At 39.3% G+C, this 72,089-nt stretch overlaps 1 protein-coding gene across 1 annotated transcript; it reads left to right on the forward strand.

The window, feature by feature from the left end:
• Positions 1-25,820: 25,820 nt before the first annotated feature.
• On the forward strand, positions 25,821-31,636 carry LOC149178304 (uncharacterized). Its single transcript, XM_089420321.1, has one exon. The coding sequence runs from the start codon at positions 26,144-26,146 to the stop codon at positions 30,050-30,052; it is 3,909 nt and encodes a 1,302-aa protein (XP_089276447.1). The 5' UTR covers positions 25,821-26,143; the 3' UTR covers positions 30,053-31,636.
• The last annotated feature ends 40,453 nt before the right edge of the window (positions 31,637-72,089 follow it).

Consider the following 72,089-nt stretch of genomic DNA (forward strand, 5'->3'; position numbering starts at 1 on the left):
TCCATTGACTTGTGATTGACTGATTAATCTTGGCCCACAGAATCTTTTTTATTTCAGCCAGGGCTTTGTCCAAAGACAGCTCTTTCTCCGAGGCCTTTATCTTGTCCTTCAGGGCTTTAATTTCCCTTGTCTGCTTAGCCACTGTCATTTTGGACTTATCATATTTTCCTTCAAGATTGGCCAACTTTTCTTTGGCCTCTTTTATCTCTATTGCTTGAAGCTCTAGCCCCTTGACAACTTTTGTCAATTCATCCACGCTCATGCTAGAGTCAAGAGCTGTTGTTGTTGCCGTTGTAGCTTCTGTAGCTGTTGTAGTAGCTGGAATAATTGGAGGGGTCGCTGCTGCTTGCATAGGAGGAACAGTGACAACAGTTGGAACTATTTGAGGTGGCTAGGAGGTCGACTCTCCCTGCTTGCCTTGTAGAGCTCTCTCCAACTCTCCTTCCATCTTAATTATTTTTTGGTTCATTTGCATTAGCAGGTCTAATGAATCCTCAACTTCTTTCTCTTTCACCAGTTCTTCTGTTTGAGGGTGCTCAGTGGGAAGCAACCTCAAACGCTTCTTTAGTGCAGCAATATCATCATCCTTCTTTTTCATAAGCGCCCTCACACCTTTAGGATCCTTAGGATCGTGTCCCAAGTCAATAATGATCTCCTCCAATGTTTTAATTCTGTTGTCTTTAGCTGTGGAGGACATTCTTTCTAAATCTAGCTGAGTGTTTGTATTCTTCAGAGACTCTTTCAACTCATGGGCCAATGTGGCCTTTTCTACCAGGGTGGCATAAACCATCTCCCCTGTTTGCTTATGTAACTCTATTTGATCCATGGGGTGAATGTCCTTGGCTAGGACCTCTAATCTTGTCCTGACATAATCTACAACTGACTGTGGCTGTTGCACCTTGGGCTTGAAGTGGGTGAGAATCATCCTTTCTTCTTTAATGTCATATGCAGCCATCAACCTTTCCTGCCTGGCAGGTGTTGCTTTTAGGAATTGGTCATACAATTGCACTCTTAGTAGCTCATTTTGAGCCTTGATTTCTTTAAAGCTGGCTTTGATGCTAGTTGGTCTCTTGCCTTGTTGTGTGGAGGAAGACACCTCCATGGCATGCTGTTTGTCCTGCTCTTGCTGAAAAGAGCTTGTAGGCGTATGCTGGCTTGCTTCCCTTCTCGGGCTTTCTATGACTTCTTCACTGACTTCCTCCTCAAATGGAGAGTCAACCTTTTGCCTCTTGGCTTCGGGTTGCTGTGTAGACCCACTAGTAGGTGTGGAGTCTTCTCGGTCTCGCTTTCTACCTCTTTCCTCGTGGGCAGGAGTCTATAAAACTGGCATTTGGGGTGCCTCTATTTGCTGCGGAGGGGCCTGCCCTCGAGTTTGTTCCATTGAAGTGACAGGTTGTTCTGTGACCCTTACTTGTTCTGTCTCCATTGGCTCTTTTCCTTTAACTGTACATGTTGCTGATGTAGATGCTCCTTGGGCAGCTTGTGAAGTTGTAGCTGTAGATGTGCCCTCTTCAACTCGGTATGGCAGCTTGAAGGTTACCTAGTCAGCAGAATCCACGTCAAGAGTCTTTTCAAGATATTTAGCAGTTTGCTCCAAAATTTCCTCTTGAGTGAATTCTTCAACTAAAGTGCCTTGTGCCCATGCATCTTGATTAGCATATTTTTCAATGTATGGGGTTTTGCAGTGATCATAGGGTGTCAATCTATATTTGACTCTTCTGGCATTAATAAAGCCAAGTGGGTCATAAGGGACCCACCAGAAACTTCTTTTCATCTTAAGTTGATCCTTAAGTATCAGGTCAACGTCTTGCCAACCTTCCTTCTTGTTCATAATAAAGGGGTCTAGGTGGTCTTTAAATTTCAGTCGAGCCTTCTTCTTTATGCTATGAAAATGAGTCAGATCTGAATTGATAAGCTGCCTGTAGTATTCTAAGGCAAACAGCCTCATTGGTACATATCTTGGGAGCCTGTAAGGACAAAGCTCACAGCCATAGATTCTTATTATAGTGTGATCCTGATATAGGTACCAATCACCTACTTTGTAGCTCTTAGACAGCTGCAGTAACTTCTGCATCTCATAAGTTATTCTGGGGGGAGGAGCCTTCATTAAGAGGCAGGAGACTGGATAAACAAACTGGTCAATGAACTCACAGTAAGAGTAAGGAGAATGCTGGACTTGATGAAGTACTGATGACCAGAAGATAACAGATCTTCTTTCTCCCTTTGAATCCAATTTCTTGATGGGGCATTGGAAGCATTCAGACTGGTAATACATGAAGAAATGATAGATGTAGGAGGAATATTTAAAAACTCCCTGCCTGTCTAGCTTTATGAGTTGGTCATGAATCTTGTTCACTATGAACTTGGCATAATTATATTTGATAGCAGGAGGCTGTCCTTGGCTGAATGATGAAAAAATAACCAGCACTGTCTCATCCACATGTTCACTTGTTTTGAAGCCTAACACATAGGATATCATGTCTACAAGTAGCTTGCCCACCTCATTGAAATGGTCATAAAGGAATGGAGGTGGCTCCTTGGGTTGGCAATCTGCCCTCATAAATGTCTTAGCAATTCTTTCAATTTTGGGCCCAGGGAGCCAGGAGGCCTCATCCAGCAAGTGCTTCACGGAGAAGGGCAATAGCAGCTGAGTCTGTTTGAAATTTAACATCTGGTTGATGGAGTCAGGAGTGATGTAGAAAAGTATGCTCCCAGATGGAGACTTACTAGGCCTCTGATTTGGCTCATAGTTTGCAGCACATAGGTGAATAATCTCAGGAAAGATATTGACAGAGGGGAGGAAATAATGTGGCAAATTGGACTCCCATATGCCATACATGTCAGTGTTGTTTATAAAGCTATTTCTTAGCTGGCAGTAGGTATGCAAATGATTCCTGTTCCCAACTAGGTCTTGAATAAGATAATATGTGTCAGCCAAGGCCATTGACTCAAGCTCTTTGCTTGGTGGATTCACAGGAGTGATGCTCAGATCTGATGGAGTGGCCATTATGGAATTTTTCACTGTTTGAGCTTGGAAGGAAGATCCATGCAATAGCTGGCCAACAAACTTGTCTGTAAGGAATATCAGAAGAACCCAGGACTGAAATTAAATGGCACAATAGCTTGACTGCTTGGCACTTATGCTATGAGAGAGACAAACTTTGCAAAGTTTATGCGTCAACTTCCCTTCTCTTAGTGAACTTTCTGGAGTTAAAGACTGTGAGGAGCAATGCAGAAGGGGAAAGAGTTACTATGACTCCAACTGGATTGATTTATACAATGGAATGAGGTGAAATTAGGCAATACTGAGCTCTTACAAGGTTTTGAATGAGGCCAAGCTTTAAATGGAGTTTTTGACAGTGAAACTGTAAACAGGTGCGGGTTGACAAGATTTCTTTTGAAATAAGGGCTTACCAGTGGGTTTTACTGAAGTCTTAGGTGTAGCAGAATTGCCAATTGAGGAATTTAGCAGGTTTGCAGCATGTACAGTGGAAAAACATGGAAGAACCAGAGCGAAGAGGGGAGAAATTGGCAAATACCTGGTTAAAACGGCGCCGAGGGTGGACGAGCTGGCGCAATGGCAAGCTATGGCGTCGAATAACAGGCTGCAGCAGCTTGGTTGGTCGATTTCAAGCTTTGGGAATGAGAAAATGGTAAAACAGCGAACCAGCGCTTTGCGAATGAACCAACAGAAGTGAAATGCAACGGTCGTTTGCGCGCTTTTTATGCAAAAAATAACATTTTGGCGCTTTTTCGGGATGACGTCAGCGTGACGTCATCGGCGGGTCCTGGGTACGGATAGGTGACGTGGCAGCTGATGGGGCGGTGACGTGGCAATGACACGGTGGCAGGGCGCGGGCACGAAAGGGATGAGGTGGCGGCAATCGTGGCACAACAACAGAGGCGCGGAGGTGACATCATGGGGGAGATGTGGCGCCGACGTCACACAGGGGAGGGCGATAACTGGTTTCAAGCGCACCGCTTTTGTGCGTCGGCGGTTTCGAAGGGAGGGGCTCCGCCACAGCCGAGAGGGTGACGCGTGGTGGGAGTACGACGGGAAAACCGCCCATCTCCCGGACGCTAACCCTCGGCATGTCGGGGCATGAAAAGACCTGCCTACCGTAGATCTCGGGCGCACCAGATCTGACGGCCGACGAGACAGATAACACGGCGGATGGTTAAGGACGGGGCCCGCGGCATGATTTTTGTTTATTCATACGACGGGGGGTTTAAACGTTAGATATGTGGGTTTATGGGTTATGCGCCCGCGGGGTTAAATGTTTTATATACATATCTTTAGGATAAGAGCGAAAAATGGGTTTTATAGGGTTAGGCTTAAAGGGGAATAGTTGTTAGTCTAACCAGCTGTCAAACTAACTCCGGGATAGGACATGGAAGGGTTAATAGGAGTCCCAAATGGACTACTATTTCCCGGACTTAGGAAATATGACTATAGTGCCAACGGGAGGGGCTATTTAATATTTTTGGGGATTTTATATAGTTTTAGTAGTAAGTGGGGATGGGGAAGTAATTAGGGAGCTAGATAGTAGAGTTAGGAGTTAACATGAGTTTATGAGGTGAAAGTAGAGCAGAAGGCTAAGTTTCAAAAGTGAAACTTAGACATAGGGGTGAATGAGAGTGGGGGACTGATTTTACACGAGAAATGTGGCCTCTTTTCTTTGAGGAGAGCCAACATTTACCTTGATGTTTCACAAAAATGAAGTAAAACTTAGGACTTGTTGGGCAGATCCCAAGGTCCTTTAGGGGAATGTTAATAAGAGACTTTTTAGGGGGAGTGAAGGGAAGTTAGACATGCTTCCAGAATTCTGCCATAAACACTACTTTGCTTCCTCTGCCACTGATGAAATGAACATTCTTTGTCAGGGCCAAAACTGAAGATAATCTGGCTTTTGCAACCCCAGGCTACCTACCCAGCTTAATACTCCTAGCATTTTTTTTTGTTACTTCAGGAGGGTGCAATTAGACTTGCAAACCTTGATTGCTTTTTTCTTTTAATTGCCCTCCTATTTAAAAACTACCCTTATTGCTTCCAAGAGCCCAGTTTAGACAGTTGGGCACCTTCCTTCTCTACCTAGCTATTAATCTGCCAAGCTTAAGCTGTTTGGATAGATATTTATTCTCTATCTCTCAAACAAGAAATTTAAACCTAAGGAAGCCAAGATTAAGCTGTTTGGTCTCCCTTTAACTGAGAAATTTTTTCAAAAATGGAACTTTTGCAGTATGGAAAAGATGAACATTTTTGGCACTTCCACTGTCAATCATGAAATATAAAACCTGTTGCAACAGGAGGCTAACAGATATATTGGACATAATGATGATGTTGTCTCACCCAAACTTACAAAAAAAAAACTCAATCCAGCAAATATGGATAGTAAAATGAAAATTGAGCTTTATTAATAAATCATAAATTCAATATAATATATTATAATATCATATATAAATAATTTAACTCTACTTTTTTTTTTTTTTTTTTTCTAATGAATAGTTATATTAGTAGCACTTTATTTGTTATATATATAACATTAGTTAACTTAGATGAAATGGTTTTTTCTTGCGATATAACCTCAAGGAAGATTGTGATTTTTTGTTGTTTAAAATACATTTTTGAATACATAAATATATTCAACGGATCGGGCACTCAAATTCTATAGATTAAACAACTTAAAGTCAAGTTCTTAAAAATCTCTATTCGATTTTGATTAAAATTAACCAAAATAAATAAATAAATAAAAATCTAACTAATTTGTTTATAAGTTAGACTATATATATATATATTTATTTTATTTTCTCTATCCGAAGAGAAATCAATAATTAGAATTCGCCAATTAAAGGAACAATTCGCTATGTATGCAACTATACATCTAGGAGAGAGTTGGGTCGATATCGAGCTTTAGTCCCAAAGTTGTGTAGAGATTTGGGCAGGGTCCTTCGAGGTAAGCATCTGATGGTGTTTCCTCATGGATCATTATCCTTGCTACAAGGGCCCATAGTATTCAGTAGCAGGAGGATTAGTGTCAATTGATGTAGTTAGATTCCAGAGTGATAGTTGCAGTCAAATGTTGAGAAGCAAAGAGCAGTATTGATAGCAGTGCAGGAGGTACAGTGTAGAATCAAAAACAATGCAAATTTCCTAGTAGATAATGCAAAGGCTAGTAGCAACCAGAGACTCAGGAGAGAGTTGCAGCATAGAGACATAGTTGATTCAATACTCAGTATTTTGGATGCTTGTCTGTTGCAATAGTTTCAGTAGCAACAACAACAATTGAGAAGGAATGTTAGATGTGTTGCAATGTAGATGCAGAGTTGACAATAGTACAGGTTGTACAGTGCAGTGTCAACAACAACACAGATGCAACATGGTTCAACTACAATCAATGGCAGATGAATCAATTTTTACCATATTGGTTGGTGGACAGTGGCAGGTAGCTACAATTGTCAGACATCAGCAATGTGGTTGGAGGATGTTACAGAGACAAAGTTGGATAATGCCTTCCTCGCTAAGAGGGAGTGTCGATTTTTATAGCATCGGATGATGTTCTAGTCTCGAGACTTTGTGGAGAGGCTAAAACACAAGAGTTCTCCCAAACCAAGAAAGCATTTTTGGAAATTCCACCTAGAGATAGCTCAATTAAATTAATTGACCATCATTTAAATTTTTCCTAAGTCTAACTTAGGAAAACTAGTTAATTAATAGTAATTAATTGAGAAAGATGAGAATTCTCTATGAATTCACACGAATTGACTTGGAGATGATCTTAGCCATCACTTAAGTTTTAATCTTGTTCGTTGGAGTTCGAACTGGAGATTATAAGAAGAGGTCAATGGATAGATAGAGAAACACACAAAAAAGAGCTAGTAGTGTAAGTTCCTTGGGTAGTTCGAGCTAGCCAGCAACAGAGCCAGAGATGGGACGCAAGGCTAGAGAGGGGTAGAGATAGTGATCCAGAGGAATACTTTCTAGTTCCAGAGAGGCAAGAGAGGAGTTCGAATTAATTTTCTCTAGGAGGCAGTGCAATGCCTACGTAGAGCCTCAAAGAGGCAGTTTAATTTAGATAGAGAGGAGGTCGTTTCAGTTTCTAGAAGTCAGGAGGATTTTGGTGGCCTGGATGCAGGCGATATGGACAACGTTTCAAATCTGGCTATCAATTCTTCAATTTCAGGCTGAATCACCCTTTCTGCTTCTGATTGTGTATCAGTCATCTAATGGTAAAACTAACAACCACATGGGTTTTTCCCCAATCCCCCTACCTTGGTTATGGTTCACAATCGACAAACTGGCCTTTGTTCCTACCGAAACTGTAAATCCATAGGATTTACACAAAAACACTATCGGCGCTTTAATAAATGGGGAAAACTGTGTTTTCAACACAAGATACACTATCGGCGGGGATTTTGTTCCAAAGGAACAAAATACACTATCAACGCTTTTAATCATAGTCGTGGTTTATAAACAGGCTTTGGGTAAATTCCGAAGAATTACACTATCGACACGGTAATATTCAAAGTATTGCATCATATGCAATATACACTATCAGCCCCTTTCAACACTCCTTCTCCGGTGCGATAACACATGGTGTTATCGGAGATCACAATCAACGACTCCACTATTCCAAAGGCCTAACTCTTCCCTCTCCCACCTTGCGATGCGATAACATTCACAAACCTGATAACTTATTAAAGTCTCCCTATAGCGTTTCGGCTCCGATAGTGTCGCACTATCGGAGTTTGGCGCTTTCAATGGTCTTCCACTCCACTTGAGGTCCTGCGATGTGATATTGGCTCGGACCCGATATGGGTATGAACCAAATCTAATAGAATTTCAGGTCCAAAACTATATTCCAGCTAAGTGAATTTTTTGATTTCTCTGTGTAAAACAGAGTCTTATCTACGGAAGTTAACAATGCAATTAAGAAGCCTGCGCTCGTCGATATGAAGGGAAAACTCCCCAATAGGTCTAATATTATGAGTTAATTAAAAAACAACAATTGAATCTCCATTAATACACATGGAACCACACAGAACCAAGATTGATACGTGCATTAAAAAACCAATGAACAAGAGTCAATAATCAGATGCATAGAGAGGTTTTTTTCTTCAGATGAGAATGCTTCCGGCTCTCCCTTCTGAGAGTCCCATTGTTTCTTATTTATAAATAATAGATAAGCCTTCTCGGCCATTATCCTTTACAAAAGCATGGCTTTTACATAAGTTATTTAAAACAATAAAGCTACTACAGCTTATCATAAAGCAACTTATTACAACTTGATCTTTATTCTTAATTTTATCATTATCCTAAGCTAGAAAAACATGAAAACTTGTTGGCTAAAGGACCCCACTCCCTTGCCTGTAGACTTTTTTTTTGTATTTTTGGAGTATGTTTGAAGATTTTTCCCTTTAAGTCACATGCTCTTGCATCATAATCCTGAGGACAAAATTCTTCATGGGCTCCTGTCCCTGAGTTCATCTACAAAACTGCCCAGTTTCTATAGCATGTCTTCTACAACCCAAGTAGCTTTAGCAGTTGGCAAATCTTTCCATTTTACCAAATACTGAAAGTACTCTTGCCCCCTTGTCTTCTTAAACACCTTCTTGTCCAGAATTCTTTCTGGCTACAACTCCTTTGCTATGGGAAACTATTTTACCCAATCAATCTCTTGGTTCTCTTGATCTTGTGCTGTATCATTTGCAGTTTCACCTTTATATTTGTACAGGTCCGCAACATTAAAAACTGTTGATATCCCAACATCAGGGGGTAACTCAATTTCATAGGCATTTGCAGAGAATTTCCTCAATAGTTTGCATGGTCCAATTTTCTTGAACTTCAATTTATTATACTCCCTCTTTGGAAACCTCTCCTTTCTGAGATGTGCTAAAACCAAATCCCCAACTTCAAAGTTCACCCCTCTTCTCCTCATATCTGCTTTGGTTTTATACTTGATGTTGCTATCTTGCAGCTGTTGTTTCACTTGTTCATGTATTGCTTGCATTTCTGAAGCAAAATTTTCACCCTCTGCACTTCTCATTTCTTCTTTTCCCAAGTTTCTTAATTCAATATTCCTCTTGGATGCATTCCATAACAATATGGAACGGATTCTGCCCTGTACGCCTGTTAGGTGAGTCATTATATGCATACTCAGCTTGTGCTAACACTTGATCCCATTGCTTTGGATGTTCTGCAGTAAAGCTCCTTAAAATATTTCCTAAACTCTTGTTCACCACTTCAATCTGTCCATCAGTTTGTGGATGATAGGCAGAACTGAAACTTAATTTAGTTCCCAACTTCTTCCATAGTGTCCTCCAGAAATGTCCAACAAATTTGGAATCCCTGTCTGAGACAATACTTTTGGGCAACCCATGCAATCTTACAATCTCCTTAAAAAACAAATTAGCAATGTGAGAAGCATCACTAGTCTTATAACATGGAATAAAGTGTGCCATTTTTGAAAATCTGTCCACTATAACAAAAATTGAATCATTACCTCTTTGAGTCTTTGGTAAGCCCAAAACAAAATCCATACTTACCATATCGCAAGGCCTATCTGGAATTGGTAATGGGATATACAAACCTGTGTTGGCTTCTTCCCTTTGCATATTGACAGATTTTGCAAGTCCTCACATACTTCTCCACTTCAGATTTCATTTTCGGCCAAAAATAAAATCTGTTTAATTGTTCAAAAGTCTTCTATATGCCAAAATGTCCTGCAAGTCCTCCACTATGTTTTTCTTTGATTAAATTCTCCCTCATTGAACAGTTTGGTATGCACAGCTGATTTTTCTTAAATAACAGTCCATCTTGTAAGAAGTAATCCAACCATCTACTTCTATCCATCAAAATAGGATTTTTACAAGCCTCAAATGCCTCTTTAAAATCTGAATTGGTCTCATATAATTCCCTAAGAAAATCAAAGCCCAACACTTGGATTTGACTCTCTTGAAGCAATACATTTCTCCTACTTAAGTCATCTGCAACTTTATTTGATTGGCCATTTACATGTTTCAAAACAAAATGGAAATCTTGCAAATATTCTACCCATTTAGCATGTTTCTGGCTGAGCTTTGGCTGCTGCATTATAAACTGTAGTGCATGGTTATCTGAATAAAGGATAAATTCCTTTGACATTAGATAATGCCTCCATTTCTTCAATGACTGCACAACTGCATAGAACTCCTTATCATAAGAAGAATACTTCTTTTTGGAATCATTTAAATTTTCACTAAAGTAAGCTATTGGTCGGAACTTAAAACACTCCAATTGCTTCTCCGCTAGCATCACACTTCACTTGAAAAGGTTTGTTAAAATTAGGCATAACCAAATAGGCTTTTCAATGATTTTTTTCCTTTAACAGCTTAAAATTCTTTTCTGCTTCAGCAGTGCATCTAAATGGTTGTTTGTCCTTCTTTATGGTCTCAATAATAGGTGCATTAATCTCACTAAAATTCTTGATAAATTTTCTATAAAAGCTAGCAAGACCGTGAAAACTCCTTACCTCAAAAACACTCTTGGGTGAAGGCCACTCCATGATTGCCTTGATCTTCTCTGGATCCTTCTTCAGTGCTTCAACAGAAATAACAAAACCCAAGTACACTAGCTCTTCTTTCATGAATGAACACTTCCTCAAATTCAACAATAATTTCTCTTGTTGAAGCCTTTGTAAGACATAATTCAGATGTCTCACGTGCTCCTCCTTAAACCTACTATAAACTAATATATCGTCTAGATATACTATTACAAACTTACCAATGAACTCTTTAAAAACTTCATTCATGAGTCTCATAAATGTACTTGGTGCATTTGACAACCAAAAGGCATTACTCTTCACTCATACAGTCCCTCATTTGTCTTAAAAGCGGTTTTCCACTCATCCCCTTCTCTTGTTCTTATTTGATGATACCCACTTTTAAGATCTAGTTTTGAAAAATACTTTGCTCCACTCAAGCAATCCATTAAATCTTCAATTCTAGGTAAAGGAAATATGTACCTGATTGTGATTTTATTGATGGCTCTTGAATCTGTACACATTCTCCAGCCTCCATCTTTCTTTGGACTCAGCACTGTTGGTACTGCACAAGGACTCAAGCTTTCTCTGATCAGCCCTTTGTCAAGCAATTATTGCACCTGTTTCCTAACCTCTTCATTTTATGTAGGAGTCATTCTGTAAGCTGCTTTGTTAGGTAGACTTGCTTCAGGTATCAAATCTATATGATGGCTGATTCTTCTAATGGGTGGTAATTCATTAGGCAAATCATCAACAATAATATCACAATATTTCTCCAACATTTCTTGAATTTCAATGGGTAAATCAGAAACTTTAGTAGAAGTCATTATTACCTTGGGCTTGCAAATTACAACAAAATTTACCTCATTTTCTTCAATCTGCTTCAAGTATTCCTTTCCTCCAAGTAACAGAGTTTCTAGATCAGTCTTCTTTCCTAGTACATCTTCTTCTTGCAGAGGCAACAATGTATGATTGACACCATCCTTTCCAAACTTGTAAGTGTTTCTTTTTCCATCATGCATGGCTCCTTTGTCATAGTGCCAAGGTCTTCCAAGCAATATGTGGCACACATCCATTGGCATCACATCACAAACAATTTTATCTTTGTACTTGCCCACCTGAAATTCCACTTCACACTATTCATTCACCAACAGTTGATGTCCCTTTTGCAACCATGGCACCTTGTAAGGTGTTGTATGTTTCATTGTCTTCAGCTTCAATTTCCCCACCACTTCTATAGAGACCAAATTATCAGTGCTGCCACTATCAATGATCATATGGCAACATTTCCCTTGGACTTTACACGCTGTCCTAAATAAAGTCTTTCTTTGTGATGGTTCAACTACCTCTTTTGTTGGCTTGAGCAAAACTTTATTAACTACCAAAGATTCTCCTCTCTCTGGTATATTTTCTTCTTCTGCCACTGGTGCTTCTCCTTCAACTTGAGCAACAATGGCATTCCTCTGATTTGTTTCTGCATTCTCTGGGCACTCAAAAGCTCTGTGTCCCAGCTTGTTACATCTGTAACATCTTACTTCTTTGCCTTTTCCTCTGCCTCCTCTTCCTCTAGAAAAGCTCCCTCTGCCTCTTGCATCACCTCCTATGGGTGCATGCTGGGTTGAGCTACTACTAGCTCCATCTTTAGGTGTTGTAGATCTTCCTCTACCACCTTGACTTCCCCTTCCTCGGAAAGTACCTCTCCCTCTGGCAGACTGTTTCCTCATGAGTTTTTCTTCAGCTTTCAGTGCTATCTGATAAGCTTCCTCTACTGTTTTAGGAGACAATAGACTTATCTCGTCTTGAATGTCCATCATGAGGCCATTCATATATCTAGCCACCTTCTCATCTGTATTCTGGGCTTCTCTCGCTCTTATGCTTACCTTGTAGAATTCCTCTGTATATTTTTCACTGTCATAGACCTCTGTCTAAGATTCTGCATCTGTCTGAACAAGGTTTGGTGATAATTACTTGGCAAAACTTACCTCTTAGCTTTGCTACCATCCTGCTCCAATTCTTGATTGGTTGCTTGCCAAGTCTCTTCCTTTTTGCCTGCACACCATCCCACCAAAGCGTTGCATGGACTTTTAGCTTGGTGACAACAAACTTCACTTTCTTCTCGTCTTCTGTTTCTTCATAGTCGAAGAATTTCTCCATGCCATTAATCCAGTCTATCAATTCTTCTGGATTCAGTGCTACTTCATATATTGATACCTCTATCTTTGGCCTGGCTGTGGATCTCAACACTGACTGAAAGAACCTCATCTCAGGAGTAACTGCTACAGCTTCCTCCTCTGCAGCTTCAACTTCAGGTTCACTAACATCTCCATCATCTATGTTCCTGCCTGTTGTTAATGTATCCAATCTAGCTTGCATCTATTGCACAGCTTCCATTACTTCAGCGTTTGCAACAGGTCGCCCTCTTCCACCACGTCCTCGTCCTCTTCCAAATCTGAAAGCCATAGTAACTTTCCTTCTCCTGCTTCTAAGATTCAATCCAATGTCAGCTGGCTGCTCTGATACCACTAATGGTGGCCTGGATGCAGGCGATATGGACAACCTTTCAAATCTGGCTATCAATTCTTCAATTTCAAGCTGAATCTCCCTTTCTGCTTCTGATTGCGTATCAGTCATCTAACGGTAAAACTGACAGCCACATGGGTTTTTCCCCAATCCCCCTACCTTGGTTATGGTTCACAATTGACAAATCGACTTCTGTTCTTATCGGAACTGTAAATCCATAGGATTTACACAAAAACACTATCGACGCTTTAATAAATGGGGAAACTGCTTTTTCAACGCAAGATACACTATCGATGCTTTTAATCATAGTCGTGGTTTATAAACAGGCTTTGTGTAAATTCCAAAGAATTACACTATCGGCACGGTAATATTCAAAGTATTGTGGCATATGCAATATACACTATCGGCCCCTTTCAACACTCCTTCTCCGATGCGATAACACGTGGTGTTATCGGAGATCGCAATCGAAAATTCCATTGTTCCAAAGGCCTGACTCTTCATGCTCCTACCTTGCAATGCAATAATAATCGTGGACCCGCTAACTTATTAAAGTCTCCCTATAGCGTTTCGGCTCTGGTAGTGTCGTGCTATCGGAGTTCGACGCTTTCAATGGTCTTCCGCTCCACTTGAGGTCCTGCGATGCGATATTGGTTCGGACCCGATATGGGTATGAACCAAATCTAATAGAATTTCAGGTCCAAAACTATACTCCAGCTAAGTGAATTTTTCAATTTCTCTGTGTAAAACAGAGTCTTATCTGCGGAACTTAACAATGCAATTAAGAAGCTTGCACATGCCAATATGAAGGGAAAACTCCCCAACAATTCTAATATTAAGAGTTAATTGAAAAACAACAATTGGATCTCCATTAATACACAAGGAACCACACAGAACCAGGACTGGTACGTGCATAAAAAAACCAATTAATAGAGAGTCAATAATCAGATGTAGAGAGAGGTTTTTTTCTTCAGATGAGAATGCTTTCGGCTCTCCCTTCTGAGAGTCCTGTTGTTTCTGATTTATAAATAATAGATAAGCCTTCTCAGCCATTATCCTTTACAAAAGCATGGCTTTTACATAAGTGATTTAAAACATTAAAGCTACTACAACTTATCATAAAGCGACTTATTACAACTTGATCTTTATTCTTAATTTTATCATTATCCTAAGCTAGAAAAGCATGAAAACTTGCTGGCTAAAGGACCCCACTCCCTTGCCTATAGATTTTTTTTTGTATTTTTGGAATATGTTTGAAGATTTTTCCCTCTAAGTCACATACTCCTGCATCAGATTTTCCTGTAGGCAGAAGAGACACTTAACCAGTCATCAGCAAGCAGGACGACTTGATTAACATCAATTTTGGGTTGAGTGTGTGACAGGCTGCACAAAGGTGATGCAGAACCTATGCATAGGGTTTGGATGGTTTGCTTTTGAGTTGTCAATTTGAACCGAGATTGCTTGGAGACGAGGGTAAATTCCCTCAAGTGATTTTGTCAATATTTCTCTCAAATTGGGTAGCCAGTTGGGCATCCAAATTTTTAGTACATAGAATTCATTGTTGCATAATAATAAAACCCTCAACTGCTGCATCGGTTTTTCCGCATTGGGTTTTTTCTGGGGACATTTGTCCAAAAATAAGCGTGTCAATTTTTGTGTGTGTGTGTGCTAGTATTTCTTAGTTCCTATTTTTTCTTTTGTAGTATTTTATTTGGTGAAGAAATTGCAGTGTGAATATTTCGTTATTTTGTCATTAACAAAGTAAACTGCATAATTAATTTATCAGTTAGAAGAAATATTTCCAGTTGCTGCATTTCAAGAAATTTTCACATATGTGTTTTCTCTTCGATGAGTATTGCACCACCATAGTTTTAGAGAAATTTAGCTTCCCGAAAAGAATTTTACCCTGGAATGAAAGAGCCTACATGCTAATTTCCAATGACAACAACTTTATCATTAGCCTCAAGAGTCTATGCATCGTTGACCTTGATTACAGATACCAAGATGTAGTGAATCTTCAAACCAGTTGATAATGAAGGCAACAATAACATATTGGGAGAGGGGAAAGCAATAAGAGGCCATAGAGAAAAAAAATACACTATCAATGATCAAGATGCTTCTGTGGTCATAGACAAATCCCACGTAAGAAAACCCTAGGTGTGAGATACTACCTGAGAGAAGAATGTCGAGGGATACATGGAGACAACTCTAACACTTGGCGATGTATCTACATGTAGGAGAGAGAATGTAACACCCAACTATTGGGGAGGAGAGAATCACAAGTTAAAAATAGCCCATTCTAATACCAATGATAGGTAGAGAGAATAACTACATGGTTGAATGATTTTCGTTAATTCATATCATGCGTATATACAAGAGAAAATGACCTTTAATTTCATCTTCCAAAAAGTAACTCTTTCTCTACAATTATAACTCTTCGTATTTATCTTAAATATATATAATATATCTTAATCCTAAAATTAAATATTTAAAAATTTGGAAACAAAACTAAACATCTATGAATTTTCCAACTTAAAACATTAAATATAATTATAAATCTTAATACTATTTTATTCTCTTAATCGACTATTAAAAAAACTCCTTATCAGATCTCTTAACTTTATTTATTACATTATTAAACAATAAAAAAAATTACACCATACCAACAAACAACAAAGTACAAGAAGAAGATGGGAGAGCCACAAGTACATGATCGCCTTCACGTCAGACCGTACCAATGCCAGACTAGCACCCTCGACCGTCATATGACATGTGGTCATCAAATGTGTCCACCTGTTGCTCGTACATGCTCACTAATTCAGCAAATTAACAATGTGTTTAGGGTTTGTTACGACATAGTCTTTGCAGGTTGTTCTGTGCATTGTGCATTATGTTCATGTCTCGTTGTTTCCCGTTTGCGCTGCCAGGTAGTTGCGCATTGATTTTCCAATGACGGTCACTGCCATAATAGCCCTCGGTGATGCGGGTAATGGTTTATGAAGCATAAGAGATGGTCGTGATGGAGGTTGTTCGGTTGTGTTCGTCCGTTTTGTCTTGTTTTTTCGACTGGTTTTTCTTCACCGTTTGGTGGTATGGGATTGATATTCGTCTGCGTTCCTCCCTGTGGCGGATTTAGCTCAGCTCGGTGTTGGACATGTCTATTTTGCGCTCTTAAGGGATTTTTCAGGTTTGTAAGTAAATTTATGAGCTTTTGGGTTGAATTTCACATGTTTTCTGCAGGTTTGGGGATATCTAACAATGTTTGATGTTGTCTTGCAGGTTGTTGCAGTCTGAGCTACTGGTTTTGGAGCATTTGGGGCTCCTGTGGCTTGCTGGCATGGAGAAAGATGATGAAATGATGACTGGACGACTAGAAGGTAGGACATTGTCCTACCAGCTTGAATACCTGTGTTTTTTAACACATTTATCTGAATTGGATTATTGTGCCTTTGTTCTGCATGTGTATGTCTTTTTAAACACCTTCACCTATGGGTTTTGGCTAATTTTATGAAATTTGGGTTTTGTGTGGGTTTTTGTGTAGACCACATTATACAACCCCTTTATTAATCGGTGGAATCACTAGTATACAAACACAACACTAATCATAATCTCTAAATCATTGGCTTGCTGGAGATTGCTTTGAATGCTCTCTACAGAGTGTAGGCAATCACAACAACCATCCTTTGGACTTGTTCTTCCATATGCCTCAACTCCCAACACCACTACAACCATCCCTGTGTTCTGTACAAGTCAAAAACAACATCAATATGCCATGTACCTACAACCATTGCTTATCAACATGTGAATTATATGTTAATTGTTTCTTGGTTGCAGTGATCATAATAAGAATGAGAAGTGCTTCATATCCTTTAACTTTTGAATAGTAGAGTGTGTTCTACAATTTTACGTTTTGTTAATTCATTATAGCCACCTAAGAAAACATATATATATTATATGGGTCATTCAACTAGGAAAACAATGACAGAGAAGAAAACATGATACTCATGTTAATTGCTCAAATGAGTCATGTACCACTGGTGTACTGTTCACAAGAGTGTTGGAACATATGCATGTATTCAAATATTCAAAAGGTAGAGGAATGGTTAATTTGAGTGTTGGGTTTGGCATTAGATGAACAATTTGTCTAATTGGGATATAGTGTTATAGTGCATTGGTATCCATAGCTGGCATTGGTCTTGACTTTCCACAACAATCAATATATAACCTCTCTTATACATTTGTTAGATTTATAGTTAGATACATGAGTCCATTTATAAAGATTGCATCTACCCAGTCCAAACTTCATTTAGTTCTATTTCCTTTGCAATGTTGTTTCAAATTGGATTCAATTGATCTTTACTTTCTATTATTTTCTCTTGAATTTACTTTAGTGAGAACAAAGGGATTCTTTTGTTTACTCCCTCTACGAGTAGATAGAGGGTTGGTTTCCATTCCACTTCTCAACCACATGCTCCTGGGCAGATCCTTCCTTTGAAAATGAAAATGGTCCATAATGTCGAGGGTCCTAGCTTCTACCTATTATTCAATAGTGAATATGTTTGTAATGATCCTAATTACAGTGTGATAAATTTTTTTATCTTTATATGTGCAATATTTAACCTCTCTTGAAATAGGAATTGTCAATATATACCCTCTCTTGAAATAGGAACAAATCTCTTCCACTGGATATATATTACAGATCTCTTTGTCTCTTATTGAATCCCCTGATGCTCTAGTTTCTCACTGGTTATTAGTATCTTCTATTGGTAACTACTTGTGATTCATGTTCACTTATTTTCCTTCTTTATTATGTTGCCTTTCATCAAGTAATTACCAAAGTAAATGATTATCCTTGTCATACTTGTTGTAATTTCATCTTCACATTGAAATAAAAATAATTTTCAGATCATAATTCCAATTCAAATTCAATATAGTCAAGAATCTTGAATTCAACTTATTTAACTTTGATTAAATTATTCAAACAAAGTTCAATTATCCACACATCATAACAAACATTCTCAAATCAAGTAAAACTGGATGTAACTGTGTAGAAGAGAATGGTATTTTTATCATTTGCAATCCTCAATCTGATGAACTGGATAATCCTTAATTGTGTAGAAGTTTAGCTTCTACTATGAAACCAATCAACATATTGCATCCTTACAAAATTCACATTGCAATGTGGTTACAAAAATTAATTCATGCCACCCCTATGCTTGATGGCCTCCATTTCTTGCATTGCCCAAAATTGTTTAGTCTCCTGCCTAACCCAAGTATGGTGGACTACCCAAGATTGGTTGATTAGGATGTGCTTGAATGTTACCATATGCTTGACTCCAATTTGTTCCTTGTAGCCATGGAGGGACTGAGTAGCCCAAGTGTCCACTTGTGTTACTACCCCCAACACTGAGTGTAGGTGTCATATAACCACAATTAGGATTTAAACCTGCACTTATAGGGGTATATGAGGTGGGCACAACCCCCTGCCTGATAGCAGGGGACTTGGATGTTAAACAACTCTTGGAATGATGGTGTGTGCTCTACAATGTGGTCCAATGTGTTGGACATCATCCTATTTGCCTCAAATTGGCTTAGACCATAGACTTCCCTGCTTGTCACCCCTCCTCCTCTTTCCAACACTTCTTGAACCTTTCTTGCCTCCCTCTCTTTCCTTGCCAATTGTTTTTGATGTTCCTTATCTTTCCTTGCTTTTTGTCTTTCCAACCTTTCCTTTGATCGGGCTTCTGCCACTGCAATCCTTGCAACTCTTTTGTCCTTGGCTAACTCTTGCTTTCCCTTTTTAGTTTCTTGAATTTAATTTTTTTACGTTTAGACTCAAACAATAATTTCATATAATCTTCATATGTGAGCAACTATGAACTCCTCCCCAAACGAAGACAATCTGCAGTTGAGTGCCTTGATGAGGCCTTCACTCTCTCTATTGGTAGCTTTAGGAATGCACCAAGTATTCTCTGATTTGTTGTCCCATGCTCCCCAGGATCTGACACTTGGCTTTCAACCTCCAGTACAACTAATTGGCCCCCATTGTTGGCTTCTTCAGGTACTTCATGTTGAACAAGCTCCTCTTCCAGTGAACCATTGTCCACAAAATAATGAACAAGTTCGGTGTTCAACTCTGATGGTTGTGAAGGCATGTCCATGCTTTCCTCATTGGTGGTAGACACATTATGTGTGTTGATATTCATCATGGCCTCTGCCAACAATTATGGTGGGCTTACTTGAGTTGGCATGCTCAATTGCTCATTGTTTAATCCTGTTGCATTATCATTTGAAATCAAGTTTGCATTTTCATGCAAACTTTACTTGCAAACTCAGTTAGCTCAAACCTCTTTACTTGCACCCCTGGATTCTTTGCTATCCACGAAGCTCACTCAACCTTGAAATAATTATTGAAAGGCCCAAACATTCTAACATCAAGGGGTTGCAATCTGTGAGTGGTATGAGCCGACAATGTTAATAGGTCAATGCCAAAATTGTTGGCCTCCTCAATTGTCTACACAACCATGTGGCTTCCATGGCCATCTAAAACCAGTAGGTGTATGTTTTCAGGTGAGACACCACCTGGTACAAATGCAACAAAGTGACAAAGCCAATTCAGGAATAGTTCCTTTGTCATCCATGCATGCACCTGGTTCACAGTTATGTATATAGTTTTTTAGTTGTGTTTTACCTTTGAATAGATAAAATCCTAGGATTGAAGAACCAATTGCATTGGCACAAGAAAGAATAATGATCCACTCCCTGCTCTTAGGAAAAATCTTAGGCACATTTCTGCTCCCTCTCTTGGCAATTACCCACATACCACAATTCCTTCCTGCTTGTAAGCCTATTTCATCACAGTTCCATATATGGTCTGGGGCATATGAGTGTTTCTCATATGCAACAGAAAGAGTGTTATAGAACTTGGACACAATTGTAGGGCGTAGATTTAAAGCCTTGTCTCTGTCAAGGCCCTCAGTTGTACGTAGCACAAGGTCTGGATGCCTTTTTTAAATCCACTCCACCATGATTTACCAAGAAACCCATATTTGAATGGGTTTGGCCTCCCCTGACAAATTTGAGCTACTATGGATTTAAGTTGTATAAGCTCTAACCCATGTCCCAATTGGGCCATCTCCTTACACCACTCAACCACCTCATCCTCCTCCTCTTTAGTCATAACTGTAACAGGCCCTCTACGCTTTGTATTAGTCAACCCATTTATCCAATAATGTATGTTAGAGGCAGCAATACCATGTTTTTTTGTAGAGGCACAGATTGAATGTCCCTTAAACTCGATGTCATCAATTGCAGCTAGCATGTCTTGCTTTGTCCAACCTCTGATGGAACTGATTTTCTTTGTTGAACTTGCACCTTGCATTGTGGTTGAAGGCGACTCTGTGGTTGATGGTGGGATAGCATGATCTGCCACCACAATGTCATTTTCAATGACATTACTGGGTGCATTGGGAGCATTCACATCACCCCCCTATCCTCATATGATGAACTGGATCGCAGTTGGGCCCCCCTCGCCCCTTGCCTCCTCTTGTTCCTTGTATGATCTACAATAGAAACTCTTGGCATGGCTACAACAACCTGTAGAGTTACCACGAAATTCTGATTTTAAAAAACTGTATTAGAAAACAAGGCAATTCATTGGCCTTTGCAATCAATGAGCAACAACAATTAGTGCTTTATCTATATATTGTAATTGAATACATCTCGGATCTAAAACTCATCATTGGGAGGGTTTTAACTTCTTTATTGATTCTTAGATGATTTTTATGAGTTATCAGGAAGAGCTATTCCTTTTAAATTTTGTAATAGGTTTGAAATAACACAGTTTCTTCAACCCAACTATTTTTCCGTGTCCTCAAATGATTGTTCTTGGCATTCATTTTGTTCCTAGTTGGTAAAAATATGGGTTATCAGGAAGAGCTATTCCTTTTTCTTTTTTGTAACATCTTTGACATAACACAATTTCTTCAACCTAACTAGCTTTTTGTGTCCTCAAATCATTGTTCTTGGCATTCATTTTATTCCTATTTGGTAAAAATATGAGCTATGAGGAAGAGCTATTCCTTTTTCTTTTTGTAACAGCTTTGACATAACACAATTTCTTCAACCCAACTAACTTTTGTGTCCTCAAATCATTGTTCTTGGCATTCATTTTGTTCTTGCCATTCATTTTATTCCTAGTAAGGGTTATCATGTTTTTATGTAAGGGTTCTTAGTTGTAGTCCCTTCATGTAGTTATTCCCTTTCAAATTCTAAAATTCTAAGGTGGAGGCGTTTGTGTATAGGTGTCTCTCCCCTATGTAGTTATTCCCTTTCAAATTCTTAGTTCCAATTCTTTTTGTTCTTGCAAGTCAAAGCCTAAGTCAAATACAGGTAAGAGGATTCTTTCCTTCTTGTTCTTGTTCCTACTCTATCCTAATTATTATAACTAAACTATCACAACTATTACAGTTTGGGTTTTCCACACCTAATGGTGCACTATATGCCTTCAATGTTGCCCCCACTGTGGTGTAATTCAACCTCAAATAATATTTGGTTTGGTTCTATTATGCCTTATCTCTGGTTCTTAGAATCTATTGGCTCAATAGTTGTTAGATGTGTTGCGATGTTTGGTTTGCTTGATACTTATTTTGATTTCAGATTCACCTAAGGCACATATATTTTCAATTTTTTCCTTCTTCACTCATTGTTATACTATTGGAGGCATCTGATCTCAACGATCATTAATATAGGTAAGAATTTATCCTTGTTGTTGACTGCTTAGGGGCAAAATCTCACATTGAGTTTTCTGTGTGCCAATCAACTTTGATTCTTTACAGACTTATTGGTTTGTTGGCAACATACAACACCTAGGGGACCCCCTTGAGACTGGAAAATTACCAGTCCAAACAGAGAGGTGTAGTCGTGGTAAGGCTAGATGGCCTATAATTATTAGGCAGGTCCATTGATGCAAATTTGCATGATAGCACTCTGAAACCTTCACTTTAAGTTTATGCGAGACCTTGATAGACCTTAATGGAGATAATATAGCATGTTCTCACAACTATTACAGTTCGGGTTTTCCACAACTAATGGTGCTCTATGTGCCTTCAATGTTTCCGCTACTGTGGTGTAATTCAACCTCAAATAATATTTGGTTTGGTTATATTATGCCTTATCTCTGGTTCTTAGAATCTATTGGCTCAATAGTTGTTAGATGTGTTGCAATGTTTGGTTTGCTTGATACTTATTTTGATTTCAGATTCACCTCAGGCACATATCTTTTCAGTTTTGTCATTCTTCACTCATTGTTATACTGTTGGAGGCATCTGATCTCAACAATCATTAATATATGTAAGAATTTATCCTTGTTGTTGATTGCTTAGGTGCAACAACTCACACTTAGTTTTCTGAGTGCCAATCAACTTTGATTTTTTTACAGATTTATTGGTTTGTTGGCAGCATACAACACCTAGGGGACCCCCTTGAGATTGGAAAATTACTAGTCCAAATAGAGAGGCGTAGTCGTGGTAAGGCTAGATGGCCTATAATTATTAGGCAGGTCCACTGATGTAGATTTGCATGATAGCACTCTGAAACCTTCACTTTAAGTTTATGCAGGACCTTGACAGAAATTAATGAAGATAATATAGCATGTTCTCACAACTATTACAGTTTGGGTTTTCCACACCTAATGGTGCACTATATGTCTTCAATGTTGCCCCCACTATGGTGTAATTCAACCTCAAATAATATTTGGTTTGGTTCTATTATGACTTATCTCTTGTTCTTAGAATCTGTTGGCTCAATAATTGTTAGATGTGTTGCGATGTTTGGTTTGCTTGATATTTATTTTGATTTCAGATTCACCTCAGGCACATATCTTTTCGGTTTTGTCATTCTTCACACATTGTTATACTGTTGGAGACATCTGATCTCAACGATCATTAATATAGGTAAGAATTTATCCTTACTGTTGACTGCTTAGGGGCAACAACTCACACTGAGTTTTCTGTGTGCCAATCAACTTTGATTCTTTACAAACTTATTGGTTTGTTGGCAACATACAACACCTAAGGGACCCCCTTGATATTGGAAAATTACCAGTCCAAATAGAGAAGCGTAGTCGTGGTAAGGCTAGATAGCCTATAATTATTAGGTAGGTCCACTGATGTAGATTCACATGATAGCACTTTGAAACCTTCACTTTAAGTTTATGCAAGACCTTGGCAGACCTTAACAGAGATAATATAGCATGTTCTCACAACTATTACAGTTTGGGTTTTCCACACCTAATGGTGCACTATATGCCTTCAATGTTGCCCCCACTATGGTGTAATTCAACCTCAAATAATATTTGGTTTGGTTCTATTATGCCTTATCTCTGGTCCTTAGAATCTATTGGCTCAATAGATTTTAGATGTGTTGATATGTTTGGTTTGCTTGATACTTATTTTGATTTCAGATTCACCTCAGGCACATATCTTTCCAGTTTTGTCATTCTTCACTCATTGTTATACTGTTGGAGGCATATGATCTCAACGATCATTAATATAGGCAAGAATTTATCCTTGTTGTTGACTACTTAGGGGCAACAACTCACACTGAGTTTTTTGTGTGCCAATCAACTTTGATTCTTACAGACTTATTGGTTTGTTGGCAACATACAACACCTAGGGACCCCCTTGAGACTGGAAAATTACCAGTCCAAACAGAGAGGTGTATTCGTAGTAAGGCTAGATGGCCTATAATTATTAGGTAGGTCCACTGATGCAGATTTGCATGATAGCACTCTGAAACCTTCACTTTAAGTTTATGTAGGACCTTGATAGACCTTAATGGAGATAATATAGCATGTTCTCACAACTATTACAGTTTGGGTTTTCCACACCTAGTGGTGCACTATATGCCTTCAATGTTGCCCCCTTATATGCAGAAGCTCAACATGGTCCATAAATCAATTGAACGGAAGTGTGATCTGTCAGTTTCTGGTCCAAAATATCCAACTTATCCAGTTTCAGTTCTTCTCTAATTGGAATAGCTAGTCCTCTAATTCCTTGTAGTTTTGCTCCTGCAATCTTGTAGTTATCTCGTCTTAATTTGATATTCTAATAATTAAAAGAGAATTTCTAAACTAGTGGGTCTGTTATTCATTTAGAAATGCTTCTCTAACCAGACAGTGAATCTACTTGACATCAAAATTTTCTCTTTGAAAGGATATTCTTTGCTATTATAGTAGTCTGATATTGAATTGCAGGGGTCAGATTTGAGGTTACAGTGGCATTGAAATTGGTTTCTAAATTAGTGGGTCGATTATTCATATAGAAATGCTTCTCAATCTTGTGATCTATTTAGCAAGTGATATTGGCTATAATGGCTTTAATTTACCCTTGTTTCTCAACAAAAACGGCAATATTATTCAACAAAAACATACTTGTATGTCTCCAACAATTGATGAATAAAATGAATGTAACACTATGCACACACTCTGTTTGTATGTCTCGAGCAACTTATGAATAAAATTAATGTAACAGTGTGCACACACTTCGTTTGTATGTTTCCAACAACTTATGAATAGAATGAATGTAACAGTGTCTGAACACTCTGATTGTATGTCTCCAATAGCTGATGAGTAGAATGAATGTTTGAAATGAAAATCAGTAAGAGTTGATGTTTTATAGTTTTTTGATATAGAATTTAATTGGTAGGGAAGATTGGCATGGATTGCCATCTCCCAAATTCAAATGTGTGGTCTGGATTGATTTGTACATGATCAAATGGCTGATAATCTTTCATGGTTGATCCTTGTGCTTTCCTGTTTTTAATTCCTGAATTGAAAAGGCTGGTGTGTTTAATACTTGAATTTAAAGGGTTGGTGTCATTTATTGCATCCTCTAAACTAATTCCTGAATTGAATGTTGTCATTTATTGTCTTTAATAGGTTGAATGGTTAAACACACATGTACATATGGTTAACGCACATTTCACCTATTCTTGTGTAGGTATTACTGAACAATGGGATGTGTTGCTCCAGTAGAAATTAGTGGGTGACTGTTTGATGGGATAGGTGTACTCCTGAATAGAATTCAATGGAATGTTTTGTGGTGCATTTTGACTTATTTGGTAATTCAAAGCTGGAGGTACTTGGGACATTATGTCTTGTCAACCTGTGATGTTAAGGTTTGGTGTTTGACACTTGTTGGCCCAATGAATATGTGGGCCAATTTTGGACTAAATTATATAACTTAATATAAACTATTTATGTGCATCTTTTTGATGGTTTATGAGATGCGTGGGACCAATACTATAACTAGTATTGGTTCCTCCACAACAATAAAGGGCTCTCCCCTAGTCGAAAGGGAAAGGGAACCAAACAACGCTACTAGGAGCATAGTGTGAAAGACCAAGTACTTTTCAATTTCTTAAATAGAAAAAAGAAATGAAAAATGAATAACACTCTCAAAGCAAGTGATATGAAAGCAAGTCCCATTATCAATTCTTGATTTTGGAGTTTTAGTATTTAGAATCAATTTGCAAATAATCCTACCCTTGAACTACCAATTTTATTCAAACCCTATTTGATATTTAGAATCAATTTGCAAAAAATCCCACCTTTAACCCCATTTTATTCAAACTGTTTTTTAAACAGATATTTTAGTAAATCCCTAACCAGAACTCTCTCTCTCTTTTTATTTACTTTAATCTCTCAACTTTTATTTTTTCCGAACACTCTACTTTTGTTTTTTGGGGCCAAATCTATCGATTTTTATTTATCCTGGGAACCAAATCTCTCGACTCTCTCTTTGGAGGGATAAAAATGAGGAAAAACGCGACTACAACCACGAAGGACAAGCGGGGAGTTCATCGGGGAGGGGAGCCGAACGGCTCCTTCTTTAAAGGGCATTACACAGGCCGAGAGGGAGACATGGAGATTTCATTATCCTAGCCGAGAGGAGCATTGCCAGTGTTGCTCGCTTCCTTCTGACATTTGTACATGGAAAATACTTAAGAACATAATTTCATATCCCTATTGATGGATTCATCGGAACGAAGAATCATGAAGATTTTAAAAAATATAAGGCGATAATGGAAGCCGTTCGAGTACTCGCATAATGATATTAATAAAGTGTGGAAAAACACCACCAGCGATCAGCAACTTCAGAAGCTCTATGCGGCCTTCACCTCTTAGTAGTCTACGCAAAACCACCGCAGCAACAATCCAATCAAACATTCAGATTTTTGGCTATCCATCCCATGTTTTGCTGCAACAATCTTCTTATTATACTACTTCCCAATATAGAGAAAATGAAAAACTGCACAATCTTCTGAAGAGAGGTATCAAACCCGTAGTCAGAGCCTGCAACAACTTGCTCAATTATGTGCTACAAACAGACAACCTTCGCTTGGTACTGGAAATCTATTCTCAAATACACTCTAATAGAATTTCTCCGGACGCCCACACTTACACAATCGTCATCAGCGCTCTGAGCAGGATAGGGGACATGCAGGAAGCTGAAGGGGTGCTCAATCAAATGGAGCAGATGGGCATTGCTCCTACCGTGGTCACATACAACGTGCTTATTCATGGACATTGTCGAGCAGGTGCCCTCGACAAAGCTTTGGATCTCCTGAAGACAATGGCGAAAAAAGGTACTGTTCCTGATACTTATACTTACAATATATTAATAAACGGCCGTTGCAAAAATGGGGATATGCAGGGGGCAAATAGGCTTCTGAAAGACATGCTTGAAAAAAATCTAGGTCCCGATAATGTCACATATAGTACATTGATTGACGGGTATTGTAAGCAAGGGAAGTTAGATAAGGCGATTGAATTGTATGAGGACATGGTGCAAAAATGCATCAGGGCTGATCTTGTGACTTACACTGGACTCATTGATGCGCTTTATCGGGCTGGAAGAATGGAGGAGGTGGGGGGGTTTGTACAGAAAATGAGAGAAGAGGGCTTGGTGGGAGATTGTGCTAGTTATGGGGCTCTGATTGGTGGGTACTGCAGGGATGGGCATTTGAGGTATGCACTCCAGCAGCATGACGAGATGGTCAACAATGGGATTATGCCTTGTGTTTTCACATATTCATCCATCATTGATGCGTTTTGCAAGCAGGGTAATGTGGAAGGTGCTGCGGCGCTTCAGGGCCAGATGGTGAAGAAGGGTTTGGCATCCAATGTTGTGACCTACGGTGCTATTATATCGGGGTTTTGCAAAAGGGGAATAATGGAAGAGGCGAAGAGATATTTGGAGAAAATGCTAGAGGAGGGTATTGAAGCTGATGAGGTTACCTATGGTATGATGGTAGATGGGTATTGCCGGAAAGGCGAACTGGATAAAGTTTTTAGCTTGCTTGAAGAAATGCAAACCAAAGGGGTTTTGGTTACTCTCATCACTTACAATGCTATTATAAATGGGTTGTGTAAAGGAGGCAAGATGATTGAAGCAAGTAATTTGTCAAAAGAAATCCCATCAAGAGGTTTGGCTGCCGACAATGTGACTTACAGCACCCTGATGGATGGGTACTGCAAGGGAGGAAGTGCGTCAATAGCATTGGAAGTGTATAAGGAAATGGAGGCAAGAGGAATTGAGATGGATGTCATCACTTGTAACGTGCTTATCAAAGCACTTTGCATGACAGGTCATTTTCAGGAAGCGACTGATGTCTTCGAGTTGATGCCTGACCGGGGTTTGGATCACAATGCTGTTACTTACTGTACGCTTATTTGCGAGTACTGTAAAGCAGACAAGATAGAGGAGGCTTTGGCACTTTGGAAAGAACTGCAAAGAAGTGGTGTTATGCCCAACATTGCTAATTACAATTCAATTATCAATGCCTTATGTAAGAAAGGTAGGTTATCGATCGCAGGCAACCTCCTTAAAGAGGCCTCGGAGAAAGGTTTTGTTCCAGATGTGATTACCTACAGGGCATTGATTAAGGAATATTCTCAGGCAGGAAATATACAGGAAGCCTCTGAATTTCTTGATAACATGATAGGCTGTGGAATTATGCCAGACGACTCTCTCTATGACACAGTTATCAACGGACTTTGCAAGCAATGGAAATTTGATACTGGTATGAAATTCTACAATCAAATAGAAAGGAAAGGCATGCTCCCAAGTATTAGCAATTACATATCACTCATCAGAGCACTCTTACAAAATTGCAGAAAGCAGGAGGCTAATGAACTTCTGAAAAGCAACTTTGTAAAAAATTTAGCTTCGGATGTCAGAACTTGCAATATTCTGATTCATTGTTTGTGCAAGGAAGATGCAGACTTTGTCATGCATTTGTATGACAGATTGGAGGAGAAAGGTGTCGCACCTAATGCTTCTACATACAGTGCCATCATTAGTGGACTTTGCAAAGTAGGAAAGGTGGATATGGCATTAAAGCTGCATTTTAGAATGCAGAAATTGGGCTTCCTGCCCGATATTGAAAGCTTCAGCATCCTTATAAATGGTCTTTGCAAGCAAGGCAGTTTGGATGAGGCAAACGTTATTTTTAAACTAATGCTAGAGAAAGGTTTAGTTCCTAACGCCCAGATTTACAGTAAGATGATAATTTCAAACTGTGAAAGAGGATGCATAAAGGAAGGCTTAAAATTTCATTATGAAATGCAAGGTAAGGGGTTCCTGCCAACGTTGGAAACATATCACTCACTTATCTATAAACTTAGCAAAGAAAGGGACACAGATGGAGCCTTAAGGCTTTACAATGAAATGGAGGCCAAATCCATATTGCCAACTGCCTCTAGTTGTTCAGTAGTCCTTGATCTATTATGCAAAGAAGGGAGGGTGAAAGAGTCATTCAAGCTTTTAACGGGAGCCCTGAAGAAGGGAATTGTGGCAGATAAAGTTGTTTGTGCAAAAGTAATTTATTTCCTGTGCAGAGAAGGTTGTTTGGATGAAGCTTTAGAAACGTGCAAGGAAATGGAATTAAAAGGCACTATGCCAAATGAGGCCACATATAATTCAATAATCGATTTACTTTGCAATGAAGGCCGCCTAGTAGAACCTTTCAGGTTATTTGATGCTATGGAGAGAACAAATGTTACTCCCACTCTTACCACTTATTCTAAACTCATACGTGGTCTCTGTAGGGAAGGCTATTTAGAGGATGCAGAGGAGCTCTTGAAGAAATTATTAGCGAAGGGCATTGTCCCAAATATCAATATTTACAATCTACTGATTTCTGGATACTGCATGCAAGGTAAAATTGAGAAGGCCTCCACTCTCCTCTTTGAAATGGAGAAATGGAGTATTCTGCCAGATGGGTTTATGTTTGAGTCACTGATTAAAGGGCACTGCAAAATATGCAATATGGAGGCAGCTCTGACAATTTTTCATGAAATGGAAAGAAGAGGACTTGTTGCAACTCTCTTTTGCTACACCAACCTTATTAATGGGCTTTGCAGTAAAGGTAGGTTGGAAGAAGCAAGTAAACTTGTAGAAGAAATGCTTGAGAGGGATTTACTTCTTGGCATCAATACTGACTGTAGATTGCACTATGAATATTGTAGAAGATTTAATCTTTCTGGAACTGAAAAATCATTTGTTGGGTCAGAGCTTGATGTCTCATTTGCTGATTTCATCAAAAGGCTTTATCATGAAGGAAAGATACAGGAAGCAGCAACTATATTAAGGGAATTGGAATTAAAGAATCCAGCTTCTGCAATTTCAAGTTGTAGTATGCAACTTGATAGGTCTTTAAATGATGATAACCTTGATACAACTTCCATGCTGACAGCTAATACAGATGGAGAAATTCTGAAGGAGGTTGTGGTCACTCATGTCAACTCACAGGACATGGACTCCATTGTCAGGCTTTGTAAGGAAGGTAGAATGCAATATGCTTTGATGTTTTATGATGAAATGATTAAAATGGGCATGGTGCCAAACTTTAGGACTTATAGTGTCCTCATTAGTTCACTTGGCACAAATGATAAGCTGCAAGAAGCAAACAGGGTAATGAAAGAAATGTTAGTACTGCTCAGCCATATCACTTGAGGGAGGAACACTGTAAATGGTGGATAATTTTTTAGGTATGGTAAAAATTCAACTACTTTCAAGGCACAAGAGCAATGGGAGAGGATTTTGAACTGTTCCTGTCAGCATTTTTGTCAAGTGGCCCTCAATTTGTTTAGTTGTGGAGAAACTGTCTTGACAGTAGACATATTCTTACTCACTTTTGAGGAGTACAGGTTTAGGTTTTATCAGGTCGAAATGTTCTGCTCATAACGGAGAGCATGATCAGAGGAAAGAGGGCAAGGCTCTTCCACAAATTATTTGTGTGACATTAGAGATATTTTTCCCTACGTTGTTTATTGATCGACACCTTTTTGCTGTTTGAATGTGGTGGGATGTTGATGACACTTAAATGATGTCTGCTCTTGAGAACTGATCTCTTAACTTGGCAGTTTGCTTATATTTGTTTAAGTTGAAACTTATTATACACAAGGCTCTGTCTTAAAAGTCGGAAAAGCTGCAGAGATGTTGTCAACCAACCAGCTCCACTTTCAACGACTGCATAATAGTTTTCGCCAAAAGGAAGCCTTTTTCTAGTGCTTCTGAAAGTGCATTCAAAATTTTGAGGATTAAGGTGTGGCCGTACTTCATGCAGAAAAGTTGACCTACTTGATGAATAGTATCAATATTGAGAACTGCAGCTTGTTGCTGATTAATAGAAAACTTGAGCATTGTGATTAATACTCTTATATCTTTCTGTAATGATCCTCTCCAAGAACAGGAGACAAGTTAATTAATTTAATTATTTAATGTCATCTCTAAGGTGATATTGCGTAATTAAATAAAAAGTTGATTATTAAGTGACTTTATTAATTAAAGGTGAACCTTCTAAAGTCACTTAGAGAAGAAGGAACCCATGGTTTTCGGAAGACCCATGGTATTTTGATGGCATCACAATAAAAAGAAGGCAGGGGATTGTTCGTGGATATGATGGGATGTTTGATGGATTGTTTACTTTGGCTCTTGGTGCTTGCTTGAGGGTTTATAACCCTGAGCATGATCTTCTTAGGTAGAGCAATTACCCACCCTGGTTGATCAAAATAACTAGTCTTTGGTGGTGAAAAATTCCACCCTAGCTAGTTTTGAACGAGGAATCACTCAGATTCCTCATTGGATTAATTCATGGAATCTATCTGCGGCATTCCTATTTGACAACAGAACCGAGCCAGTTTATCATAAGGAGTCGAGTTAAGGGCATTGCCAGTTTAATTGTCAGCAAAGTGAAAAATGGTGCCTTTCCCTTCATGGCAGTGATGTTCTTGGGCTGAATTTATGCAAGATCGAAGAGATCCATTCACAGGTTATGCTGTCCCTTGGTAGCAGCTGAGCATAAAAGCCGTGGGCAGATCACATGAAATAGGAGTTCATGTACACAGGGGTTTAAGGTGAAGCCAATTTACTCATAGAGGGGAAGCAATATTTTATGACTAAGGAACCAAAGTGCGTGGGTGAGGAGACTCTCTGAAAATGGCCGTGATAGGGACGAATTCTTGAGTTGGCATTGGGCCTAACCGTGCTTAAGAAAATATGAGGCGACTGGGATGCCGATACAGTGCGATTCCTGCACCCACCAAACTTCATAATGGCCGAGTTATAATGAATAGAATCAATCTTGGTGGGGTCTGTTGATAAATTGCCGACCAAGACAGCAGTGACAGAGGTTTAAGATTGACGATCATCTCTGAGATTGCACTGGAAGCATCGTTGAAGTGATGACAGGGCTGCGTGAGAATTTGAGTCCTGTAGCTGCCATACTAGGTTGGTGACCCAATGTGATACAGCACGGAAAATTAGTTGGTAGCCGATTGATTCATATAGTAGCTGGAGGGACTGTAGTGTTCAAGTTTGACACTGTTTGAGGGCTGAATCAGTACAGTGAATTAGTTTTGAGTGGCAGTGTTTGGGCCATGCTTGCTGGAAACAGGGCTTATCCTATGTTTAATCACAGGCCTACTTGGTATAACAGAGGGTGTGGATCATAGTATACCTTCTCTAGTATAGAAAGCCAGCACATCAGGTCAAGACAGGGGCCAAGGAGGGGCGGCGAGTTGGTGGATAGAATGCTGAGCAGCCTGAAGCATAAACTATGAAGGATGGGCAGCGTAGAAACCATAGAACAGAGGGATTCAAGGGATTCTATGCTGTGACAGGGCCAAGGAGGGGCAGTGGTTAGTGGATGGAATGCTGAGCAGCCTGAAGCGTAAACTATGAAGGATGGGCGGCATAGAAACCATATAACAGAGGGATTCAAGGGATTCTATGCTGCGACAGGGGCCAAGTCATGGATACCAGTACTATACTGTTTGTGCCAACATGATCATCTCTGCTGTAGTCATTATTGCTCTTATTAAGTAAGAATTCTTTATTTTTAAAATTACATTGGTGGCACATCTCTGCTGTAACAAAATGCATTGACATGATATATGTTTGACGAAAGAATATAGGCATACTTGACACTAATTCGGGAAGGGACATTACACTTCAAAACTAAAGGACATTAGCATTCTAAATGAGGTAGAGATGAACTATCACTAATACAGAGGAGTTTGTCTTAAATGAAGTGAAACATGGCAACTTTCGTTGTGCTTAATAGTCTTGTATCTTTAAAACCAGGACATTAACATCCTAAATGATGTAGAGATGAACTATCACTGTTACAGAGGAGTTTGTCTTGAATAAAGTGAAATGGGGCAACTTCCCAGAATTGACCAATTTTGTTAACTTCAACTTGAGAATAATTTAACCTGTAAACATCCACAAGAAGATAAAAATTCACATAGCTAGAGGTTACAAACGGAGATGTATTGGACTGGGAAAATATCAAATTCTTAACATTTTTTATGCTCATCTCAAATTGGGTCCAGTATATTTTGGTTGATGCACAGCAAACTAGCACCATGTGTGGTTCTGTGTCTCCATGACTGTGGGAATGAACTCTGTCACACGATCTAAAGTGCATGAGATAGCATTTTATAGACTTAGCGCCAGCGTAGCCTCAATGAGATCAAACTTCCCCTGGGGTCCTTTGGCTGCCCATTCAGGCTGATAAGCAAATCATTACAATCTATTTTTTTCCTCGGAAATCGTTACAATCTATTGCTTTGCTGGAGGATATATATCTGTTCAAAAATTGGCACTGCTAACTCTATTTTGTCCTTCGAAATGACAAGAATATAGAAGGTATTTTTGATTGCCGAGATGGCCTCCAGCAAGAGAGAAATTTCAATGAGAACATAGACACTGCATTACTCTCTGAATTTTTTTGGGGACCGAAAAAATTGACTAGTACAGAGGAAAAGCAAAGAGGCCCATCTGTCGTATTCTTGTTGGTCACAGATTGGGGTTTTATAAAAGCTCCAACTTACTCTATATTACGGAGCACAGAGATGGCTATATGGTGAATCTGTAACTACGTATATTTTTTTTTATCAAAATAACATAAGCCTATGTTCATTACATTGGTGCAGAGAAGCAAGGAGAGTCATTAGGTGTGAGTCGTGACATACATGGTAGATATAGCAATCAAAAAATACAAGAAACAATGCTAACATACAAAATGTCATACAAGTAAAGAGTGAAAAAAACAACAAATGCATTAGAAACACACAACTGGTGTATACCTTATAGAATGAGAGAAAGGAAAACTGGGAATACTAGGCTCAAATCCTGCCCGGCATTTGGGGAGAGATAAATAGATAGATTTTATTAGTGCTCGCAGTAAGCAAAAGTGGTCGATGGGGTTGCCAGAGATTCAGCATACCTAATTAGTGGTGAAGGCGTAGTTGGACAAGGAAACTGTGCGTTTTAATATGCTAATATACGTAAGAAAATAAAAATTGAAAATAGACAAAATTACAAGCTAAAGTTAGTTCTGAAGGGAACTCATGAAACAAAATTCAAGAGCTTGTGTCAACACAAGGGCCTTAGGACATCACATCTTTCAGAAGACAAAAACACATTTATCTGGTGCATTGTGGAAAAGTTTAATGGTGTTCAAATGCTTAAGGTGAACAAACAAACCAGAGGGGCTGTTAGGCAGGTCACTGTCTTGCTTTAGTTGAGGATTCATTCAATGAAACTGAAATTCTAGTTGAAGCTGAAACTGAAGCCAAAGCAAGAGTTGACACATTGTTTGTCATACCGTCCGAGGCTGAAGTGGGCAGGAGGAAATTAGTTGTACATGTCCCAAGCATAGCAGAGTAGATCACTGCTAGTCTGAGGACCTTCTTAGGGGTCTCTGTTAACACCAGATTCTGCCTAAGCAAAACCTGAGTGTTAAACTTAACGGTTTCATTCTCTGTACATGCATGCTGAAGCAGAACCAGATCAGATTCGAATATCAGTTTTTCCAAGCAATTTTCAGACTTGTACCCACTGAAAGTGATCATTTGACAGCAGCATCTGGGCACATTTCACAAAAATTTCCTTGCTGATATTTTCAGAGCTGTTCATAAAGTGGAAAATCAGCAGCTGATTGCATGTCTCCCATTGCAGAAATCATATAGGGAGGGTGCCGCTTATGTATGTTATCTTTAGTATTTGAAGTGATTTTGGCAGCCAGTAATAGGGCACATTAACATGGGGGTGTCTATTTTTAGCATATTGCATGCATTGAGGAGATCACTGCAGTTGAGGGGTCTGGGTTACTTCATCTATTTGTGGCTGCAACAACAGGGTATCTTCAGACCTGTCAGGTGACTGTTGGCAGTGCTGATCTAATGCATTTGTGTCCCATGACAGCATTCAAGGCAGCAGTTACATGCTATATCTAGACCTGTTATGGCAGCACATCAGTGGCAGTTAGATGGCAGCACGACAGCAGCTAGGTATGCTCATTGGAGGCTTTAATAGATAGCTGCACATCACCCTCTTCATCAAGATTCCCTGCTGTTTTAGAACCTGCTTCAGCACATTTACTTCAGCAGCAGGATGGTGCATCAAGGAAGAGTTATGCTACGTACTCTTGGGTGCATTTATGGTGAGTTACACATTCCTATTTTCTGATTGCATTGATGAGTGCCACCATTCGAGGAGGGTGCACCCTATCATAGCAAAGATGCTCTTTACATTTGATGTTCATACCTTTTCCATTCCCAGCCTAGGGAAGTGCACCCTAATTAGAAAAGATGCTCGCATTGTATTTATTACCTGTTGTATTCCCATCCTTTGGAGAGTGCGCCGTAGGAGAGAGAAGGCCTCTTTGATGTTATTATCTTATGCTATTTTTAATAAAGAGAATTACAACCTCCATACACTCATTTTGCAAGCACTGGTTAAGAGAGTGAGTTGGTTTTCAGTGGTTGTCCTTAGGTCTTCTTCGACCTCTTTCCACACTTCTTTCTCCCCTCCTTTCTTGCTATCATAGAGACATTGCATGTGGCATAGGAGAGTGATTTTGTATGAGTTTCAAAGAGTTGATGATCAATAGGTGTCTCTTTTTGGCCATCATAATTAATCTTCTATGTGTAATTGCTTGATTAATTAGATGGTTTTCTAATTGCTCAAGTTTCTTTAAGGCAATCTTTTGAACTGGTTGGTGTGAGGTGCATTGTTTGTCCATCCCATTTTTTGATGTAATGTCCCCAACCGCTTGAGCACAAGATACCTTCCCACTAGCCTAACTCTCCTATAGGCTAGCAATAAGGGGGGGAAATTGTTAAGGTGATAGAAGAGTATTGCCCAAATTTATCTCATTATTAAATAAAAAGGGGCAAAATATTATTGAATAAAAGGGGGTAAAAATCACTTAGAAAATAAGTGACTTAATCAATTCAATAATTAAAAAGGGAGAAGGTCCTGCAGAATCTTATAAAAGGACGGAGGAAGTCATTTCTAGGCATCCTATCTTGTGATTTCTTATTATGATTGTAGTGGAGCTTAAGCGAGTTTCAGATCGAGGGTTTCTCTGAAGAACTCTCAAACTAGTTTTGGTGATCTTCCGGGGCATGTTTATTTGCAGATTAAACCTGAGTTTATTCTGAGTGAGCTGATCTAGATCCATCTGGAATTCTGGGTGTATTTACCAGTAGTTGACAGTCTGAAATCAATAATATTGCTGGGTGTATTGATTAATTGATTTGGCAACCGATTTCTTGGTATTCCTGAGCATCATTCCTATCCGTTAAACAGGTCGAAGGACTTTTCAGTTCTGGGTGTAATTATTATTTGTTGGCAGGCCGAGGGTCCAGAATTTCTGGGCCAAAATTACCCTCAGTTGGCAAGCTGTGGTCTCTGTTATTTCAGGGCATACATTTTATTGATTTGGCAGGCTGCAGACTCCATTCCTGAAGCAGGCCTAAAGTATAAATAAGAGGGTCCGAGAGCTACTCTGTAGCAGATCGAGATCACGATTGGAAGGGAGGTCGAGACCATTATCTATTGTGGTTTGAATGCAACATCATCACAGATCTGCCAGTGTTCCTGAAGGCCGAATTGATATTGGCATTGCTAGAGTAGAGATTAAATGAGAAGGGTCGATTTCCTGAAGGAGACTGAATCTACCAATTGTAGAGGACGAATTTCCTGTGCACTATTGGAGGCCGAATATCTGAGGCTGGTATCTTCGGGTGGAGGATCGAATTTTTGGCCAATTTTTAGATCATAACCCATTGGACCAGGGCACTGTACCATTGAATACTTCATTCACCTGAAGCTACCTTTTGTTTATCACATTCAATTGGAGGATTACTTCAAGAATCAATTCTAGTATCTTATTGTATCAGAGTGTTAAGGTCTGCCTGATTTGTTGATTGATACAGAACCAAATATAATCTTTAGGAGGAAACCATGTGCATTGCAACGGATTTTGTGGGTCAAGCTGCTCCAGATTATTGCCAGAAGTGTGTTCCCAGGTTCCTAATTGTTTATTGCAATGTAAAGTCTTCCTTCAAGTGAATATTCAATAAAATATTGATGCGCCCTCTATATCATTGTTGAAAATATTCTCTTACGTTGCATGGCATATGCTTGTTGAAACTTCTGTTAATTAATTATTGCTGAAGTTTGCAAGAAAAGTGTTTGAATAAATTTGTCAAAGGAAATTTGGGTTGTATTAGCACAAATTTTTGTTTGGGTACACTATAGTGGTATCAGAGCATGGTCTTGGCTAGCTGTGGGCCTGAAGACAAGAGATGCCACCAAGAGGGATAAACAGGTAACCGGAAGCAGAGGAAGAAGATGAAGGTACCATGGGAGAGAAGGAGAGTCTAATAGCTGTTGCTAGAGCAATATTGAGGCAGCAAAAGACAATGCATGATTTGTTTGAGCAATTATCTGAAGATTACTTGAATGTGGCAGAACTCATGGAGGCATGGGTATCATCAAAACTAGCAAAGAAAGAGGAGAAATCACAGACTTAAAACTCAAGACCCTGAAGAAGAAATTGAAGTAAGCTCGGAAGAAAATATTGATCCAGATAAAATCACAGAAGAGGAACGATTCCAGGATCAGGAAGAATTTGTGTTGGCTCGTAAAGAGCCACGAGATGAAAATTCTAAAGGGATCTCCATCAATAACATTAGAGGAGAGTTGCAAAGGGGTAGCGCCTTAAAGATGGGAGTCGAAGTATGAAGATGCCTGAGGTTTCTGTACTAGTGCAATCATATATACGTTGGGAAAAAGCTGGTAAATCCAGTGCCCCTCAAGAAAAACACCCTCAAGAGAGCAAGGAGGCTGGAAAAGACCTGAAGAGCGAATTATTCAAAGGAATAGCTTTGGCTGACGTTCTGGAAAAGCTTCAAACAGGAGATGCTCATAGGAAAGCTGCGAAAGGAGTAGGAAAGCTTGAAACTATTCACCATCCTCACCAGAAAAAGCATGATATTTTACACGTGGAACACAAATTTCCTATTAGGAGGAAAAATATCATGACTTCCGCTGAGCCCTGTTATCCACGATTTTGTCAACAGCCCGAGAAAGCAGTGTACAAAAAAGTGGAGAATTTTTTTCAAAAATCAAAGTCATTTGTTAGTATGTCATTGTGAACCCAATTTTTGCAAAGTTTATTTTAAATGATTCTAGTATGACCATTTAGTTATGTAACAACATCTAGGTAAGCTTCTGATTTTGGCAAAGGATTTCATCCCAGGAAGATTTTTAACCTCCCCAAATTATGTGTGTTTGTAAACATGCATAATAGACAATTTTTCTTCTAGCTTAAACCCCAAAGCTAAGGTGGAATTTGTTGACAAGGTCTTAGGTGAGTTCTAGTGTTTATTGAGTCTAATGTCAAAGTGGGTCTAGGAATAATTTTAGTGCATGGTTTCTCGCAATTAGAAACCATTGCTAAATTATTTTATTATAGACACACTTGGTTTCATAATAGATCATATTGTGTCGCAGAATTGGGTAAATTATTGAGGGTCTATGTCTAAAGGTGTTTTCCTCTTCTAAGGGTTGAATTAATTGTAATATTTTGGTGTAAAAATATTTTAGAGCATGGTCCCTCACAGTTAGACACCATGGCTAAGATATTTGAGGGTGGAAAAATTATAAATTCCCTCTAGAGTCAATTAATTAATTTTTCTGGCTAAATTAAATAAAAATCCTAAGCTAGAAAATTAATTAATTTTGAGTCAAAAAAATAATTATAGAGAAATTAATTTCTTTTCAAGTGAAAAATAATCAGAAATTCGTAGGTCTAAAAGAATTAATTTTTGGAGGTCCCTCATCAAGGGAAAAATGGTTTTATACTAGATCATATTGTGTCGCAAAATTGGGTAAATTATTGAGGGTCTATGTCTAAAGGTGTTTTCCCCTTCTAAGAGTGGAATTAATTGTAATATTTTGATGTAAAAATATTTTAGAGCATGGTCCCTCACAGTCAGACACCATGGCTAAAGTATTTGAGAGTGGAAAAATTATTAATCCCCTCTAAAGTCAATAAATTATTTTTTCTAGCCAAATTAAATAAAATCCTAAGCTAGAAAATTAATTAATTTTGAGTCAAAAAAGAATTATAGAGAAATTAATTTCTCTCCAAGTGGAAAATAATCAGAAATTCGTGGGTCTAAAAGAATTAATTTTTGGAGGTCCCCCACATCAAGGGAAAAATGGATATTTTAAGAAACTTTTGCCCCTCGGACCTTGGTTAAGTCAAAGTCAATTGTTTTGAGGAAATTAATCCAAAATATTATTTTTTAGATTAATTAAAATGGTCTAGAGAAGAGGAAGCGTAGGGTTCGAAAAGATTTGTGTTTGCAGGTCTTGCATTTGGAGATCAAGAGAAATCCGAATAGAGGGAGGGCTTAGGCCCTCGCCTAGCCCCACTGCTAGGGTTTACAGCTTACCACTGCATACTTTAAGATAGTCGTTTGACCTCTAGCTTCTCTCCTTTGAAGGCCGCAAACACCACAGAGCTACTCTAGCCTCATACGAAGGGTTCTCACAAGGTTTTAAATTCTTTGGGCACAAATAAAATTTGTCGAGGATTTTTCTTGGCAACCACGAGCCTATTAAGGTCTTTTTGGATCTACCCTTGTTTCAATTGGCAACCACTAACTCTTTGTTTTGCAGGGATGACAAAGGGTTTATTGTGAAAATTTCTAAATAGAAATCCAACTGCAGTGACTAATGTTATTTCTTCTACTTATTAATTCAGAAATAAGTTATTCACAGTGTTTCTATGGCAAATATCGAAATAAATTCTAATGCAGCCTTCACAATTAAAATACTGTAGAGATTAAAAATTCAACGGTGGAAGTTAAAAGATAATCAAATTATTTTCGTTGGTCAAGATTATTTTGACAAGAATTAAGCCAATTGGCCATTATTTTCCACTTGGAGGGGTTTTCTCTTGGAAGCCATTTAGCTTCTACTTTCCATCTGTGGATGAGGTAACTTTGCAATGCTTGTACTACTAAGTTACTGCTCAGCCGGGAACATTTTTTATGATAATAGAAAGACTTTGGGTTTCAAGTCATAGTGTTCTTCTTTCTACTTATCTGTGGTATGTGTTAGCTATGTGTTTATCCTATATATTGTGCTGAATATTTAATCAACTGTTATTTTATTCGTTGGTAATAAGAAAATTCTAATGGTACGAGTTATCTTAGGTGATTTTTTTTTTGGTCAAGTAAGAGTGGTGCCTTCAATTAACTTCAAAATAATATTACATATAGTACAACGTCTTTACAAGTGTAAAGATCGGCAAAAGACAGACCTGTTGATGAAAACAAGCAACAGGGTCAACAATACCCCAAACATCACACATAAAAACAAAAAAAAGAATACTCTTCCTCCTAATCTCGGCTTGTCGCACCTCGCATTGACTGCAAGCCACCAACACCTGAAACTACGAAATGTGAGAGTCCATCGCAACCTCGCAAACCTCGGCACATCTCGGCTTATCACACATCTCGGCTTATCGCACATTTTGGCTTATTGCACATCGCAGTGACTGCACGCCGCCAACCCTTGAAACTGCGAAATGCGGGAGTAAACCACCACCGTTCGATCAAACTATTGATCTGACGGTCCACAGTCCAGCACATCGCAATATCGCAAAACTGAGTTTATCGCTGGCCATACACTTTTACCGAAAGACAAAATGCGATTGAATCTATGCCGTTGATTTGGTTCTTGATCTGACGGTTGACGCAACATCGCTTCAGGAACTTGCGCGCCCATTAACCGCTTTCCGAACCCGATAAAGAAAAAGAACCTGTGATCTATAAAAAAATCGGGTCCACTCTTCGGCTTAACTACCCCCCATCTTAAAACCCGATATCCATTCAAAGACGGGGTACTTAGATCCAACGGTCTACGGCTATTCAAACTAGCACGCAGGTTACTAGTGGCTGAACCCCCGTAATGGAATATGACGTCAGCGCGCGGAAAAGGATCGATGGATAGGATTTACTGCGACACTTCAGCCTGGCTCAAGAACTTCCGTCCGCTCCTACTCCCGCGAAACTTTTCCACCAAATATGTCCGTTGATCCGCCATGATCAAACGATTCTTGTGCATCATTCTCTTCACTTCGGGTTTATGTCGTTCCTTCCTCTCCCGCTAAAAATTTGGGTCCGGTCTAAGTCTTAACCTCCGATCACTTTTAAAACCCGATATCCATATGATCAAGCCCCTGTTGATCTGACGGTCATCAGAGATATTGGATCGGAAACTAGTGTGACCTTTACCCGCTTTACGGAGCCGATAAAGATTATAAACCGCTAATCTATAAATCTTCGGGTCCGCTTGTAGACTTAACCTTCGGTCATTTTTCAACCCGATAGCCATTCGATAACGAAGGCCATCAAAATCTTTGGTCGGCGGCCTTTCTACTAGCCCGCTATTTACCATGTACTCCTCCCCTGTAGCTTGCTTTGTCTTAAGCATTCTTTGTGGGATCAGCGATTAGGATTGACTCCTACTTCCGCTCTCTCCTGCTTCCACTGGTCTTCCCTTTGCTCATTTCTCATGGTTTGGAAGTGCTCCATGTCTTTGGCTGCTTGTCTTTGACAATCATAATGCAATTTCCCTTAGGGTGTTGAATCCCAAGTGTATTTGCTGTAACTTTCCTTGCAAAGCACTCCTTCATTCGCCAGACAATCAGCTAGCATATTGGCTTTTCTTCGCACATGGACGAAGCTAACAGTTCTCAAGGTTCGCAAGTGGAAAGAAATACACTGAAAGACCTGCTCCAACGTTTCGAAACTTTTCCCGGTGCCGTTCCATTACATATCTTCTTGGACGCATTGATGACCAATTCAGAGTCTGCTTCAATGATGACGTTGTATAAATTTGACTCGATTAGGATTTCCAGGCACTGCTCTAAGGCCATGAGCTCTGCCATGTTATTGGTGGCAGTCCCCAAATGAGGATGAAAGATGTCCTTTATGCGCCCCTGCTCATCTCTTATAACCCCACCAAATCCAACCATCCCAAGGTTGCCCTTAGAGGCTCCGTCTATATTGATTTTCAAAAAACCATGAGGAGGAGGCTACTAGATGTCTTTACCAACAGTTGTTTGGCTCACACCCTTGTTTATGCCCTGGGGAACTAGCACATGGAGACCCAACTGCGCAGAATGCGAGCATCCTGGGGCAAAGGAGGGTTCTCAGGAAGTTTCCACAAAAGGGCTCCAACTATCTTTGAGCTGTCGTAATATTTGTGCAATGATGTACTGGGTCGAGCTAGTTTTGTTCTTGAAAATCCTGCCATTACGTTCTTTCCATACATCCCAGATAATAAAGCTTGGAACTAGAGTCCAAGCTTTATTGATGATTTCATTGCCTGAGAAGTTTTTCCTCCAATTCTTCAAAGTGTTGGTGATGCTGAGTCTGTCCCTGTCAGTTTGCCTGAAGACTGAGGCCACCCAATCCCACAAGGTAGAGGTGAATGGGCAGAGGTTGAGTAAGTGTTCCATCGTCTCCTCTTGTAAGCCACATAGATGGCATTTGGATGGGCCAACAAAACCCCTTTTCAAAAGATTCTCCCAAGTTAGAATTTTCTTTTGTTGAACCAACCACATAAACAACTTTATTTTCATCCAATGCGGGTTCTGCCAAAGGTTCTTCCATACCTGATCAGGGTTTTGATAATCAAACCCTAGGGCCATTCGTTTAGCTTCTTTGAGGTTAAAGTTGCCTTCGGTGTTTCTTCCCCATCTCAGTTGGTCAGACAAGGATGACACCAAAATCTTCCTCTGTTCCAAGTCCAGAGCAAGAGAAATTGCCTGGGCCTTCAAAGGGCTTTCTTCACTATAACCTAGATCCTTCCATATTCTCCATTTACCATTGTTCCTTACCTGATCCCAGAAGTCACTTACCATAAGTAAACCTTTGTTGTCAGTGTCATTCTTGAGAGCAGTTAATTCTTCCTTGAACAAATTTGGTTCCTGTTGCCAGTTATCCTCCCAAAACCGTGCCAGGTTCCCAGCTCGGATCTCCCAGAAACTATGCTGCTGGACAATGGCTCTATTCTCCCAAGCAAGGTTCCAAATGTGGGAGCCCTTGATGAGCCCTGACATTCGGATATGATCCCTCTCCTGCCAATTATTTGCATATTTCTGTTTCCAAAGCTTGGCCCAAGGGGTTGCCAATTCCTTAAGCCACCTCCACCAAAGTTTTTCTCCTGAAACTCTGCTGAGGGTTTCAGGGTCATGAATCCCCAAACCACCATGGTCCTTAGGTTTGCAGAGCTTGTCCCAAGCTACCAAAGCCCACTTCTTTTTCTCTTCCCCTCTGCCCCAAAGAAAATCTCGTTGAATACTCTTGATCTGTTGCATAACTCCTTTAGGAGCAGGAAGAGCTGAAAACATGAAAATGGGAATAGCCTGCAGGACCGCCTTCGTAAGCACAAGACGCCCCACCAAATTTAAAGACCTGCATGTCCATTTCCTGACCTTGTCCTGAAGTTTATTCGTTATCGGCTCCCACACTCCCTTGCTTAGAGGTTTGTTTGTAAGAGGCATTCCAAGGTACTTGGAAGGTAACTGACCTGTTTGAAACCTGAGAATGCTGGTGAGGTTCCTCTGAATAGCAATGTCAATGTTAAAAAAGAAAAATTTTGATTTGTCAAGGCTTACCTCTGTACCGGTGGCCATAGCGAAGTCGTTCAGGATTTGTTTGAAAGCTCTGGCTTCCCTGACCGTGGGAATACCCTGCAGCATTGTGTCATCCACAAATTGTTGATGAGTAAAAGCAGCACCATCTAGGGTAAGTTTTAGACCCTGGATTCTTCCTTCAGCATTTGCCGTTTTGATCGCTCTGCCTAGCCCTTCCATCATGAGAACAAAGAGGAAGGGGGAGAGCGGATCCCCTTGTCTGAGACCCCTAGAAGGCATAAAGGTTCTGGAGGGAGAGCTGTTAAGCAGGATGGAAAAACTAGCCGTGGATACAAGGGCCATAACCCATCTTATCCAGTTGTGGTCGAAGCCATAAGCTCTTAGCACTGCCCTGATGTAAGACTAGCTTAGCTTATCATAAGCTTTCGCTAGGTCAAGCTGTATGATCATACCAGCTTGCTTATTGCTCTTAAGAGAGTGTACCACCTGGTGAGCTTGGATGATGTTGTTGAGAATCTATCTTCCTTCCACATAACCAGTTTTCTCCTCTGAGACAAGAGCTGGAAGCAAGGGCTTGAGTTTGTTAGCGATCACTTTGGAAATAATTTTGTACACCACATTACATAAAGCTATGGGTTTGAATCGGTCCAGTGTCATAGCTTTTTCCTGCTTTGGAATCAAAGTTATGAAAGAGGCATTAAGAGCCTTCAAAACCGTTTTGGATTTTCTTGAGTCTTCCATAACCTCAAGGATATCGTGTTTGACTATTTTCCAGCAAGCTTTAAAGAGTCCACATTAAACCCATCTGGGCCCGAAGCTTTCCCATTTTGCATCTTATTGATAACTTCACTGACCTCCTCTTCAAACACTGGCCTATTAAGATTGTTGTTGTCTTCCTTGGTTACAAGCTTCGGAATGTGCTTTGTGAAATTGTTAATGAACCGAGATCTGTCGACGAGAGGCTCCTCTACTATGCTAAGGAAGTGTTGAACTAGGACAGATTCCATTTCTTTGTGAGAGACGAGCTCTTTCCCTTGAGAATCTTTGAGTTTTGTAATTCTGTTATGTGACCTGTGATCCAGGGTTGATTTATGAAAAAACTTCGTGTTTCTTTCTCCTTCTCTAATCCACTACACCCTCGATTTCTGTCTCTAGAAAATCTCCTCTTGCATGCATCGATCTTCCCATTCGTTCTGAAGAGAGTCAGCTTGATTTTTCCGTTCCTCGGTAAAACCATCTGTGATGATGATCTGATTAATCCCCTGGAGTTTCTGCTCAACTTCTCTTTTGGCTTTAAAAATATTACCAAACTCCTTTTTGTTCCAATCTTTAAGCCTGGATTTGATGTGTTTAAGTCTTTGTTGTAGCATGAACATTTTAGTGCCTTGAACGGGCATATCTTCCATCCACCATTTGTCAATATTGCTGGTGAAGTCAGGGTGAGAGAGCCAGACATTTTCAAACCTAAAAGGTCTGTTCCTTGGTGTACCCATAAAAGTAGCTTCAAGCTGGACAGGCCAGTGGTCCGAGCCTCCAAAGGGAAGGATTAAAGCTGACATGTCAAGGCCTGTGAGAAGGAGGTCCTCTGAGATTATGAATCTATCTAGTTTAGAGGCGACTTGAGCAGCTCCTCCCCTCTTATTGTTCCAGGTAAAAGTGCCATTTATTGTTTCAGTGTCCACTAGCCCCATGTTATTTATGAAGTTCTGGAAGGCAATGGAGTCTCTGCCTAGTTTTCTGGTACCGCCTTTTTTCTCTATAAGAGATCTGATCATATTGAAATCCCTTGCCAGAATCCAGGGCACATCAGGATATCTCTCTCTTAGCTCCTCAAGGGAGGTGAGAAGCTTGAGTTTGTCTTCTTGTTTTTGAGGACCATAGACGTTTGTGATCATGTATATCTCCTTATCACCCAAAGGTTGAATCACCAATGATAGATAGTTCTTGGACGCTTCAACATCCAGGATTCCAAGTTTCTGGGGGTCCCAAAGCATAAGAATCCCCCCCGCCGAGTTGTCCGCTTTAACCTCTAGATACTCATACTTGATTAACCACTTGCTGTGTATCTCTTTGATCTTGTCCATCGAACGCTTTGTTTCTTGAATAAAAACCATATTTAGTTTTTCTTATTTTATTCTCCTGCTAAGATTTCTTTGTTTCCTTTTGCTTCTTAGACCCCTAATGTTCTAGGTTGTAAGCTTCATTAAGAAAGGTTTCTAAAGGAGTAACTGGTAAGATCTCTCATCTTACCTGAGCTAATCATGAGTTTCCCACATTCGGTCAGTAGCTCATTCTGTCTTTTTCTTCCTCTTTGATCATGTATATCTCCTTATCACCCAAAGGTTGAATCACCAATGATAGATAGTTCTTGGACGCTTCAACATCCCGGATTCCAAGTTTCTGGGGGTCCCAAAGCATAAGAATCCCCTCCGCCGAGTTGTCCGCTTTAATCTCTAGATACTCATACTTGATTAACCACTTGCTGTGTACCTCTTTGATCTTGTCCATCGAACGCTTTGTTTCTTGAATAAAAACCATATTTAGTTTTTCTTATTTTATTCTCCTGCTAAGATTTCTTTGTTTCCTTTTGCTTCTTAGACCCCTAATGTTCTAGGTTGTAAGCTTCATTAAGAAAGGTTTGTAAAGGAGTAACTGGTAAGATCTCTCATCTTACCTGAGTTAATCATGAGTTTCCCACATTCGGTCAGTAGCTCATTCTGTCTTTTTCTTCCTCTTTTCCTACCCGGGTTCTTGGAAGAATGCATCGATGTATCCTCCATCGTTTTCACCCCTCTATTCTCTTGGCTATCATGGTTTCTTTTGACTCCAGAGCCCTTCGATTGTGATCTCCAGAGGAAGAGCTGTTGAACCCTGTCAAACTCCTCTTTTGGCAGGGAGTCTACCCCTTTGGCTATTCCTTGCTCCAGAAACTTTTCTAGATCTAAATTCTCCCTTTCTAGAATCTCCTGCAGTTCATGGTCCTCCATTCCAGCCTCACTTGGGGTGATCTCATGGTCTGTACTAAGCTCCATAATGCTTGGTAGATCATCCTTTTGTTGGCTGTTCTCTGGTATATCCTCCATGCTAGCATCCCCTTCCTTCTCAGTGGGGTTATTCTCCGATTCCTGGTTTGTCCTGTTGTTTCCAACTTCTTCTTCTAAGATCTTGAAATTGTTGTGGCTCGGTTTTCTGTCCTCATTAATATTCTTTTGGTACCGCTTTCCTCCTTTCCCTTTGCCCCCAACCTTAGTGAAACCCTCGGGATCTTTGTCTGTGGTGTTTTTTGTGTTGCTCTCCATTTTGTTTAATGGGCAGTCTCTGTATAGGTGCCCGTGTTCATGGCACTTGCGGCACCTAAATGGGACATGTTCATAGTCCACCGCCTGCACCCATTCTTCGTCATACACTTCTAAAATGATCGTGTCTGGAAGTGCCCCAGATAAGTCCATTTCCACACATATTCAGGCGAAGGATGTGTATTTGCCTTTTAGAGTCGCATTTGAGATCTTTATAAAATGCCCTAGCTTGTTGCCGATAGCCTTTAGAGACTCCGACAACCAATAATATAAAGGAAGGGAGTAAAGTCTTATCCATACCGGTACCGATGTGAAAGTTTCTCGTTTTGGGACAAAGTTCATCATCCATGGTCGCATGTAAAGGCCTACAACAGCGTAAAAATAGGGTCCTCCCTCGAACACTCTGTCTTTATCCTCTAAGCTTGTGAACACCACCGTAAAGAAGCCCTTGGACCCAAGGTGAAGGTTTATTTCCCCCTTTGGTTTCCAGTGGTTCCTTATCCATGCTTGCAAAGCCTTTTGTCGGCCAAATCCCCATAAATTTGCATATAACTGCGTATTCCGCCATGTGATCTCTGTGCACCTAAAGCGCTGGGTCACTTAAAACGACCCGAGGAATAATGGTCGACTTGGGTTTACAGACCCCTGTTGTACTCATAGGAGCAACTTTCTGACTGCTACCCCCTGTCCTCCTCTCCCTACTAGCTTCCTCATGATTCCCTTCCTGTCCATGAGGTCTGATATTTTCCGATTTTTCTGTGTTAATAGCCTCTGTTGCCACCTCCATTGGTTTCTTGAAGCGATGCGATCTAGCTCCCTTGCTTCTATCCGTAGCTACTTGATTGTAGGAGGGAGCACAACTCCCTCCTCTGCATCCTGCCATGGTGACCAGCGACGAAACCCTAACGCAAAACCCTAGTTCAGATTGTAGCTCCCATTAGCGATCTCCCATTCTTCTTTATCTTAGGTGATTTGATTTACTATATGAATTAACAATTTATTTTGAGAATATTTATAGAGATTTACAGGTTTGCTAGCCCTTGGGTTCCAAGTTCACAAAATGTGGGGAAGAGTTGACCTTGTTTGGGGTCTAAGCTTTCATTGTGGTGAATTATTTTGCAGGAAGGTTTGGCTGGTTTATCTTTCAAAATTATTCATCCATGCAAACTATTTAATTTTTTTTTCCTCAAAATATTATTTGATCTTTTGCTAAAAAGATTTAATTTGCTAATGAGAGATAAAAAGTTAAATTTGCAAATAATGTACATCTGTAAATTATTGTAAATTATTATCTAATCCTTGTTTTATTTTGTAGCTCTTGGGGTTTTTGGGGTGTTGAAATTTTTGTATATATTTGGGTTTTTTGGATTTCTTTCATTCATTTGTTCAGGTGAATCTCCAAGCTCTCAAGAAAATCGTTGGGGTTTTGAGGTAGATCTAGGCCTAGGAAGGCAAGATCTAGCCTCCAATCTTCATCCGAGCTCAATGTGCAGTCAAAAAAAGAAGACTTTGGCACTAAGGAAGTGACTTTTGGCATTTTGTGGAGATTTTTTCTTCTTCTGATTACAAGGTTTTGAAATTTTTTTGAAGCCTCTAAGGCCTAACAATCGTCTCTTTCAAGCTTTTCGTGGCCTTTTCTCCTCCCCTAGGTGATCCACTAGCCCTTTTAGGGCTAGCCGTGAGCCTTACAGGCTCTTTTCCTTAAGCCACAGACCCTTGGGGGCCTTAAGCCTAGCTACTGCCCCTTTTTCTCCTTGGCCACAGCTCTAAAGGGCTTCCCTTTCCCTGGCCACAGCCCTAAAGAGCTTCCCTTGCCCTTGTCGCAACCCTGAGAGGGATGTTCCCTCTAGCCGCAGGCCTTGTCGTGTCCTTAGAGAGGCCTCAAAAACCCTTGGCCCTCCTCCTTTGCCCTCCATCCCCTAGTCGCAGGCCTCTAAGTCCTTGCCACTGCCTCTAGGAGGCTTTTCCTTGTGTGCCCTAGGCCTATTAGGCCTCCTCCTCCTCATCGCTGCCCTTCCTTAGCCTCTTAGCCCTATTGTTGGCCTTAGCCTAGCCTTAGCCTCTTTTTCAAGTCCTCATTTGGCCATTCTTCATTCATTGATTTGGTTTGCATTAGTTTTTCGTCTTTAACATTTGGTTTTGCAGCGATTTTGGTAGCTAACTTGGTGGTTGCAGATAGCCAAGTTCATTGGAAACCAAGCTAGTCATCTACAAGGCTATTAGGCCTAGTGGTTTGCCCTCTAACCCTCTTTTCTCATTGCCGTCTTCATTTATAATTTTGAAGCATTTCATGACAACATTATATTCAGGGCCAAAACATATAATAAGCCTAAATCCATTAACAATTCACTTAAGAAATTAAACACTTATCCTATGGTTAAATCAATTGCATATAAGTGAGGTTTTTGTGAACTGTTGGATAATTTCGAGATGTGATATGTTTGCTACAACCATATAAAAGCATCTACAATAGTGGTAAAACAACATAACATTGGCATAATAATTGAATTGCAAGCATATTTTATCATTGGCATTGTTTAGTCTTGCATTTCTTAGCACATCTTATCATTTTTTGAAGGCTGTTGTATTTAATTTCAGGTCTGATATATATTGCATAAGGTCTGATATAAACACAACAGTGGTGTGAAATGTTGTTGAAAGTCATCTCTTTTCATTTGGCATTTGTTACTTGCTTCCCTGTGCATGTTAAATAAGTGTTTTATATTGAAATTGGGTGTTTTCCTTACTGCTGCATTCATCATCTTCTTGGCTGCCATCTCTTGATTTTAATTGTATTTTTACATCTCTTGCATACATTGTCATATCATTGTTTGCATTTGCATCCATCGCATTTTTGCATCTCATTGCATTCTTGCACTCAAGCATATCACTGTTTGCATTTTCATTGACAAACATAAGTTCTCTAAAAGGCTAATTGAATTGATAGGATTTACTTGTTGCTCTAGGGAATAATATTGTCTGTTGATGCTCTCTTTCTCTCATTGATAGGTAACATATTTGTGACATCTGTTTCTAAAGAAAATTCTTACTTGTCATTGCTAAAGAAGTGGACTATTGAATAATTGGTTACATTGTTTCTTGTGGATTTAGTAACTTGTTGCAAGTGAGCTTCACATCTAAAGTTTATAATCTTGCAAATCAAGTCACTCTTAAAAAGCACATAATTGGTAATCGTTGCTAATTGTGTTCATAAGGAATTTAGGTTCTCTCTTTTGTATCTAATTGGCACATTGACATTCTATTGTCATAATCGAAGTAATCTTGAGAATTTGCTAATTGTGTTTAAAGATCATCATCTAATTGGCATTGTTGGAAGAAGCATTGAATTTGTTTATTTATGGTTATTTCATGAGCAATTGTCTATTGTGATCTTGACAACATTTTTTTGGCATCATCTATTTTGTCTGATGAGCATTTTCTTGTGGTGAATATTGTTATTTTACATTGTTAAGTACTTCATTATTCTAAATTGAATATCATTGTAATTTTGTCTCAAAGTACTTAAGATATTTAATAACTTCACCTTAAGAGTTATCTCTCATCTTGCATCTACATACGAGGTTTTGTCTTGCATTAATTAACTTACCTCCAAGCATAAGCTTGGTTGATAGAAAGATAAGACCACCGATTGTCTATTGTGATCTTGACAACATTTTTTGGCGCCATCTATTTTCTCTGATGAGCATTTTCTTGTGGTGAAGATTGTCATTTTACATTGTTAAGTACTTCATTATTCTAAATTGAATATCATTGTAATTTTGTCTCAAAGTACTTAAGATATTTAACAACTTCACCTTAAGAGTAATCTCTCATCTTGCATCTACATACTAGGTTTTGTCTTGCACTAATTAACTTACCTGCAAGCAAAAGCTTGGTTGATAGAAAGATAAGACCATCTTTCTCACCTAGCTTGCGAAACGTAGAACCTCTTTTGTGGTTAACACGGTGACCTTGCAGTGGTCAGAGCCATAGTCTCTGCAACGCCAGATACATCGGGTGGTTAGAACTCTAGGGGAGGTATCATTAATATAGCTTTTGCTATCTTCGCCCGGGTTTATCTCTCACAACTTACACTAGAGACTCGTGTCAAAACAACTAAGGGAAAGGATTCACCTAGTTAGGCATCTAATCTAAAATAAACCAAGATTTTGCACTTCACTTAGTTTTAGGTGTTGCATTGCATATAGGATAGTGAAGCATCCTAAGGAAACAACTGTTCATCCGGTGGATTGGTAGATAATTTGCTTAAACCAAGTATTTTGACTCAATTAAGGCATTGGTCTTTCAAGATAATCTAATCTAATCATCGATCTTGCTAAATTAGCCAAGTTGCTAGGCCATTTAGTTTTGTCTCCCGGAATTGTCGGTTGCCGACGGGTCTTTCATCTTCACATTTCATAGGGACTACCCCTCATAGCTTGCTGTAGGGAGAAAACTAGAATGGAGAAGGTAGTGATCAGAGTGACAACCCCCGCCCTGATCATTGTCGCATCTTGCCTGTACAATTTGAGCGACAACATTTTGGCGCTGTTGCCGGGGACTAATCTTTTGGTCCTTGGTGTTCATGACATTCTCATCATTCTCTTATCTTTTCATTTAAGCAGACAATGCCACATTTTGGCGCTGTGACTTTTTTCTTCTCATCCATAATCTTATCATCGTAACATCCTTTGGTTTCTATTTGCACCTGGACATCTGGGTTAGTTTCCTGTTTGGGTGGTGACTCCACTTAGTCATCCATTAATAAGGGCCTATACTAGAAGGTATCTTGGTACCTTAATTAAGCATGCTCTTGATCCAAAAATGGATCTCAGAGTTCATCTAAATCGGGTTGCTTCTAGTAGACAGCTCAACTTTCTCAGACAAGAAGCCCTTCCTAATATCCACTTACTCTTCCTTGATCCCGTTACAACTGATCATGGATCTTTTCGCCAGGGTTACACAGGGGAGCCCCCCTCGCTCGAACCCATTCCCAATGCACGCTCCCTTAGGGAGCGAATCGGGAGCGACCCCAGGAGTGCGCTCTTGAAAGTCGCTCCCTAATTTTTTTCGCTCCCTAGCTTTCTCTACAATTTTTTTATGCGAACATGTTCCAAACGCAATTTTTTTCCAAAGAAACAAGAATTTTTGAGTGGGACAACCTAATGATCAAACCTATGGCCCTCGTATTGATATGCAATTCATAGTAATGTTAAATTCTTTAAGTAAAAGTGACATTCTCCTTTATCTTTCATTTTCATCCTTTTACTTAAATTTTTAATAGTACCATGAAATGACTTAGGATGTTTGAAAGTGGTTCCGACCTCATTGGATTTCATATGGAGAAAGTAGAATTTTAGATCTCACTCAAAATCCAACATACTTATCAATTTTTCAGGATTTCATGATTGGGGGGATTGCAATGTTTTCATTGGATTTTGTCATGTACTAGGGTATGGAACTCGTCAAGAACACCAATCCCTTTATGTATCTTGATGTAGTGAAATTGGTTGTCAAACTCCTCTATCACGACCTTGCAAAAAATGTACCCATCACTCAAACAAAATCTTGACTTGACATGCTACATTTTTTCTATCTTATGTTAATGCTTAGAGGGTGATATTAATGACAAAGATCCCAAGATAGGCAATGATTTTGATGATATGTAGGTATTTGTTGTAGCATGATTTTTTTGGATGATAGAGGCCATCTAGAGCTTGTTTGTTGATGTATTTTCGGTTCAGAGATGGATTGCACTCGATGCTATTTTGGTTATGTGCACCCTTACATGCTATATAAATCAAAACTTGTAACTTGTGGACTTGTGGTTGATGAAGATTGTAACTACTAGATGATTGATGTTATATGGTTTAATCCATGTTTTTATGCTCTTTATAACTAATTCATCCTTCTACATACTTTCTCAGAAATTAGACATTTCTCGTGGTGGCAAGAGGCCTAAGTATTAGCAATAGATAATAGATTTACTTGTATTTTCTAGTTTCTATGATATTTTTTGTAAACAATATATGACAATTTAAGTTTGAAGTTTGAAGTTTGAAGTTGGCAATTATAACTCATTGGTAATGAATTATTTATATGATGCTTCGTAAAAGTTTAAAGTTGAAACATTTCATTTCATGTTAGATATTCTTTGTTATCTATCGTTTGGTTAATTGGTAATGTTAATGGTTACAAGTACAAGTTACAACTTTAATGATCAATGATGATAAATGTTATATATCGAATTTGGAAGCTTGAAACTATAAGATTGATGAATCATGAGACTCGATATGTTGTATGTTACTTACTTGTGGACGTGGTTGATGAAGAGTATAACTTCTAGATGATTGATGTTATATGGTTCAATTCTCGTTTTTATGTTTTTTTATATCTAATTCATCATTCTACATGCTTTTGTTGACATATATGCATCAAAATATATAAAATATGTATTATATAAAAATTCGCTTCCAAACTGGGAGCTTTTGAAAATGTCGCTCCTCGCTCCTGCTTCTGCTTCCGCTCCCACTCCTCGCTTCTGCTCTCGTTCCCAAGTAAACTTGCTTTTCACTCCTTGCAACTTTGCCAATGTGCAGGAATATCCTCATGACCTTCCCAATTCTGGCTTGGATAAGATACTGATGTTTCAAGGGAGTAATGCAATAAATGCAGAAGCTCATCTCAGAAAGTTCACATCCTTCTTGGTTAAACATGGTAAAGGAGCTGCATATAATCATGAAGATGAGTCTCTTTGTTCTCTCGCTAGAAGATGATGCATTACAATGGTTCTTAGATAAGCCTGATAACTCTTTCGATTCTTTACAAGCCATCGTCAATGCATTTAAAGATAAATATGGAGATAAGAGAGAAGGAAGGTATTTATTCAAAGCTATCAACTTTATTAAGAAGAATGAAAATGAAACGTTTGAAGAATTCAATCAAAGGTTCAATGAGATTGTCAAGGAAATAACTCAAGACTATAAGCCTCTTGACAAATCCTTGTTAGAGCAGTATCTTAAAGCTTTTTGTGTTGATACTTCTCATGAGATAAGATGTGATAAACCAACCAATTTAGCTGATGCTCAAGGTATAGTTGACGAATTAGAAAAGGATAAGAAAGCATCAAGAAAATATGAAATTCCTGGTTTTGAAAGAGGTCTGGTCAAAGCTAAAGGAAAAGAAGTCAAAGAAGTAGAGCATGACTCAATCAAAGAATTGACACAAATGATTAAGGAAATGAAAGTTGAACATGCTAGAGAAATGAATTCCATACAGACTAGGCTGATTCAAATGGAAAGAAGTCAAGTTCAAAATATGCAGCCTAGAAACAATGATAATAATCGGGGTAATGATAATCCATGGATGAAAAGGAATCCTCCCGCTGAGCAAAGACCTCCTGATCCGTTTGAATCTACAAATATGATTGCTCAACCTTTATCCTTTTGTAGACCTTGTCAAAGTTTCCATGATGAAGAATCTTGTGCTATTGCAAAGAATATCTTAAATGATGGGTTTATGACAATAGGAGACCAAATCAACATGTTTGGAAAGGAGTTTTCCTTGCCTTTGGAAGATTGGATGGAAGTTATTGAAAATAGCCATAGTGTTGAGACTCTCATCCCTTCTAGCATAAACAACATTGAAAATAAAAGTGAAGTGTTGCTTGAGGATCAGTTTACGCAAGAACAACACACGAAAGAAGTTGCTTCTGATGTTCCAAATTTTCATTTGAATGTTGATTTAGGAGAATGGATCAATGATGCAAAAATATTTCTGCCTATCAATGAAATATTCAAAATTCCTTCCAAAAACACTGTAGTCATGGAAATTTGTCAAAACTCCTCATATAGAAGATCCTGGAAATGAGCACCAAGCTCCTTCACCTTGTTTTCCATGCAATTAAGTTTTATTTCTTTATATTTTAGAGTAGGATTTCTATTCCAGCGAATGTTTTATCTATTTGATGTGCTTTTGTTTTCCTGGATACAAGATTTTAGATTTTCACATTCCTTCAGTGAAGAAATGTGTCCCCATGTGGAGCCAAATGTTATCCAAAATTTTGTTAACAATCCGAGTAAACAATGTACAATTTTGTTATGACGGTTGTCAGGGTTTCTGACACGTATATGTACAAAAAGAGGGCCCATAATGCTTCTAAAGGGAACTAGCCCCTCCCATTTTAAAAAAAAAATGTACAAAGAAGTGGAGAAAAATTACAGAAATCAAAGTCATATGTCAGCATGAATATGTCATTGTAAACCCAATTTTTGCAAAGTTTATTGTAAATGATGCTAGTATGACCATTTAATTATGTAACAACATCTAGGTAAGTCTTTGATTTTGGTAAAGGATTTCATTCTAAGAAGTTTTTTAACCTCCCTCAATTATGTGTGTTTGTACAATGTAAACACACGTAATCGACAGTTTTTCTTCCAACTTAAACCCCAAAGCTAGGGTGGACTTCGTTGACAAGGTCTCAGGTGAGTCCTAGTGTTTATCGAGTCTAATGTAAAAGTGTGTCTAGAAATAATTTTAGTGCATGGTCCCTCACAATCAGAAACCATGCCTTAATTATTTTATTATAGACACACTTTGTTTTATACTAGATCATATCGTGTCGCATAATTAGGTAAATTATTGAGGGTCTATGTCTAAAGGTGTTTTCCCCTTCTAAGGGTTGAATTAATTGTAATATTTTGATGTAAACATATTTTAGCGTATCGTCCCTCGTAGTTAGACACCATGGCTAACGTATTCGAGGATGGAAAAATTATTAATCCCCTCTAGAGTCAATTAATTAATTTTTTTTGGCTAAATTAAATAAAAATCCTAAGCCAGAAAATTAAATTTGAGTCAAAAAATAATTATAGAGAAATTAATTTCTTTCCAAGTAGAAAATAATCAGAAATTCGTGGGTCTAAAAGAAGTTAATTTTTGGAGGTCCCCCACCAAGGGAAAAATGGATATTTGAAGAAAATTTTACCCATTGCCATGGTGGTTAAGTCAATGTCAATTTTTTGAGGAAATTAATCCAAAATATTAATTAATTTTTGGATTAATTAAAATGGTTTTAAAGAGAAATTCAAAATTTTCCTCAAAAATAAAAATTCTACGGTGGAGATTAAAAGATGATCAAATTATTTTTGATGGTCAAGATTATTTTGACGAGGATCAAACCAACTAGTCGTTATTTTCCACTTGGAGGGGTTTTCTCTATATAAGGAAGCCATTTAGCTTCTACTTTCCATCTTTGGATGAGGTAACTTTGTAACGCTTGTACTCAGCTACTGCTCTGTTGGGAACATTTTTTTATCATAATAGAAAGACTTTGGGGTTCAATTCATGGTGTTCTTCTTTCTACTGATATGTGGTATGTATTAGCTATGTGTTTATCCTATATTATGCTGAATATTTAATCAATTGTTATTTTATTTGTCGGTGATAAGAACATTCTAATGATACGAGTTATCTTAGGTGATCTGATTCATTATATGAATTAACAATTTATATTGAGAATTTATAGAGATTTACAGGTACGCTAGTCCTTGGGCTCCAGGTTCACAGATTGTGGGGAAGGGATGACCTTGTTTGGGCTCTAAGCTTTCATTGTGGTGAATTATTTTGCTGGAGGGGTTCACTGGTTTATCTTTTGAAATTATTCATCCATGCGATCTATTTATTTATTTTTTCTCAAAATATTATTTGATCTTGGGCTAAAAGGATTTAATTTGCTAATGAGAGCTAAAAATCTAAAATTGTAAATATTGTACATTTGTAAATTATTTTCTAACCCTTGTTTTATTTTGTAGCTCTTGGGGCGCTGACATCCAAGCTCAACATCCAACCAAAAAAAGAAGACGTTGGTACTAAGGAAGTGACTTTTGACATTTTGTGGAGATTTTGATTTTTTTCTTCTAATTGAAGGAATTTGGATTTTTTTGAAGCCACTAAGGCCTAGTCGTCATCTCTTTCAAGGTTTCTGTGGCCTTTTCTCCTCCCCTAGCTGAGCCACTAGCTCTTTTAGGGCTAGCCGTGAGCCTTAAAGCAAGGTTGTGAAAATCGTGATCGGGATTAAATTGGCGCGGGGAACAAATCGGAAAAAATCAGAATTATCGGGAAAAAATCGTTTGGTACAAAAATATTCATTTTTTTTCAAATTTTTTAATATCTAAACCATCTACAACATAAAATAAATACATTGACACATAAATATGATAAAAAAACTAATATATAAGATGTTTAATATCATTTCTAGCGCTAAAATCACACATAACATTGAATCATGTCCTTAATAGTAAGTCCTGACTCCTGAGTCCCAACTCAGCCTCAAAATATCAACAAAAAATATGATAATGTATCTCATCATGTCATAATGTCATATACAATAAAATGAAAGTCTAATCCTATTGATCTCCTTCGCCCCTCTTGCGAGAAAATGCCACAACTTTCCCTTTCCCTCTAGATGTAGATGCTGGTGCCTGTGCTGGTGGAGATGGCAGTGGAGTCTGATGTGCTCTAGAAGCTGAAGAACTAGAAGTAGGAGCTATAGGAGGTAGACCACGTCCTCTACTGGTGGCAGGGGTAGCCTGGGCAGGTGGTGTCACTTGGAAACATTACAATCTCCCAATCCTGAAATCCTGAAAAACTGATAAGTCTGTTGTATTTTAAATGAAATCTAAAATTCTACTTTCTCCATATGAAATCCAATGAGGCTGGAACTACTCTCAAACATCCTAAGTCATTTCATGGTAATGTTAAAAATTTAAGTAAAAGTGACATTCTCCTTAATCTTCATTTTCATCCTTTTACTTTAAGAATTTAACATTACCATGAATAGCATATCCATACTAGGGCCTAGACTTGATCATTAAGCTGCCCCACTAAAAAATTATTTGTTTCTTTCAAAAAATTGCATGAAAAAACCCAAAAAAACGTTATAAAACTATGTTGTCGCGACCCCCGGCGATTTTTTAAGTTTTTATCGCGATTTTTTCGTTTTTATCGCGATTTTTTCAATAAAAATCGGCAAAAAAAAATCCGGCGATTTTTTCGTTTAATTATCGTGATTTTATCGGCAGAGGGAAAAAATCGCGATTTTTTCATTTTATCGCGATTTTCACAACACTGCCTTAAAGGCTCTTTTCCTTGAGCCGCAGGCCCTTGGGGGCCCTAACCCTAGTCGCTGCCCCTTTTTCTCCTTGGCCCCAACCCTAAAGAGCTTCCCTTGCCCTTGTCGCAGCCCTTAGAGGGATGTTCCCTTTAGCTGCAGGCCTTTAAGGCCTTGCCGTGGCCTTAGAGAGGCCTCAAAAACCCTCGGGCCTCCTCATTTGCCCTCCATCCCCTAGCCGCAGGCCTCTAAGGCCTTGCCACTGCCTCTAGGAGGCTTTTCCTTGTGTGCCCTAAGCCTATTAGGCCTCCTCCCCCTCATCGCTGCCCTTCCTTAGTGTTAATTTTAGGCAACAATGGTATGTTCTATGCTTTAGAGCAATTTTACTTCAATTTCTTTGTTAGCCTAGTATCAATATTTAGAGCAATCACATCAACATGATAGTAAAATGTGGATAGAACATAAACATAAACAGTAGAAGACAAGCTAAGACAAGAGGACACAAGATGTGGCACCAGCCAGGGACAAACCTTAATGTGGGGAAACCCTTGATCAAATCTTCTTTTAGTCTTCAATAGTTTAGTAGAGAGAGATAGTACAATTTACAAATATGATAATTTATAACAGCAACTACAGAGCCCTAACCAGAAAAGTTAACGCTAGTCAACAGGGCATATTTGACCCTCAGCAAATCGGTCAACTTTAGTCAACTTCAGCTTCCAAACAACAAGATAAAACAACCCTCAAAACAATCAAATTTAGCCCAATCAAAGTCTGGTCAAACAACCCACCTACGGTCAGCCCTAGCTGCAGTCAATGTTGGTTAATACTTGGTCAAATTGTCTTGAAATTTCTCTCTTCTAAAATTTCAGATGTGTGGAGAGAGAGAGGCCCAAAAATCCATACCCAATCAATGAGGAGAGAGAGAGAAGTGTGAAGATGAGTGTGTCCAAATGAGGCTAAGTCACCTTCTATTTATATGCAACGTTGAGGATGAATAAACGTGACTGTTGGGCTTCTGAGCCTACATAAGTTTGCTGGCTGACCTTGACAATTTGACCATAATCAAAATAAATTCATAACTTCATTTGTACATGTTAGAATCAGATGATCTTTAGATCAATCCTACACCTCTTGGAGAGAGGAATCCAAGAAAAATATCAGCTGTCATAAATAGGATGACCCATGCGGATTTTGGCCCTAGTTGCCAATTTTAACACTCCCTCTCAACTAGGGAGAACTCCATCTACTAATCCATCTGCCAATCTGTACTATCTCTGCCAGCAATGCACTACTCTGCACTGCTCTGCTCTGTTGAACTATGAAGAAGAAGTGTTCGAGAATGTATCATACCATTCTCTACTGACCCGAAGTTAGTCCCAATCAAAGGAGAGTGTGTCATATCACTCTTACTAACCCGAAGCTAGTTCCAATCAAAAGAGAGTGTCTCATACCACTCTTACTGACCCAAAGTTAGTTCCAATTGATCCCAGATCAATATCCGTCGTCCTAGCATAGGGAGTACGGTAGTACACGATGCGTCCATCGGTAGTACTATGGTCCCTATCCTCATTTCCCTACTTATTGGCTAGATGAGAGGTACTTCCCGTGAGTCCTAGACTGCATGGGTAGGATGTCTCAGCAGGAGAAGGATGAACCACTCATCCTGCCTACATGTCACCAAGGGGTATCGCAGGGGAAGGCTGAACCACTCACCCTATACATAGCAAACCACTAGGGGAAGGCTGAACCACTCACCCTATGGTTGCTCATCTCTCCAAGGAGTACCCTAAGCCCCCCGGAGATCCCAAAGCTCAATGTCCATCTCATACAGGTCCCTCATAAGAGGGTCTCTCCATGACTCCAAGTCGTTTTTGGAAGGCCAGGAACTTGATATTCCCCAGGGGCTTTGTCAGAATATGGGCGACCTGCTCATCAGTCCCAATGTGACGGAGCCTTATTGCTCCTTGTTGTACCATATCCCAGATAAAGTCGTACCTGATATCTATTTGCTTGGAGCGATCATGAAACATAGGATTTTCTAATAATCGGATCCCACTTTGGTTGTCGTAGAGGATCACGGTAGTATCCAACACATGTCCAAACAGCTCACTGAAGAGCTTCCTCAACCAGACAGCTCACAGCAGGCCATACTAGCAACTATGTATTCAACCTTGACGTTGCTCAAGGCAATCGATTTCTGCTTCTTGCTCATCTAGGATATCGAAGTAGAACCCAAAGAAAAATAACATCCAGAAGTGCTCTTGCGATCCACCACACTGCCAGCCCAATCAGCATCAGAATAACCATACAACCTCACATCTCCGACAATGTATCTCAGCCCATGAGTGATTGTGCCTTGAAGATATCTCAGAAGATTCTTGGCACCAATCCAATGTATATGATGAGGCCCAACCATATATTGGCTCAATGTGTTAACTGCAAAACATATGTCCGAACGGGAGGTCACCAAGAACATTAGTGCTCCTATGAGTTAACGATACTCATAAACATTTCCTAGTTCAGGTCCAACAGCACTACCACATAACTCTTTAAAGTTATGTTCCATCGGAGTAGTCACAAGCTTGCTGTCCACCATCCCAAATCTTTCCAATATCTTCACAACATATTTTCCTTGAGAGAGGAAAATTTCACTTGGCTTTTGCCAGACCTCCAACCCTAGGAAATAGTGCATCGGTCCTAAGTCCTTCATCTCAAATTCATAAGCCAACTCCCTCTTACATTTGTGAATGAGAGGGTCTGCACCTGTCAGAGAGAGGTCGTCCACATAGAGTACCAGAATGAAAGGTTTATCATTTTCAACCTTAAAGTAAAGGTTTGGATTGGCTTCACTTTTAGTGAATCCCAACTCCATTAGAGAGCGATCGATCTTCTCATACAACGCATGGGGTGCTTGCTTCAATCCATAGAGAGCTTTCTTCAATCTACATACATGAGATTCCCGATCATGAACCTCAAACCCCTCGGGTTGTTCCACATAGACTTCCTTTTTGATTGAACCATGCAAGAAAGCGGTCTTGACATCCATCTGATGTATGTTCCATCCTTGTGAGGCAACAATGGCTATGATCGAGCGGATGGTGGTGTATCGGGCAACAGGTGCAAATATCTCATCGTAATCTACACCTTCCTTTTGAGAGAAGCCTCGAGCAACAAAACAAGCCTTGAACTTTTCTACACTTCCATCAGCTCCATGATTGATTTTGTAGAGCCACTTAGAGGTGACAACCAATTTGTCCTGGGCTCTAGGGACCACATCCCAGACATCATTCTTCATAATTGAATTGTATTCTTCATTCATAGCATCTTTCCATACTTGATGCTTCACAGCTTCTTCGAATGATGAAGGCTCATTTTGATTGATAGTGCTCATGGCGGTCAAATATCCTTGATACCCGTTCGGCTTCTTGGTTTCACGGAAAGTCACCCTTGGTGCAATGTGTCTTTCGGCATCTTCGAGAGTCTCCCTAAGTCATGAGTGTCTCCTTTTGGAGGAGGAGGGCTCATGAGGAGGAGGATCAATAGGATCCATAGGTTCATCAACATCAGGCATCGTTTCATCTTCTTTTGCACCCTGATTTTCGGTGTTAGCTTCTTTGTCCTTCCTTAGGATAGGAAGGTTGTTGATCTTCCTGAGGGCCATATCTTCGTCGAAGGTGACATCATGACTTATCTCAACTTCCTTTTGACTAGCCACATAAATTCTATATCCCTTAGAATTTTCACTATAGCCCACAAAGATTCCTTTCTTCCCAGATGCACCCAATTTGCTTCTTTTCTCTTTCGGCACATGAAAATATATGGGACTTCCAAAAATTCTAAAATGAGAGACATCGGGTTTCTTACCAGTGAACATTTCTTCGGGAGTCTTGGATTCCAATGCTTGATGAGGGCATCGATTTTGAACATACACGACTGTATTTGTAGCTTTGGCCCATAGGAACTTCGGAAGGCCTTGATCATGTAGCATGGCATGAACTGCTTCTACAATAAAGCGATTCTTCCTTTTAGCCACACCATTTTGCTCAGGAGTGTATGGAATTGTAGTCTCCCTCTTAATGCCAGCTTCTCTGCAACCATCTTGAAATTCATTGGATTTGTACTTGGTCCCATTATCAGTCCTCAGTATCTTGATTTTCTTCTCAGATTGGTTTTCAATCAAGGCTTTGAAGTGTTGGAATTAGGTGAACACTTCATCCTTCTTCTTCAAGAAGTAGATCTAGTTCTTGCGAGAATAATCATCCGTAAAGGTGAGATAATGTAAGTATCCTCCCAAAGAGTTTACGAGCATCATGATTCATACCAGTATGTTGGAGTGGATCAATTGCAATATATCTGTGGTCTTGCTATTACTTGAAGGGAATGGTCCCCTTGTAAGTTTTTCTTCAACACATCCCGGACATACCTGTCACTTGAGCGCATACCTGTCACCATCTGTCTCACATTGGGTAGGGCCTTATAATTAAGATGGGCAAACCTCCGGTGCCATAGTTCAGATTATAGAGATGTGTCGCAAAGCATGGCTCCCAATGAACTTCCCTCAACTTTTTACAAAGTGTCAACTCTAAACCCAAGAGTAAAGCATCTTTAAATTTTCTTTTCCAAACACGTACCTTTCCATCGATGAATGCCACCTTGAATCCTTTGTCCTCCATGGCTGAAATGGACACCAAGTTTTTCTTGAGATCAGGTACATATACTTATTGCAAATGAATGGTGTTACCTTGATTCATTTAAAGGGTAACATTCCCTACTCCCTTTATGGGATATGTGGCATCGTCTCCAAGGATGATCTCCAAGTTCGTCTCCTTTTCTATCAAATTAGAGAGGGCTTCCTTGTATCCAATGAAGTGCCTTGAGGCACCACTATCAATCAACCAATTTCCCAAAGTGTCTGGAGGAGAGGCAGTGGAGAGCACTGATATAAGATAGTATTCTTTTTGCTTATTGTTAACAACATTTGATTCTTCATACCTGGAGTTCCTTGATTTCTTGGAGGGTCGACCATTTCCTTGATGTCTCGCATTCCTTTTTCCTTTGCCATTGGACTTGCCATTCCTTTGATCGTTGTTGTTGAAGTTGCCCCCGGAATGGTTGTGATCATTATCATGCGATGTGTCCCTTCTATTTGGACACTCTCTTGCATAGTGGCCAAACTTATTGCAAACAAAGCACCTGCCCTTCTTTCCTCCCTTAGATCCAGGCTTTCCACGGAAATGACCTTTATACCTTGCATTATTTCTTGTAGGTCTTCAATTCGGAGATATAGGCCACTAGATGCTTGTCAATGGAATTCCTGATAATCTTCTTCGCTTTGACTTCAGCCTTATTGTACTTGGTCTTTGTAGCAACCGATGCATTTGAAGGAAGCTCAAGGATTTTACCCTGCACATAGTCCATCAGTTCTTTTTCTTCCAAGGTCAAATCAAGAGACATCTTCCATCTGTGATAGATTTATCATGGAGCTTGTCTTCAACAGGGAAGTAGAATGAGGAACCCATTGAACCTTTTGTCCTTGTCCAATTGTCTTTGGTGATTGCTCTTTCACTCTTGCTTGGGCTTTGTCTTCACCTCAGCTCCGATACCATGTTAATTTTAGACAACAATCGTATGTTCTATGCTTTAGAGCAATTTTACTTCAATTTCTTTACTAGCCCAGTATCAATATTCAGATTAACAATCACATCAACATGATAGTAAAATGAAGATAGAACATAAACATAAACATTTGAAGACAAGCCAAGACAAGAGGACACAAGATGTGGCACCAACCAAGGACAAACCCCAATGTGGGGAAACCCTTGATCAAATCTTCTTTTAGTCTTCAATAGTTCAGCAGAGAGAGATAGTACAATTTACAAATCTGATAATTTATAACAGCAGCAAAAGAGCCCTAACCAGAAAAGTCAACGCTGGTCAACAGGGCAGATTTGACCCTCAGCAAATCAGTCAACTTCAGCCTCCAAATAGCAAGATAAAACAACCCTCAAAACAGTCAAATTCAGCCCAGTCAAAGTCTGGTCAAACAGCCCACCTGCGGTCAGCCCTAGCTGCAGTCAACGTTGGTCAACACCCGGTCAAATTTTCCTGAAATTTTGTACGTGTGGAGAGAGAGATGCCCATAAATCCATTAGGTGATCTACACCCATATCGGGACCCCTCCCATCGGTGAAAATCCGTAAATAGCAGGGGGATAGTAGCCTTGTAGGGTGTCACTCTCCAAACCCTGCTAGATTTTGCGGCAACAATCCATACAGAGAAAATACCGAGTTTTTTGCTGCTGTAATTTTTTGGGAAAATTCCCTTGCTGTAATCACCATTTTTAGAAGCTGAATAGAGCCCAAGTTTGTTGGTTTTCCCCACATTGGGGTTTCCAAGGTAAAACTGTGTCATATTGTTTATGTGTTTGGTTTCATTGTTGTTTTTGCTTCTGCTGTGCATGTTAAGTTAGGAACCCAATGTGTTTGGTGTATAAAAAATCAGATCTGAATTTTATTTTTTGTTCTGAGCATATTTTATTGGGCACCCAAGCTGAATCTGGGTTAAAAAAAAATACTAAATGGAAACTCAACTCCAAAATATGCCTCCAAATACGTGGGAGTGCCTACAAAAAACCAATATAACCCCTTTATACTTTGTCCTTCCACCAAATGATAAATAGAATGGTGCTCAAACAAGATAGAAGAAGATGCATGACTTCCAAATCTCTCCTCTCAAGCTCTAATTATCACTGAGCTCCATGGAGTTTGATTGTGCTGGTGAGATAAAGATGCCCATGAAAATGTGAAATAGACCATGCATCTTCAAGTAGTAATGTTCCCCTAGAGCTAGCATGAGCAAGCCCAATGAGAGAGAAGTTTAGCTGTGCTGATAGTGGGCTATCTTTCTCCCTCCTGCACCAGAATTATCCTTGCTGATTTTGTGGCAGGTCACAAGTACAATTTTGAATGATAACAGTCTCCCTGTTTGATTAGGTAAATGTGTTTGGAGATCACTTGATAGGTGATTTAAGGATTGATTTCCATTAGATCTATTATTGCATCATCCCCCACGCAACCGAAATACAACTGTAATTGATTAAAATATTTTGATCTACTGATTACATCAATTAATTTATGATTACATTACTTTATTATAAAGACAGTAACAAAGTCTTTATGACCATTATAGGTAACATATTCAACGTTTGATTTCCCTTGTTGCTATTATAATATCCCCATAGTCAAAACACTACTGTAGTGTGTATATATATATATATATTGAATGAATGAATGAATGTTACACTATAAATTATCACTATATATATATATATATATATATTGAATGAATGTTACACTATAAATTAACATATTTATACAAAACATGAAGCAAAAGGTGACTCGTATGATGCAAACAATGGTTGTATGAAAATAGTATGAATATATTAATAATGATTGTTGACCACTCCATGTCAACGACCCCATTGCAGTACAGGTTTCATAGGTTTTCCTAATTCATTTACCCCTAGGGACTACCCCCCTTGACTTCTCTAGGAGAAAGTTTAAACCAGTGAAGACAATATTGCCGATATTTGGAAATATCACGACATTTTCGGGGAGACGAGATATCGCTGAGGAAATATCGCGATATTTTGTCTCCCCGAAAATATCGCGCTACGACCGAAAATATCGCTGGGCATGGAAAAAAATTCGCCGCTGCGGCTAGAAAAGGCCAAATTCGTTTTTTTCTTCATTTTGTTTTCTGATTGCTGGAGAAGGAAGGGGAGAGCATTGTGCTTGCTGTCAAGGAGGATTTGAGGGAATATTTTGTTGATCAAATATTGAAGAACAATCAATCTTCATTTCTTCGATTAAGAGGTATGTTCTAATAAACCCCTATGTTAATGATTTTTTTGATAGATTTAGGGTTATTCTTGCTTGCCTATTTGCCTACAAACATTTTGCTTGTTTTTATTTTTTTATATTTTTTATATTTTCCCATTTGCTATAATTTTCATGCCCATGAGCAAATGCAAGGGTTTTTTTCCATATTTGGACAACAAACTCCATTTTTTTAACTTTCAAATGCATTGTCATTTATGACTTTTTATTGAATTCACATTGCAAATAATGTAGCAAAAAAAATATTTTGTAAAATGAGGTGGTTATTACTTATTAATTCCATTTTTTTTTGGTGCCTTAGGTTTGAGTTAGCTCACTACAAAATTCAAATATGCCAAAAGCCTTGGACCCATTTTGGGAGTATGGGGAGCCTGATGGTGGGACAAATCGGGCATATCTATCATGCAAATTGTGTGGGACTAGGATGACAGGAGGGGTTACATGATTGAAATACCATTTGGCTAGACTCACTGGACATGATGTTGGGATACTTACAGTTTCTAGTTCGGAGCTTATACAAAAAGCTCTTGAAGCAATTGATGAAAAACACAGAAAGAAGGAAGAGACAGAAAGAAACAAGGTTGAACGTGCAAGTAGATTTTTTGGGATATCTTCTTCTGATTTTGATGCTGAGGGTAGTGGGAGGGGCTCCACAACATCACCTGCTACTGCTAGTGCGAGGTCATCATTTTTTGTTCCACGAACAGGACATGGAGCACAACCTGGCATAAAATCAATTGTTAAAAAAAGGGAGAAGCAAGAAGCAGATAGAGTCATGGGGAGGTGTCTTTTCTGGAGCGACTTACCTCTCAGCATCACCAAAACCAATCCATTTTGGCAGTCAATGTGTGATGCTATTGCTGTTGTGGGCCTAGGGTACAAAAGTGCTACATATGAGGAGTTGCGGGGGCCAATTCTTCAAGCATAAAAGTAGGACATCAACTCTAGATTGGTGGAGTTGAAAAAAACATGGGAAGTTTTTGGATGCACAGTGATCTCTAATGGTTGGACAGATAGGAAGGGTAGGACCCTTCTAATTTTCTTGGTACATTGTCCTAAAGGTACCATGTTTATTAAATTAGTGGATGCATCAACACATATCAAAGATGTAGTAATGATATGTGAATTGTTATATGGGTTCATTCGGGAGATTGGTGTGTAGAATGTGGTGCAAGTCATAACAGACAATGCAACTAATTATGTGTCTACTGGCAAGATGCTTATGGATAGGCATTGCACATTGTTCTGGACTCTATGTGCAGCAGATTGTATCGATTTGCTGCTTGAGGATATGGGAAAACTATCCTTCATCAAGGAGGTGGTTGATATGGCTAGGAGTGTCCCCAAGTTTATTTATAACCATGCTTTTGTTCTTAGCCTCATGAGGAGCTTCACTAGAAATAAGGAGTTACGGCATCCTGCGATCACACGTTTTTCCACAAACTTTATTACTCTTCAGTCTTTGCTTCGATGTCAGTTTGAGTTGAAGCAAATGTTTGTTTCTGATGAGTGGTGTAATTGTAGATACAACAGGAGACAGGACGGGAGAGCCATTGCAAAAATGGTGTACTCTGACACGTTTTGGCAGGGAGTAGAAGAAGCATGCTCAGTTAGTGAACCTATAGTAAAGGTTCTGAGATTGGTAGATGGGGAGAAGCCTGCAATGGCTTATTTGTATGAGGCCATGGATAGGGCCAAGGAGGCCATTCATTCTTATTATGCAGACAAGGGTTCTGCTGGCCTTGATAGGCATATGATGTTATGGGATGTGATTGATAGTCGGTGGACAGGGATGCTTCATCGACCCATTCATGCAGCAACACTCTTCCTTAACCCCGTATTTTTGTACAATTGTGGCTTTGATTTTGATGGCGAGGTGATGGAAGGGCTCCATTCCTGTATTCATAGGATGGTACTTGATCCTAAGTTTCGTAGCAAAATCAATCGCGAGATACAATTTTATTGGGGTTGTGTTGGCTTATTTGGCTTTGATGATGCTATTAGGGAAATGACCCTCTTCATGCCACGTAAGTGACAAGTCATCACTCATTAGAAATTATAATTTTCAATTTAGAATTTCCTTACTTATAATTCTAGATTTTTAAAATTCAATTATGTATCTTTTATTTAAAAGTTTAATTATGTTTTAAGTTTTTGAATTTTTTATTTGTTTATTTTGTTGTAGATATTTGGTGGCGAAGCTATGGTGCAAGGGTACCAAATTTGCAGAAATTGGCCATAAGAATCTTGAGTCAAACATGTAGCTATTCAGGGTGGAGGGAAAATACATGCAAAAAAGCACAACAAGTATAACTTTGAGCTCCGACCTTCAGTTGAGCAATTACACTTACTGTAATTTTAATTTTTTAATTTATGACCTTCAAGTGTCAAGAGTCAAGAGTCAAGGCTCATTAGTTTTTTTGACACTCTTACAAGTTGGAGTTCGCATGCCTCAATGATTTAGTGTATGTGCATTACAATATCCGACTTCGAGTGAAGAAAATAGAAGCACCAATGGATCCAGATGCCATTTCCTTAGACAATATTGATGTATTGTCTCAGTGGAGGGTGGAGTCTGAGGAGTCTATCTTGGAGGAGTCACCTTCATGGTTAGAGCCAGATGATCCATTAGAACAGGGGCAACAAGAGGAGGAGGACTTGGAGGAGGAGCAACATGAGGAGGATGAGCAGGAGGAAGAGTAGGAGGAGGACACTGTGGGAGCATCAACATCAACACCATCTGCTATAGATATAGCAGAGCATAGCTCCATACCTAGCACTCATTATTTGACATTAGGTGCAGAGGCAAGCCCAGGGCCTTCTACTACTAGGGGCAGGCTTAGTAAACAACCCATCATGTTTTCCCGTAAAAGGGGGAGAGGGCAGTGATTTCAGATAGATAGCTTCTAGTTTTATTTGTTTTGCTACATATAACTCATGATGATGAGATACTTTTATATATGTGATGTTATTTTGTATTGGTTCTCCACATTTGAGTCCTTGATTGGACAATTATGAGGGATTAGTAGGATTTGGTATCGCCTTTGATGTATCATTTCTATTTGACATCATATATATCAGTGCTTTCTTCATATTTATGTGCCCATGTGTTTATTTCATGTTGTTATTGCTTTATATGTTTAAAATTCTGAATATATTATGCATTTTTTATGCTTGCCGATATTTGCTGATATTTTCGCCGATATTGCTGATAAGATGTTTTCTGGACCCTCGCCGATATTTTGCCGATATCAATATTATCAACATTGGTCTAAACGAAGTAAGGATTAGAGTGACAACCATTACTTTTGAGTGTTGTCGCGGTGCCTGGAAACTTTGTGCGACAACAATGATTATTTGCATGCATTTATTTTCCCCACAAATCATTTTTTTTTTTACCAATTTGTAATTACATAACAGATCATTCCCTCTTGAATGCTTTGACATCAAAGCATAGTCAGGGATGGATGCTGAGAAGGGGAGCTTCATTCTCCTAGGTAACTTCACCATAGTGGTATTATCTCCAAATGATAATATATTTACTTCTAAGTGACATCTTTAAATGTCATGACCTAGTCTGGTTACCCAAGGTTCCTTCAGGTTTAAGAAGTATTTTACCTTCATCAAGTGCAAGAAGTGCAGTCTGAAGAAAGTTTGTGTGCTCAACTTTTTCTGACAGAACACCTGAAAGATTCATTCAATTTTCTATTTTTAGGGAGATACAAAGCCAGAGTTGCGGGGGAGCACCTCCCCTAACGATCCTGCTCCCAATTCGCGCTTCGGTTGGGAGCCCGCTCCCGACAAAAGAAATTCACTTCCTGGTTTTTTCAGGAGCGAATTTCCCAATCGGGGAGCAGTTGGGGAGCGATCACTCCCTGGTTGGAAAATTTGCTCTTGGCCAGCGGAAAGCGACGCTCGCACGGTCGAGAGGGAGGCGACGACGACTTAGAGAGGGGGAAAGGGAGGGAAAGGGGGAGAGAGGGAGGGGGGGGATACATAGACCCTCTCCCCTCCCATTATTCACTTCATCCCATTGAGAGAGCAAGAGAGTTTGGAGAGAGTTTGAAGCAAGGAGAGGAGCTTGGAGGAGTTTGAGGAGCTTGCAAGGGGAGATTGGAGCTTGGGATTGGAGGCCAAAGAGGTAGGATATACACTCTAATCTAGCATTTTTTTATGTTCATTGCTAAATAAAAAATAAAAAATTCTCTGTTTCCCATTCCCATTCCCATTCCATATTTTTGCAGATTCAAAACTTCAAATTTCAAACATCATGGTTATATGGCTTGGCATTTTCTTCTTCTTGGTTCCTTTTTTGGTTATTATGGTGTTGGAGAGTAGAAAAATGAGGGTTGAACATGAAGAAGAGGATGAAGAAGTGGGTTATAGTGGATTTGATGAAAACCCCAGAGAGGAGTACCTTGGTGAGGAGGAGGAGAGTGAACATGATTCAACCCCAAAAAACTAAACAAGACCAAACCCCATTGTGGAAATATGTTACTAGGCCTGAAGCAGGGAAAGGGGGTGGAACCACTAAATTTCACTGCCCCCATTGCAACAATAATTACACAGGTTCATACACCCGTGCCAGAAGGCACCTCTGTGGGAAAAGGCCATGGGATGGAGATAAACAAATAGGAATCAAAACTTGTGCAAGTGTGTCGGTAGCAGATAGAGCCAAATACATAAGGGAAGAGGAGGAAGCCCAATACAAATCTAAAAAATCAAAGGGTTTCTTTGAACCAAGCTCACAATCACATGCACAAAGAACTCCTTCAACATCCTCCCATGGCAGTGGATATGGAGGCACAAGGTCACCAAACATCTCTTTAAGGCGTAGAACCATATCAGATTTCCTTGATGAAGGGTGTAGGAATGATGTGGATTCAAAAGTTTACCGGTTTCTCTATGCATGTGGGATACCATTCAATGTTCTTCGCTCACCATATTGGCATGAAATGGTTTCTTCCATAAATGATGCCCCTAAGGATACAAGAGCCCTGGGTATGACAAGGCTAGAATTGTTGGACTTGATCATGAGAAAGCAAAAGTATCACATTCTTTGAGTAGAGTGACAAATATCTTGGACTGACCATGGGGTGTCCATTGTATCTGATGGATGGACAAATGTAAAGGGCAAGCCATTGATAAGTGTTCTTGTTGTGTCTGTTAGTGGTGCCATCTTTTTTTCAACATATGATTACTCAGACAAGTTCAAGACCGACGTCAACATTGCAAAACCATTACTTGAAACAATTTAAATGTATTGGGCCATACAATGTCAGCCAAGTCATCCTTGATAATGCTCCTAATTTTAAGGCAACGAGAGCAATTATTGAGGATAAATACCCCAACATATTTTGGTCTGGGTATTTGGTTCACACAATGAACCTTTTGATGCATGATATTATTAAGAACAAAAACCAACAATACAAATGGATTGGTGATTTGTACAAGAGAGGCAAACAAATGATAAAATTTATTACAAATCATAGCAATACCCATGGGCTTTTCCGTAGTCACTCAAGATTGGAGCTGTTGAGGATTGCGAAGACTAGATTTGCTTGCAATTACCTCACCTTCACGCTCCTTTTGAAGGTACGAGAGTCATTGGCTAGCATGGTATTAAGTCCACATTGGCAAGTATTAAAGGAAAGGGCTACAAATGCAGCTGACAAACAAGGTTTTGAATAGGTGGAGGAGACCGCTCTTGATGGTCAATTTTGGGCACATGTGAGGCAAGTATTGGAATTCACCAAGCCCATTTATCACATGATTCGTTTTTCAGATACAGATAAACCAGTGATTGGGGAGGTGTATGAGTAGATGGATACCATGTTGGGGCAAATAAAAGATATTGTTCAAAATGATGATCCCAACTTGTATACACTGATTCACAATTGTGTGTGTACACGGTGGAATAAACTTAATGTTCCACTACATGCCTTGGCGTATATCCTTATGCCAAAATACTACTCTCCAACTTGGTTGGGCCAACTTGCACCTGGGGGTGGGGTTAGGGTCAAACCCCATACAGATCCAGAGGTATCTACAGGATATATGGAAGCATTAGACAAGTTGGTACTTAATAGGGAGGAGTGTGCTAATCTATGTCTTGAATTAGGCATATACTTCAATTGCACCGGTTTGTTTGGTTCTTTGCATGCAATGGAAGATAGAGACAGATTTGATGCTCTCACATGGTGGGAAG

The sequence above is a fragment of the Pinus tabuliformis genome, chromosome 4_1, assembly GCF_031772625.1.
Source record: "Pinus tabuliformis cultivar Carrire ecotype Pingquan chromosome 4_1, CPIR1, whole genome shotgun sequence".
NCBI lineage: Eukaryota > Viridiplantae > Streptophyta > Pinopsida > Pinales > Pinaceae > Pinus > Pinus tabuliformis.

What these genes read in the sequence shown, in the direction of transcription:
- LOC149178304 (XM_089420321.1), top strand. Translation starts at nt 26,144, where the DNA reads ATGATATTAATAAAGTGTGGAAAAACACCACCAGCGATCAGCAACTTC.